The sequence below is a fragment of the Petaurus breviceps genome, unplaced genomic scaffold (assembly GCF_028583685.1).
Source record: "Petaurus breviceps papuanus isolate PSGF00001 unplaced genomic scaffold, PetGlider_PUasm1.0 90407, whole genome shotgun sequence".
NCBI lineage: Eukaryota > Metazoa > Chordata > Mammalia > Diprotodontia > Petauridae > Petaurus > Petaurus breviceps.
In genome coordinates, this window is record NW_027187241.1 from 440261 (window position 1) to 512349 (window position 72089).

The 72089-nt window shown below is 39.9% G+C and overlaps 1 protein-coding gene across 3 annotated transcripts; it reads right to left on the reverse strand.

Annotated features, from left to right (window-relative positions):
* Window positions 1–15444: 15444 nt before the first annotated feature.
* On the reverse strand, window positions 15445–55032 carry CDC42EP3 (CDC42 effector protein 3). 3 transcript variants are annotated; one of them, XM_069108585.1, is made up of 2 exons: window positions 54817–55032; window positions 15445–17532 (listed from the first exon to the last, which is right to left on the reverse strand). In XM_069108585.1, exon 2 carries the CDS (start codon window positions 17270–17272, stop codon window positions 16502–16504), a length of 771 nt encoding a protein of 256 aa, XP_068964686.1. In that variant the 5' UTR covers window positions 17273–17532; window positions 54817–55032; the 3' UTR covers window positions 15445–16501. The 3 variants fall into 3 exon arrangements, with proteins under 3 accessions (XP_068964686.1, XP_068964685.1, XP_068964684.1); XM_069108584.1 differs by having other exon boundaries at window positions 54698–54834; XM_069108583.1 differs by lacking the exon at window positions 54817–55032 and adding an exon at window positions 53357–53788.
* Between the last annotated feature and the right edge of the window lie 17057 nt (window positions 55033–72089).

Here is a 72089-nt window from a genome sequence, read left to right on the forward strand (position 1 = left end):
ATCCATACCTAGTTAGTCACCAGAGAGAGAAGCACCAACATCTGGGTTTTCAAAACCTGGGGGCTCAGTGGCTGCCCAGAGTCTCATCTGGCCAAATCACACAACTCTTCCCAAAGTGAGCCCTAAAGTAAAACCTCACCTCAGAGTATACATAGCCTTCTCTAGAGTCAGAGAACTTCACAACCCTCATGATCCACTACATAGTTACAAAGTAACAAGGTGTGGGCCTTCCTGAAAAACAAGCCTCCCCTAAGCAAGCTTCTCCTGTGGGCTCTGCTCCACCCTTCAGCAAACCCCTCCCACCACAGGCTCCATGTGACCACATTCAGCCTATTAATGGGCTGAGTTTATTGTCAGATCAGGGAAGGTGCTCAAATTTATTTGGGCTTATAAGAGGCAGGGAAGATCTTCAAATTCCCAGTACCATTATACTTGTCCAGCTGATACTGTATATTTAAGAAATATTTTTGGAGAAATGACTATGTGCCCAGCCCTATACTAAGGACTATGGTGGATATAAAAGAAATAAAACACAATCATTGTTCATAGGATGCTCACCATATAAATGAAAGTGCCAGACACACAAAAGCCAGTTCCTAGAGTCATAGATCATTTATCTGGGAATCATTTACCTGACAACCTCAATTTTCCATATAACTACAAACAAAAAGGAAATTAGGTTTCAAAAAGTCGGTATATTAATGTTTTATCTGTAGAGTCTTAATTCCTGCTGCAGAACCTATTTATTCTTATTTTAAATACAATGCTAACAAGCTTTATGGGCAACTAGGTGATGCAGGGGATAAAGCATTCAACCTAAAGTCAGGCAGACCTGAATTTAAATTCAGCATCAGACACTTACTAGTTGTGTGACCCTGGGCAAGTCATTTAACCCTGTTTGCCTCAGCTTCCTCATCTTTAAAATGAGCTGGAGGAGGAAATGGCAAACCACTCCAGTATCTTTGCCAAGAAAACTCCAAAGGGGGTCATGAGGAGTCAGACATGACTGAAATGACTGAAAAACAAAAACAAGCTTTATGATCCAATTTCCTAGCCTGTATCCAATCTTTTTTTTTCAAGTGTAGAAAAGAAAAAAGGGTCTGGACCAGAGGAAACATTGATTTAGGGAACTCCCGGTGAGGAAAGACCTTCTGTCATGTTAGATCAGCAACAGTGCTGCCACTTACATTTTTTAGACAGTTGTGAAAAGTCCTGAGAGTTAAAATGTCTTTCTCAGAGTCTCCTAGACAGTATGTCAGAGGTCTGCCTTGGACCTAGATGGTCCTGACTCCAGGGCCAGCTTTGAATCAACTACTTCTCAGTGCTCTATCAGATTAGATAGCCCCATTTAGAAGTCCATGTTTGGGATAGGGAGGCAGGCAGACAGACAGAAGCAACAACAGAGAGCTGATCTGAGAGCATGAGTGGAGATGAGAAAACTATAAAATGCAAATAGAGGAACTCAAGAAAATTTAGGAAGGTGGAGAGTCATAGATTATTGCATTCAAAGGGACCCAGAGGCCATCTATCCTAGCTCCCTACCTGATCCATGAAGCCTCTTGTCAGGGGGGCCTGATGCTCAGATTAAACTGGGTTTTGAGGAAGAATTTGACAAGCCAGTCAATACCTAAAGCAATAGATCCTTTCATTTGGTCTGTTTATGGGAAGGTCTTAAGGGAAGACAATGAGGCTTAACTGGAGACATCTATGGGAGTCTCTATTGAATTTAAGGGCTCAGGGCCTTTACTGTGCTTTTGAAGTCTAAAAAAGTCTGAGCTACGTACATTGTGATCTTGAGTGAGCACCCAGCTTTGTTTGTGGTTATTAATTTTAAAAGGGTATTGCATTGTTCTTCCTCCAATATCCTGCTTTATTTGGTCACTGTAGTCATCATGTCCCTTGTACCAGGAGGGGAGAATCTTTACCTTTTTCATCTATTATCTAAGATTAAGTTCATCTACCCTCATTTCTTGTCATTTACGATGAAACAGTTATGAAAGCACCGTAAATGCTATTTCTGGGTTATCGCTAGCATTATTATCCCATTATTTTTCATGTACTGGGAATAATGACTAGAAAACAGTCATTCCCTACTCCCTAAACACACTTTCAACCCTACTCATGTTTAGTTTCTAATATTACTTGAACATTCTTGCTTATGATGAAAAAGTCAATATATAATTTTTAATGTTAGTGTTTCTCTCTTTCCAGAGCCTTCATGAGTTTCTGGGGAATTGTTAATGGTTTGCCTTAGAATACAGAAAATTCAACTGAAAAGGAGGTGGTAGGATTATATATACATATACATACCCACCCAATGTGTATTTTATATATATACATACATGTGGATGTGGATGTATATGTATTTTATGTACATATATTTTTATATAGTGTATACATATATCTTATATACAAGTATACAAGTCACTGAAATTCTGGTGGGAGAGAGAGAGAACAGAGAGGAAAAATAGAGAAAAAGAAAGATGCAGAAAATGACAAAGAGAGAAAGAGAAACAGAGACACATACACATAGAATGTTAGCTCATGTTTAGAAATGCTAATATTTGGTGTAAAGGTTAATGTTACTATTCATAGAACCAGGTCAACAAAAATTTAGAGTAGGAATTCTTATTTGTACAACACTCAATGACTTAGAAAATGCTTTTGCCCTAACTGCCCTATGAAATAGAGGCTACAAATAACTCCTTTCTACAGCTGAGAAACGTTATTTACCCACACAACTGCTAGTAAGTGTTGAAGCTGGGTCTCCAGCCTAAGTTTACTAAATTCCCTATCTCTGTCCAATCAAGTTTTCATCTATTCAAAATAACATTTTGTTGGATTCTCCTTCTAGGTGGTAAGTTCTCTCAGGGCAGAGTCTAACTAATCTTTGTATTCTTCCCTGTGTCTAGAACATTAGTAATGAATAAATAAATTACTCTTGAGTTAAAAATTAAAAGAAGAATTAATAATAATAATCAAGCTTGATCCCAAAGAAGAGAGATGAGAATGTTTATTCTTTGTAAGAGTGGACAATTATGGTTGTGGTAACATATAATGTCAGTCTCGACTGGTATTTTTGGTGGAGTTTTGCAGAGCTAAATTTTGTTTCTCACTTTTTTATTTTTTGCTTTAAGGAATGGCTTTCTGAGGGAGAAGAGAGAGATGAAAAAAATATATATGCATGTGTTTATATTTATAATACACAGATATATATACATGTGTGTATATGTGTGTATATTCTATATGCATGTGTAGAATATACACACATACAGAGACATATTTTACATGTGTATATTTAGTTTGTGTATATTATATATGCATGTGTAGAATATACACACATACAAAGACATTTTACATGTGAGTATTCAATATGTGTACATTATACATGTGTGCATGTTATACACATAGTATATATACACACATTATATAAGCATATATGTACACATGTATAATATACACAGAGACATATTTTACGTGTGTGTTTGGTATGTGTATATGTGAGATAAAAACCAAGGACATCAATTTTATACATACACATGCATGTATTAAAGAAAGTCAGAGGGCACTGGCTAAGCTGTAGCAAGCTTTATCACCATGCCACTGTAGAAGACGCAATGAATGAGTTTGAAGCATTCTGCACCTTTGTTTTCTGGGCCCAGGTAGAACCATGAGGTGGACAGAGCAGATTGATGTGGCCCTTACCCTCATGCCCCTGGGGGAGCTCCTTTTCCATTTCAGCTTGTTTCCCCTCCACAATGTTCCACATTCTCAGCACTCTCATTCTGCCAGAAGTTTCTTCAGTCATTAAAGAAAAGGATTTGATAAAACAATTCCCAGACAGTGCCCCCCAGTATGCTCACCCCTAACACCCCTCCCACTTTAAGAGGACAATAGGGTTGGAGCTATAATTAAGGATTGTTTTACCTGGGGTGGGGTGCAGCCTGGATGGTGGCATCAACACAGAAACAATAATGTGAGAGGAAGTCATCAACAACTAGAGAGTATTTCTATTTGTGGGTGCCCTAGAAAATGAAATAACCTGTAACCCAAAAAGCATGTCCTAACTCCCCACAGGAATTTGGGGAAGAAGGGAGGCCCCAGGACAAGAGCACCACAATGATAGAACCCTGAACCCTGAGTGAGGTGACCTAGTGGTGGTAGAGGGAGGGAGGTATATCCATGTGAAGGCAGGCCATAAGGCACGAGAAACAAGGGAAGAAGCAAATCTCCTAAGGAGGAAGGGTGCTCCCTGAATGTTTGTGTTTTGGAGCAAAGTCCCAGTTATTTCACCTTAGTTATTGACTCTGTATGTGACCTTGAGGTGAAAGATTCCTTAGAAATCATTGAGTTTGACTCTACCATTTTACAGCTGAGTAAAACCAGGTGATGTGACCTTCCCAAAGTTACACACAGGTAGTAATTAGCAGAACTGACATCTGAACTCATGGAAATGAGGAAAGTGATGGTAGGTGAGGACCCAAATCTGGTGTTCTTTCTACTTTGCCCCACCAGCATGTGGAGAAAGGAATGCATTTCTGAGGATGTAATTTCACCCACTGAGGCAGCTGCACAAGAGAGATATTTTGATCGGTGAACACTGCCTGCCAACTCCTCTGTCATATGGGTGAACCACTCAAGGGGGCCAGTCCTTTGAGCACATGAGGCTGATCCCTGTCTGCCCCCAAACCACCTCCTGGAAGCTCATGGGGTACAGTAGGTGGGAGGAGGATCTGCTTCCAGCTAGGACTTGCCCTCTGATGATGGCATTCCCTCATTGTCTGCTCAGTCAGAAGAATGGATGACCCAAGGTTATATAAAATCAAATGGCCCCTCTAGGCCACTTCACCCACATTATACTTCAAATCCTTTTGCATAGGCTGCTGTCTATTCTGCCCATATCTAAAGTCAGTTCTGCCTCTGAAGACACCATCATTAAGCACTTTTGCTGTCTAATGCTTGGTGGTTCCTGAGTCACTGGAGGAATTCCACAGGGAGACAGCCGACTTCAAGGAAAGCTCTGGAGGGGTTTCAAAGGGATCGGCAGAAGTGAATACTAGAAACTTACAGTTATGCTACAGGATAAAAGAAAAACATCATAACAAATAACAGAAGCTGGGGAAGGGTGGTGGCCCCAACAGTTTGGCTGTGAATCCTGTGGTGCTCTGGTTATTTCAAAGAGCCTAAGAATCTAAATTATTGGATGAATTTAAATTCAAGCATCACCATTTGGGTCTTATTTAGTGGTTGTAACACAAGAGTTTCTGCTTTGACATTATTTGGCTTCAGTAACATAAATTTCCAGTTATATGTAGTTACTGTTATGGTGAATAAAATACAAATTCATTTTAAAAGTGTTACTGAATTCATACTATCTTTTTTGCATCGTATATTTATTTAAATCAATGATTATAAACAGTATATGGGCAGCAAGGTGGTTCAGTGAATAGAGTACTGGGCTTGGAATCAGGAAGACTCATCTTCATGAGTTCAAATCCAGCATCCAGACACTTACTAGCTGTGTGACCCTGGATAAGTCACTTCATCCTGTTTGCCTCAGTTTTCTCATCTGTAAAATGAGCTGGAGAAGGATATGACAACTCACTCCAGTATCTTTGCCAAGAAAACCCCTAAAGGGGTCAAAAAAGTCTGAAACAACAGAAAAAGGACTCAACAACAAAACAATATGGCAACTATTGTGAGAGGTCTCTGAAATGTTTTAAGATTAAAAAGTGGTGATGGAAGGGATAGGGTACTTGTGCTTTGAAAAAGTAGGGAACCATTGTGGGGGAAGGGGAGCACTAGATGTGGAGTCTAAGGTCTTAGGTTCTGTCATCAGTATGACCTTGGGCCACTAAACCTTCCTGCTATTGTCCTACATCTTTCCTCCTCTCTACAGCTGGTGCCTCCATGTCCTTTCTTCTCCCCCTCTTCTTCACTAGTCTAGCTTCTGACCTCACCATTCAACTGAAACTGTTCTCTTTAAAGTTACCAAGAATCTCCTAATTAGCAAATAGCCTTTTTTTAGTCCTCTCTTTGCTGGCTTTTCAGTCCAGGTAACAGCAGATAACTTGGGGTGTCCTCCAAGGTTCAGTCCTGGGCCCTCTTCTTTTCTCCCTATATACTATTTTGCCTGGTAATTTCATCATCTCCCTTGGATTCAATTATTATCTCTATGGAAATGGTTCTAAGAGCTATTTATCCAGCCGTACTCTCTCTCCTGACCTCTGATCTCAGATCTCCAACTGCCTATGGACCCCTGCTTAGAATGATATTTTCATGTTTTTAAAGGCCATAATTGAAGGAAATGCTGAATTACAATTAGAGATTGCAATAAAGATGTGATTTTTTTTCTCATACAAGTTCACAAGTCCCCTGAAGTCTATCCATGAACATCTTACGGATGGGCATGGAGAGGTACATGGGTCCTAAGTTAAAAGCTCCTAATTTAGTTTAACACTTTGACTTTAAAGATGGAAAAAGTAAAGACCTATCTTTTGGCTGTTGAAAGATCCAAGTGAGCTGTAGTTTTGGAAAACAGATCTAATAACTGTATTGGTCATTCTGATCTGTGAGCAATCAACAGGATTCGATAGATCTTGAATAATCATCCTTAGCCATCTCTTGCTTTTCTAATGAGACTCCTTCTCCATTGCTTACTTGGGACCCTCCCCTGGGGCATCTGGCCCCTCATTCATCACCTAGAAGAGAATTCTCAGCTGAAACTCCTCTAGAATCAATTCCACACTATGCACCACCTGGATCTTAAGAAAATCTGCATTGCAACCCTGAGAGGGAGGAAATTTTTATTCTTGGTAGCTTTAAGATGCATGACATAGCACCTCAGCTCCTTCCCATCTCTGACTCAGTGGACTTCTCATGCTGGAGACATTGGCGTTCTTGTGGCTTCTTTTTCCTATTGGGGAGTCCCCTCTCAGAACCTCTCTATGAAGAAGTACTCACACCAGCCAAGCTCACCTCTGATTGACTCTCTCCTTTAAGTTTTGTAGCCCCCTTTTATAAATCGATTGTTTGATTAGATTGTAAGCTTCTTGAGGACAGGACCTATTTTGGGGGGCTTGTGTTTATATTCTCCACATTTTACACAACAACTGGTACATACCGTGTTTCCCCGATAATAAGACCTATCCCAAAAATAAGCCCTCCCCTTACTGTGTAAGATTCCTCTAAAATAAGCCCTCCCCCGAAAATAAGCCCTATTGAGATTGCTACTGTAGTGAAGGTGATCCCCTGCGCTACATGCTACATTACGGTACCCTCTGTATGCACCGTCGCCCCCCACCAAGAAACGCACGCCGCGCTCCGAGCTGCATCCAATCAGAGCTGCAGCAGTGAGCGCTGTCATCCTGTTCTTCCCCAGTGATTTGCTTATTGAATAAAGGTACATTTTTTTGTTCACATTTACCTGTTTATTAAAATTGCTGTCAATGTTCATTAAAATAAGCCCTCCCCTGAAAATAAGCCCTCTGGTGTTTTTCTGTCCAAAAAAAATAATAAGACAGTGTCTTATTATCAGGGAAACACGGTATTTCACACTTCATGCATTCTCTCTCTCTCTGTCTCTGTCTCTCTCTCTGTCTCTGTCTCTCTGTCTCTCTCCTTCCCTCCCTCTCTCTCTCCCCTTCTCTCTCTGAAATGAAAGGACACAGAAGATGATGAGAGCGAGCAAAGATGTTCCCCTGAGAGTGAACACTAAAAGCATCTCAAAATCACAAAATATCAGAGTATGAAGCTACTGCAGTGATCATTTAGTCCAATCTATACCTGGACAAGAATCCTCCCACAATGAATCTTGAAAGTGGTCACGTAGCTTTGGCTTGCAATCCTTGAAAGGGAACCTCTTACTTCTCAAAGCCACACATTTCTGTCTCTTAATTGATCACCCAAGAATCCCTGCTGGAATAGATTTGTACCTTCCCTCTACTTCTTTCCTCCTCTCTTTGGGTGGGGAACACTGCTCTACTTCCCCTCAACTTGGGCCAAACCAGCCCATTATTTAAAACCTAGATCACATGTCTCTTTCATGAAACTGCCTCAGCTCACCCCAAACCATGGTGGTCTCTCCTCCCCCTGAGCTGATACTATTCATTTTCTATATGACTTATTTGTAAATTAACCACATGCATGTCTTATGATATAGCCCCAAAGCTATTTCATGGTGAGCTTAACATTTGTTTCTCTTACTTGGCCTGGTCTAACTTTGACTTACTGCTGACTTCTCCATTTGCATGTCATGGCACTGGGGTATCAAATACCCACTCTATTCAGCGACCTGAGCTCATGCATATGTTTTTAGTCATCATCGGTGACAGTCCATTTTCCAAGAACAAAATCTGGCTGACGTTCAAAGGATGACGGTTATTGATCCCGGTTGGAAGCAAACAGATGTGACAGTAGGGTCTGTCTTTCAAGTTCAAATGGGAGATAATTGAATGCAGCACAGTAGTTGTAAAACCTCTGCTGTCTTGTTACATGGCCCCTCATCAAGAAAACCTTGTTCTCATCCTTCCACATGCCAATCTCTATCCAATCTTGATTGCAAAAGGATGACACTGTGACAAGTCAATGAAGGAATGTTTCATGTCTATTTTCCAATGAGTACTTCTTTTGTGAATAAGGTGAAAATTAAATAGTTACAGATGGTGAATATGCTACACAAGAGAATATCCTCCAGTCATCAACAGCCTGTGCTTCAGACAAAGGGGAGGTAAACAGTTGCTAGATTATGCACCTGAGTCTTTCCTTCCTCGATCTGGCATCCTCTTTCTTAAGAAATTAAAGGTTACATCCCCCCTGAAAATTTGCAAAAGATAATAAAATATGGAAAGAGTCAATGTTGGAAGGGTTATGGGACGATAGGCACTCTGGTGCATAATTGGTGGAACTGTAGTACATTTTGGAAAGCAGTTTGGAATCATGCAAATAAAGCAACTACAATATCCATAAATTTTGACCCAGAGATTCTACTACCAGGCTTATACTCCAAAAAGGCCATTGATAAGAAAAAATTCCCCATTAACACTAAAATATTTACAGCAGCACTTTTTGTAATGGTAAAGAATTGGAAATGTTGCCCATCAATTGGGCAATGGCAAAAGAAATCATGGCATATGAATGTAATGAGATATTACTGTAAGAAATGCCAAATATGAATACAGAGAAATGTGGAAATTGATTTGACTTGAATTGAGAGTGAAGTAAGTAGAGTCAAGAAAAAAACATATATGCTGATTACAACAATGGAAAGAAAAAGTAACATACACACACACACACATACAAACACACACACACACGCAAAAACCAAAGTGAATGCTACAAGATTATAAAGAAAAGCATGGCTTCGAAGAAGAGGTATGAGAAGACATTCTCATCCCATGCCTTTGCAGAGATGGAAAGTCCACAAGTAACATAGCAATGTTATGTTGATTTTTAATTTTTTATTCTTTTTTTGTTTTTAAAAACACAACTTAGTATATGAGATAGCTCTCTCAGGACGGATAGCAGTGGTGTAAAAAAATGAAACAAACAAGAAATCAACAGAAATTTATTTTTTAAAAAGAGAATAATGGTATTGCCACACCATACAGCAGAAGTGATATTGCTGTGAATAAATGTGACTTAAGTTAGATTTGCATAGCCAAACTCTAATTTGATAATGGCAAACTCTTTGATTCAATCCCCTGATGTCCTCAATGAGGCAGATGCCAAACTAGATGCCAAACTTGTGCCCAGAATTCCATTTTGATCAATGGAGGACTGGAAATTGAATGGATACATAAGACCTGGTCCTAGCTTGGCCACTAACTGATGACTTTAGGCAACTATTTTAATGCTTCAAATCTTTTTTTTTTCACCTATAAATGTAGGGTGGAGGATATCTAGAGTTGCTTTCAGGTTTTATGACTATTTTTAAAAATCTAATCTCTGTTTGCAAAGGGAAAAAAACCTGAATAAAGTAAAATTTTATCATGTAAAACTATTGACTAGTTTAATAGATTGTATTATATAAATAATATATATTATGCTATGTATATTACATATGCATAAGTAATTATATATTATATATGCATTATATATAATACATACAGCATATATGACATATATGCCACTGATATATACCATATATACTATATGATATGTAATATATATTGTGTATATACATATATAATGACTGTACCTGTGCATCTGTCAACTCCAGCTACAGTTGGATTTGGGGCTCCAATCCTGAAGCCAGTTCTTACTTCATATTATATTGCACCATGCTACCGTGTTTCCCTGATAATAAGACACTGTCTTATTAATTTTTTTGGAAAGAAAAACACCAGAGGGCTTATTTTCAGGGGAGGGCTTATGTTGTCCTGCCTCAGCTCTCCTCCGCGGCACTGCTCTCAATGGCTCCAGCAAGCAAATCACTGGGGAAGAACAGGATGACGGGCTCACTGCTGCAGCTCTGATTGGATGCAGCTCGGAGCGCGGCGTGCGTTTCACCAAGGGGGGGGGGACAGTGCATACGTAATGTAGCGTATAGCGCAGGGGATCAGTACAATAGCAATCTCAATAGGGCTTATTTTCGGGGGAGGGCTTATTTTAGAGGAATCTTACAAAGTAAGGGGAGGGCTTATTTTTGGGATAGGTCTTATTATCGGGGAAACACGGTAGGTAGAACAATTGACAGTTAGACTGATACTATATCCATGAATCTGTTTCTTTATCTGTGAAATGGTGATTTTTATCATTTTTCCACTGACTTCATTGAGATATGGTGATAATTAATATATTAGTTCATGTGATTCTTAACCCTGTCAGATAGATAAACTATTATTAACATATTTTTAAAGATGATGAAATCGAGTCTGAAAGATGTTTGGTGACCTCCATTACAATGCTATTATCAGCTCTGGCAAGACTTGACCCTGGTTCTGATTTCAAGTCCAATGCACTTGCTGCTACAACAAGCTCCCTCCCTAATCAATGTTGCTTAAAAAAAACAAAAAAAACTGTAGCCCAAGATTCAAAAATATAAAAATCATTTAATATTGTATACTATTATCATTTAAGAGTCAACAACAAACCCCCTCTCATATCTTATCAGTTGCCAAGTCTAACCTAATCTACCTCAACATTTCTCAAAAGTAACTATGCCCTTCCTTTCCATTCACATGATCACCATCAAAGTTCAAGTCCTCGTGACACTTCACCTGTATTATTGGAATGGCCTTCTAATTGGTCCCCTGTTAAGTGGTCTCTGCCCTTTGCAACCAACAACATGTGACTGATAATCTTTCTCAGAAACATCTGATCACGTCAAGCCTCAAAAATCACTGGCTCCCTATTATATCCAGGATAAAATACCAACTATTTAGCTTGGTGTTGCAGGCCCTCCACAATCTGGCTCCAACAAATTCATTTCCCTTGTCATCTTCATTACTCCCCTTCACAAACTCTCTATTCTGACTAAATTGCACTACTAGCTGTTCCCTGAGTTTGACATTTCTTTTCTGGCCTCTGGGAGTTTGCCCAAGCATACACTGCATTCCTTCCTCACCCCTGACTCAAAATCCTTATTTTCCTTCGAGATTCAGCTTCAGGTGCCATGTCCTCTAGGAAGCCTTCCCTGATCACCTCTCCCCCACCTCACTTACCCCTCCAGTTGCTATTTCTCTCTTCCTCTCCAATTTAACTTGTGTTCATTTATTGTTGTCTCTATCATAGCTCTTCAGTAAAAGGTAAGTTGCTTGAAGACAGAAATTTTTCTTTTTGTCTTTGTATGCACAGAATCTAACGGAATAACCTGCATAGTAGGAACTTAATAGATGTTTGTCAAACTTAACACAAGCCAAGAATCTGACAGCCAACTCTTTCATCTCTCCTTAAAAGGAACAGTGAATGCATGCACAAATTAAAATATATTGTAGAACAAAAAACCTCATTCATCCATTATTCAGTATCTTCCTAAAATTTCCTAATCCGTAAAAAAAAAAAAATCCCACTAAACCTCGACCAAGAAGCTCAAAATGGTCCTGCCTGTGCTCATCTCATATCTCTGCTACATTATTATAATCTAATTTGTATTAATATCTGGATTGATGTATTACCATGCCCAGTAGGGATCTTATCTTATCTTTGCATCTTCCCTAATGCTCTTAATGCAAATTCCCTAATGCACACACTAGGTGCTTAATAATTGCGTTGACCAAAAAAAAAAGACTGAAAATGTTCTGAGTTTAGCCCTATTTTAATTTCTGCAACAATGAAGTGGACAAAAAGTAGTGCGAAAGTAACCAAGGAGAAGGAAAAGCTCAGTGCCTGGATGATATATAAATTGGACAATTATCACTTAAGTGACTGAGAATTTCTTGCACTCAAGGACAGCAGAGCTCTGTAGAGAGAACTGCTAAGTGGATGGCCCTTACAAAGCAGGACACAGGGTTGTCCAGCATTTTCACATTGGGAAATTCTGAAAATACTGGAGAATTCTGTTGGAAGGTTAATTCTTCTGTTTCATTTAGTTGAAAGGGCTAGAGTGTGACTGCACAGAGACTCAAAAGAAGGTAAAAATGAGATCTTAGGTGTCAGAGAGAGAACTCTGAATTTAGAACAAGAGGACCTGGACTGGAAGGCTGAGCCTGGCTGTTTGTTTGCTGTTTGATTTTAGACTAATCACTTTGCCCCTAAACTTTAGCTTGCTCATTGGTAAAATATTTATATTATTTGCCACATAGAGTTGCTGTATATCATGATTAAGCACAACATAACTGGGAGTAGTTGTTAAATTATTTCTGTGGGGATCCCAGAGGGGAACAGGGAGAAGGAAGCAATTTAAGTGTAATGGCAAGGTTGGCCGATGAGCACCCCCAATACAGACTGGGAGGCCTGGTGATCCTGCTTCCAAAAATTCATCCATCACTAAGGAGTCCTTTCTTTCCCTGCTTTGGAGCAGATGGAGATAACCATGTTTTTGTTGGCTTACTGAGTAGTGGAGAAAAGCTTTTTAATTGGCTAAACTGGAATTGAGTGTACATATAAAAGACATAGAAATTCAAACTCCCTTCCTTGACTGAAAATAAAGTTTAAAAAGACGCTATCTTTTAGGTGTGAGTGGATAGGTCAAAGCATTTATTAAGTCATTACTATGGGAAGCACTGGGGTTGCCAAAACAAGAAGACAGGGCAGTCCCTGCTCTCAAGAAGATTACATTCAAGGTAGCAGATGTGCAGGTGGAACATACTGGAGAGTGAATTAGAAGGGAAATGATCAGCAAGGAGGCTGGGAGTTCTCCAAATAGGGCGGTTTTGTTTAGGCATTGATCCAGTAGGCCCCAAGGCAGAGTCATCCACAAGGGTTCAAGGCAGCTGGGGTGGAGATGGAGTAGACTGGGATGGGAGAACATTTCATGGATCACAGTGGCAGAAGTATCTGCCTTAGCTCCCCACCCTGCTGCTGTATGCCCATGAACCCATGACCTCCCCCGTTTCTTCTCTTTTGTTTCTTTCCTAATCTTCTAGGAATGAGTTTCAGAGACATAGACTAAGGCCTAAAGTGGTTGTTTGGAAATATCCAGCCCTGTGCTGCCCAAACTGACTAGAGGGATGTGGGTAGGGTGTACTTCCTGGCCCTGACAGTTCTTTTCTCCCTCCACTGAATCCTCACCAAGTTCACTTCTGGATATGGAGGCACAGCCAATGGACTATTTGCTCCCTTGTTTACAAGACACTGTGTCTCAGCTGCCAGCTCAACTCATGGCTGGGCTGGGTCAAGTAAACCGCTCCTCACCAGACTCAAAACTCAGCTCCTGCTGTGTCCAGCTCTGGTTGGTGAAGGGACTTTTGATGGCTTTTCTGACCTCCTGAAGCTCAGAAATTCACAAGCTATTCTATTCTGTTTCTAATACTCATCCACCTAAGATTAGGCAAGAATAAATGCAATATATAAGAACCAGAAGCCAGGTGGGGCAGTAAGAGCTCCAGCTCTGGCCTCGGCGTCAGATACTTGGCACCCACACAAAGTAACTGTCTGTGTAACCTTGAGCAAGTTACTTAACCCCAATTGCTTAAAAAAAAAAAAAAAGAACCAGAGGCTGCCATGCATTCAGCCACGTACACATGGATGCCAGGTGAGACAAAGTGGTGACAATAACACTCATAATTAGCATTTACATAGCACCATGGGGTTTGCTAAGCTGATAGCTGGCTGCCTGATGCTGCCAAAATGCCACCTTCCCCCCCCCACCTGGAGGCTCACAGCTTTTTTTGCCCACTCACCACCAGGAACTACTGTTCATCTGTGTCTGCTTTTTTGGAATCATATTCAATTACAGATGAGTAGTCATTTAAAAGACTTTTCTTCACCAAGTAATTGGCCAACAGATATGCTTGAAAGGAGGAGGGAATGGGCCTCTCCACCAAGATTTTCTAGAAAGTCGTCTCATGAAGCCTCTAGATGGATATTGTGTGTATTTGATAGACTGTGGTCTCATTGGCCAGTCTCTCCATTAGGCCAAAGGCTAGTTAAAATGAATGGGTGTTAGGGTAGGTGGCAGGGACAGGGAGTATTAAGCTATCAGCTTTCATATGACAAATATTTCCCTCTTGGTGGGAATAGTGTAGCTCCAAATTTAGCAAGAATGAGTTCATACCTTCCTAGTTCCCTCAAATCAATATCTGGGGATCCTAGCAAAAATTTGGATTGTACTCTTTGCTATCTTCTTAACCTCTTAGTCTGTTCATGAAATCAAGGTCTTTCTTCTGCATGAAGCCTTTCCTGGACTCCTCGCCCCCACCTCCAAGCTGTTCATGCCTTCCTAATCCCACCAAAGTCCTATCCCCACCAAAGTTGCCTTGTGTTTACTTTATCTATGTTTCACCTTAATAGAATGTAATACCCTTGAGGGTAGGAAGATTCACTTTTATCTCTGTATCCTCAGAACCTAACACACTGCCCAGCAAAGAAAGCTACTTATTAAATGCTTGCTTGTGAAAGACACTTTGGCTCTTAGTCCATTCAGCTTGGGAAAGCATTTCTCGCACAGGGAAAGGGAAACCATGACAGCTCATGATGAGGCCATATTTACATGCCTGGGAAAGAAGGAAGCAATGATAGAGAGAAAAGAATCTAGATTCTGGCAATGGCAATGAAATTTTATTAGCCCATGTTGGCCATAAATGGGATTTCTGTTTGGCTGGTACATTCTCCTGAGGTTAATAAGACTAATTTCTGGAGCCTCAGGAATCCAAGTAATAATAAAACTTATGTATCTTTTAACACAAACAAATGAAAATTATTTATTGTTGACCTGCTTCAAGAGCTTTTATAAAATTCTTCTACCCTGGGTTTAAAGCAACCATTTTATCATCTGCCTCCCCCACTACCCTCCTCTCTCCCAATGCCCTGGCCCCACCTCTACAGGACAGTCAAAAGGCAGGCTTATTTGAACATTTACTTTTTATTGTGTTGCATGAAATACCTATGTAATTAATGCAAGTATTCATCGAGAGCCACATTTCCCCAAACATTCGGTGGGGCAGCTCAGTCTCCGCGGAAGCATCAGTGAATATAACCAGTGCCTTTTTTTAAACTTTACAATCCTGTCGCTTGTAGTGCTATGCGCTTATGTGATAATAGATGAAGAAACAAAAATAATGCTAAGTATTAATATATCTTCTCAAAACACACACACGCACACACATACACAGTTTACAATGGACCCCCTCCCCCCCAACAGAAACAAGGCAAGCGATGACTTTTGGATGCAATTCCTATAAAATGTAGACTCTGCAATAAAAAGCCAAAGGCACATAAAAATATATTTTAACTTTAAAAATAATTTAGTTACATTAATACTTTGCTTGAGTCATCTTCCCAACATGTATTTGACGGTCCAAAAATCTGAGATATAGAATATATAGGGATATATGAACTGCAAAGAAAAAAAATCCCAACCCCCAAAAAGTTGTTCAAATATGAAACCATACAAATAGTTTAACACTGAAGACCTAGCTACAGTGTTGTGCAGCCCAAACAGATATAATTCTTAGAAAACCGTCTATATGAAAAAAAAGGTTTAGATGTTAAATAAGAGGGAGAATGAATGCTTCCTTCTCCCCCCCCCCCCATGCCACTTCTCTGATAACACTTGGAGAACATCAGAGTACTTCAAAGTTCTTTATGATGACAGAGGCAGGAAGTCTTACCAAGTGCCATCCCCAACCAGATGCCCTACATATTGATTAGAAAACTCTTGAACTGCTCATCAAGGATGCCTGCAGAAAACTGTTCTGACTCATTTCCTCTGTTTTGCAAGGAGAGCTCTGAGCATATCAAAGAGTAAACAACATAACAGGTAAAAAAATATTTTTAGGAACACTTATTTTTAGAAAACTTGTTGCATAACTCCAAATACAACTAGTGAAGCTCTTTGTACATTTCCTTCAACTGGGGTTGGTTTTGGCTTGTCAGTACCATTGACAATGTGCCTGTGGTCCTATAACTTATTTTTATCCATGACGTTAAGAACCTCATCTAAAAGTGAGGGTCCAAGGTCCAGCTGCAAGGAGAGCAGGGAGCCTGTGAGCTCAGAGAGGGACTCTTCTGAGTTTGTCTTCTCCTTGATGAGTTCACATGGAACAGAACTATCAAACATATCCTCTGTTTGCCAGTCACTGTATGGTTCAGAGAGACTGGATGAGTGGCTGTCTCTTCCATTACTGTAGTGGGATGCTGTACCATTATTGCCTTTCCATGGGGCATCCTCAGGGTGCACAGTCCCATTCTCCAAGTGGTTGGTTTTCTCCTGAGTTTTTTCTTCTATGACTGGCTCACAACTGAGCCTTGGGAGCTTTGAGGGCCCAAAGGAATCCTGTTTGGTATTAAATGTGACAGGGGACAATAAGGGCAACATAAGAGCTTGGGAACCACCAATGGCAGGAAGTGAGATGGCATTTTTGAGCACTGGAGAAGGTGTATCTGAAAACATGGAGTCAGAGGTGCTGTTTGCCCTTAGGAACTCACTATGACCAGGGAGCTGGCCAACCCTCATTTTCTCCTGGTTCCCAGGTAACAGCTCATAATTCCCTTGAAGAAATGAAATATCCCCAAACACATCATGCTGTCCCTCTTTGCCAATGTGAATCGTATGTCGAAAATCCCCTAGTGGAGGACTGATCATATCTGGAGACAAAATGTCCCTCAGTTTAAATTTCTTTCCCTTCTTGTTATTGGCAGCTTTCAGGTAAATTGGTGTCTTGGCCGGCATCTTTGAATTGGAAACTGTCTGTTCTGCAAGACAAGGAAAAAAGCCACTTTCTTTGCAGGATGAGTGGGTACTTTTCCAAAAAGAGTTTCAATATGGACTCTTATCACATCATTTTCTCCAATGGTTTAGACAATAAATAAGGCTGTGACGTGAGAGCAGTCCACAATGGAGACTTTCCTGAGGTTCTAGATGGGCGGGCCCAGCTGCCAGGTCAATCAGCCACAGCCTGTGGTCAAAGTGATTCTGGGAGATGAGGAAATCTGTGTAGAAAACAAAGACAGGTATCATTAACTGACTCATGATGGTTCAGCCTTGTGCTGTGTCCTTTTCTTAAATCTCCAGTAATCAGAACATGGGCCACCATAGGCCCACCCTTAAAATCTCTGGACTTTTCCATTTTAACCTCAGCTGACTCCTCCCCTTGCTGTTGTCTCCCCCAAATAGAGGAACTGTTCTCTTTTCTATTTGTAACCCAAGGAAGAGTAGGTAACTTTCCAGTTCCCTTAAGTCAATATACTCAAAAACACTCAGGATCTCAGCAAAAAGTTCATTGTACTCTCTGCTACCCTCTTAACCTAAGTAAGCAAAGCATTTCAGAAATGCTTTTTCATTCATTCAGTAAACACAATTTCCTGGGCAAAACCCAAGATTCTGGTCCTTTTCATTGGCTAGTCAATAACTTTCTCCAGAAATCTCAGCTTCTGGTTTTAAAACTTTTTTTCATGTCTGGAGCAGCTATGTCACAAAGTAGATAGAGCACAAGCCCTGGAGTCAGGAGGACCTGAGTTCAAATTTGGTCTCAGACACTTATTAGCTGTGTGATCCTGGGCAAGTCAATAAACCCCCATTGCCTCCAAAAAAAAAAAAAAAAATATATATATATATATATATATATAACTTCTAAATGTAAAAATTAATGAATTTTTCCTTGGGAGGTAGGGAGGGGGAATGAGTAACCAGGTCTTCAAAAATACTATGCTGTGTTGTAGGCATACTGTGTCTTTGCTGTCTGTGCTATGTGGGAAATGAATGTGTAAGAACTCCTAAAGACATTTAGTGAGTAGCAACAAAAAAGGGTTTTTCAGGACTTGGAGTCTGAATGAAATGCAAGGAGTCAGAAAGAATCAGTTTTTGATGAAATAAAGAAGATTTCCTCCTTCTCCAAGGAAAACAGGAGATAGGGACTATACCTGTGAATTCAACTGGTATAAGAGCTCCCAGATGAGGAAGCTTCCTCTCACGATGCTTAGAGTCTTTCTAAAAAGTGATTAGTTCATTTATTTTTGGCATTCATTTTTAAAAATTTGCATTCTAAAATTTTTCCCTCCCTCTCCTCTTCCCTATTGAGAAGATAAGCAACAGAAAAATTATACGTGTGAAGTCATGCTAAACATATTTCCCTATTAGCCATGTTCTGTTTATAGTCTTAAAGAGTTATACTAGAACACTGAGAGGTTAGTGGTCTGCCTGAGGTCTAGCCTTATTTTATACATTTTACACTTTAACCAAATGGACTACAATTTTTTCCCCAATCTTGTCTCATCTTGTATATATTTACACATAGCCCAGACACTCTTTCTACCTCTCTGCCTATTAAAATAGGAGAGACACCTTGCAAATCTTAAAGCAACATGTAGATCTTAGCTATCTTCCTCATCATCACTACTGAAATCCTTCTCAAGTCCCAGCTTAGATCTTTCCTCATAAGATCTTCCCAGTCTCTCCCCTCTATACCTCAAAAAACTGGTTAATTTCTTAAGAAATTCTCTACCCCTACCCCAATATCCCATTACTTGTAAAGTCTTTTTCCATAAGGTCTTCCCCTTTATACAATAAAAATTAGATCAAAGAAATGCACTCCTTGAGAAATTTCTCCACCCCCAATTTCCCATCACTTGCAAAGTCTTATCAACTTTACACTGATCTACTTCACAACTGGTCCCTTCTCTGCTCCCACAGTCTCTACCTAAAGTTCAGTCCCTCATAATTTCTCACCTAGACCATGGCACTAGCCTATTTGGGGTGCCTGTCTACAATCTTTTCCCTTACCAAACCATCTTCCACATGGCCGCAGACACTTCTCACCCACACAAAAAAACTAGTCATGTAACTTTGCACAAGTTACTTAACCCTAATTGCCCTCCAAAAGGCAAAAATAAAATAAAATAAAAGTTGCTTCTTATAAAAAAAAAAAAAACTATGCTGTGCCTTCTTCTCAAAAAAAAAACAAAACTAACAACAAACCTTCAAATAGCTCCCTAATATCTAGGATAAAAGACAGGATCCTTGACCTACCAAGAGGGTATTATAATTGTTTCTAAAATCTCATGCTGCACATATACTTCACCATTCTTGTTTCACAGTAATTTGAATGGAAAACATGCTGTATTTGGAATCAGCAGATCCTGGGTTCAAATTCCAGTTCTTCCATTTCTTATCTGAGTGTCTTTGGGCAAGTTGTAGGATTTTTTCAGGGCATCAGTTTCTTTATAAGTAAATGAATAACCTCTAAGTTCCCTTCCTAGATCAAAACCTAAGATCCTTCTTTTCCAGGCAAATTATCTTGCTAGCTAGTCCCTGTATATGACATTCTACTTTCCTGACTTTGCATGAGTGGTACCCAATCCCCGGAATGTATTCCACCAGAAGCCCTAGCTTCCTTCCAGGCAGCTCAGATGCCACATCCTAATAGAAGACGTTTTTTCATCTCCATCTCTAACCTGTCCACCCAGTTATTAGTATTCTCTCTCTCTAGAAATTACTTTGCATTCATTTGCTTATGTACATTTTGTATCTTTTTGGGAAAACATAAGCTCATTGAGGTAATGTTTCCAGTTTGATTTTGCATGCTCTGTGCACACAATAGGTACTTAATGAATGTGTGTTTTATGAAGGTGATACTTTAATGCTTCTCAGGGTTATTTTGCCAGACTGAAGTCAGTAGAAAGCCTAAAGTTCCTATACTGCTCTTGGGAGTACCATAAAGGGCTTGAAGGACCATTATCAAGTTTTAACAATATTCTTTTAAGAGGCAGGATGAAGACCTGAATTCAAGTCTTACCTCTGATACATACTAGTTATGTGACTCAGGGCAAGTTTCTTAATCCCTCAGGGTCCAAGGCAACTCTCTAAGACTTTACATTACAGAGGAGAGGGGGGGCCATCTACATTGGTTGAGTTTCTTCCTTGGGATTACTCTATACCAATGAATTCACAAGTCTAGTTAAAAAAGAAAAATACTTGCAATCAAACATAATGAAGCATATGAAGTCATGCTTCTGGTTATATTAATCATGAAGTTCTTTACTGTTTTTCTTTGGACCCGTGGAGCAGAAACATATTTAAATCCCACCTCCAGCCCTGGTAACACTGTCATAAAAAACTCCCTGGTCTTTACTAACTACCACATCAGTAAATCTTTGGAAGAAACCCTCTCTGTACTCTTCCCTCCATAAGGCAGACTTCCATGGGTGGTATTTCTGTTTCTGCCATCAAACATAAAGCCGTTAAGATGATTAGTGGCTGAAGCTCAGACAACAGCAATTCTGAGCCAATCTCTATAAAATGTTGTGGGAGATCCCTGATTACCATCCCCCCCCAGAGAGGTGAAGTCCCTTGTATGGCAGCTGTAGAAAAAAGACCATGCAGAGTGTTCTCCCCATCTCAGAAGCTTTACAAGACCCATCTGTGGTTGACTTGTGGAGTGTGGGTTACATGGGGACAGAGAGTGGTGCCAAACCAAGTTTACAAGCAAATCCAAAAGTAGAGGAAGATGCAGCAGCACCAATGTTGTGGTAGAGCATTGTTTAATAATTCTATGAACAGAATCATTTACAGAAGGATTCTCAAGGGAGCCACAATGAGAAGGCCTGCTCTTTGGCAGTGCATTGGTGGATGATGGATGGGGAGAAAGCGAAGAGGCCCAGAAGAAAAGGAAAAGGCCAAAGAAAGGACAGAAACCCTTAGAGCACAGTGCCTTACACGCAGTAGGGCCTTACATTAGGTTGAACTGTCTTTTTATATGTATCATGACCAAGCTAACTTGGCCCTGAAACCTGAGAAGGAAAGATAATTGGGGAGAAGTCAGTTAGCATTATTAAATCCTTACTATGTGCCAGGCACCGAGCTAAATCATTTACAAATGATTTCACCTGATTCTAACAATGTTGCAAGGCAGGTGCTATTATTATCCCAATGGATAGATGACTGGAATCAGTGGGCTGAAGAGAGAATACACATTCATACAGCATCTACTTTGTTCCCGACACTGTGCTGAGTGCTTTACTATTATTATCTCATTTGATCCTTACAACAACCCTGAGAGGTAAGTGCTATTATCATTCCCATTTAATAATTAAGGAAACTGAGGCAAACAGGTTAAGTGATTTGTGATCCTATCCACTGAGCCACCTATCTGCATCTTAGGCAAACAGAAATTAAGTGACTTGCCCAGGGTTACACCACTAGTAAGTGTCTGAGGCTGAATCTGAACTCGGGTCTTTCTGATTCCAAGCCCAGCCCTATTCACTACCTAGCTGCCCATACTGAGGAGGCAGTGTGGCAGAGCAGAAAGAGCACGGATTCTGGAGTCACTGGACCTGGGTTCAAATCCCACTTCTAGTGCTTAACCTCTCCCTAGGACCCAGTTGTTTCATCTGTAATTGAAGGGGGTTGGAGAAGATCTGAGGCTCTTAACCTGGGATCTATGGTCCCCATAATGTCCATCAATAGCTTTCAGGAGGTCTATGAACTTCGATGGGGAAAAAAATGACATTGTTATTTTCACTAACTTCCCAACAGAAATGTATCATTTCCTTTAATTATGAATATAAGCAACTAATCGCCTTTGTCACCAACAGGAGTCAGACATTTTCATATCAAATTACAGTTATTGCCACTTTCTTGAAGTATTATCTACACTCATCACTCTTTCAAAATGACTATAGTTATTACATCCACTGCTAGCTCACGTGGGATTGCATTCTTTCTGTTTACAGATGATATTTCAGTATACTTGGTTTTCTTTGTAATGCTGTGTATTTTATTTTGTGCATTTAAAAAGATTATTCTGAGAAGGGGTCCACAGTCTTCACCAGACTATGGTGAAGAATCTATGATACATAAAATAATGATGATAATAATCATTTATATATAATATATGTATATACATGCATAACATATATGTATGCACACACACATGAAAAGCATTTAACATAGAAAAGAGGATGAGGATAAGATGCATAATGGATGAGTCTGAGAAGAGAGCATTTGAAAGTTTGAAAAAGAACAGGAAAAAAAATTGCTTCTGTTTTTATGCTGTCTAGGGCTTGATTCTTTGGGAACGTGTTCTCTTGAGCACCAGAAAGTCAAAATACAAAAGTATCTGGGGCAGCTAGGTGGCGCAGTGAATAGAGCACTCGTCCTGGAGTCAAGAAGCCCGAGTTCAAATGTGGCTTCAGCCACTTAACAGTTACTAGCTATGTGACCTTGGGCAAGTCACTTAACCCCAATTGCCATGCCTTCCCCCCTCCAAAAAGACAAAAACAAATACAAAAGTATCCCGCACAGAAGCACATTTTTTTATAGTCTCAGCCTTTCTCCCATTTATGGATAGGGATAGGTCCTGTGATTTCATTCAAAAACTCCCTGTACCTATGCAGGTTAACACTTTCTCTGCAATTAGAGTTTCCAAGGTCTCTGAGAGGTTGAGACTTACTTACCCATGGTGTTGCAGGATGAGGCACAAATCTAGGTGTCTCTCCCCCTCTATGCCAGATGGCTGGTTTCATTTGTGATATAGGATAAATAGTAGTTGGTTACTTTGGGGAGCCCTATAGTCTTATCTATTTTGCTATTTCTCACAACCACTGATGTTCAGCTCACCAAGTAAAACCAAAAAAAAAAAAAAAAAAAGAAAATTTCCCTTTGGATAGCTGACCCGTATAGAACATTCATTTAGTAAATGTTATGAGCACCTACTATGACCCATTCACAGATCTTAGCTCTACAGTTTGGAAGGCACCTGAGAAATCTTTTGTTACAATGCTGACATTTTACAGATGAGGAAACTGAAGCCCAGAAAGGTACTTGGTTGAGGTCACATAGGTACCGGTAGTAAATAGACTGAATGAGCTCTGTTGGAAATACAAAGATGCAAGAAGAACCTCTCTTTGTCCTCAAGGTGATTTTATTTTAAACAGAGGAGACAAGATAGGCATGCAAATATCTCTATATAGCCATATATATATATATATATATATATATATATATATATATATATACACACACACACACACACACACACACACACACATTTTTTTTTTGGCTTTTTGGAGGGCAATTGGGGTTAAGTGACTTGCCCAAGGTCACCCAGCTAGTTTTTGTGTTAAGTGGAGGCCGCATCCGAACCCAGGTCCTCCTGACTCCAGGGCTGATGCTTTATTCACTGTGCCATCTAGCCACCCCTGTCATATATATTTTGTGACCATATTTTATGAATTGCAAATCAGAGCATAAGTCTTATCACTGCTGTACAAATCATGCCCATTGTACCCAGCACAAACATAAACATGGTGAACAGACTCCAGATGAACAGGATAAGAGCAAGAACGAGATTCTTCATCTGTTGGGGCACCCAAACTTTTGTGACATTTTTGTTATAATGCCCACTGATTTGATTCATTCAAACGAGATGTTTGCAAAATGCTTTGCCAATTTGAAAGCACTATGCAAATGTCAATTATTTGTTCAGTTGCTATTTGGCAAAATATTGGTATTTGAGACATTTCAGTGGTTTCCAAAGAAAACAGGATAGTCCATATGCATGAACTTTAGATGGTAAGTAACAGATTTTTGCTTAGTCTAAGTATGAAAACTGGATTAGAGTGGGAAGAAGTCAAGGGCAGGAAGGCCTATTACTAGGTTACTACAGCAGTCTAAGAAATGAAGGTCTGGTATTGGGGTGGTGGCAACAGAAATATCAAGGAAAGTCATATGCAAGTGGTATTGCAAAGGGAGAATCGACCAAATACTGTTGTCCAGTGGGATATTAGAGGTGAGGTCCAAATAAAGATTAAGGTTTTGTAAACAGAGGACTAGGTGAATGGTAGTACCATTCATGGAAATAGTCAAGTTGGGATAGGGATAGAACCAGACTGCAGAATAGCATCATTGCAAGGGACCTCAGAGGTCAACCTGCTCCAAAGCAGGAATGCCTCCTATAACAGCCCTGACAAGTGATCACTAAACCCCCACTTTAGAAACTCCAGCCACAGGGATTCTTCTTCACCCTGCAGATGCACCCTATTCTGCTTCTGGATAGCCCTACCTGGTGGTAAACTCCTTATGAGGATTCCAAATTCTAATCTATGGATTCCTTCTCAAAATAATTGAAGGAAATTCTAAATTTTAATTAGAGGCTAATGAAAATAAAAATGTTTTCTCCCTGCCCCTCCATCTGAGTTCAAAGATTCCCAGAATTCTGGCCCCCAGATTAGGAACAGGATGAGTAGGAGGAAAAGAAGAAAAAGGAGAAGGAGAAGAAGAATGACAAATGCTAAACGGGGTTTGGGAAAACTAATACACTGTTGTTGAATCTGTGAATGATTCATCCATTCTGGAGGACAATTTGGAACTACCTACACTCAAAGCGTTATTAAACTATACATACACTTTGGTCCAGTGATACCACTACTAGGTCAAAAAAAGGAAAAGCATCCATATGCACACACATCTATCACAGCTCTTTTTTGTGGTGACCAGGAATTAGAAAATGAAGGGATGTGCATCATTTGGGGAATAACCAAACAAGTTATGGCAGATGAAGGTGATGAAATACCGTTGGCTATGAGAAATTATGAAGGATACGTTTCAAAGAAACCTGAGAAGACTTGTATGAACTGATGCACAGTAAAATGAGCAGAACTAGAAGCACAATTTATGCCATAGTAGAGTATAGCATAGCCTAGCATAGCATTGTATTGTATATATACAATAATACCATAAAGACAAACAACTTTGAAAGAAAGACTTAAGCAAATCTGATCAACGTGATGACAAATCCCATTTCCAGGGGAGTAATAATGACATAAACTATTCACCTCTAGACAGAGAAGTGATGGACTCAAGAGTGCATGAAGACCAAGACATCTGCTTTTTGGACATGGCCCATACGATTATTTTTTTTTATTTGACTATAAGTGTTTGCAATAGTTTTGTGTTTCTTGCTTTCTCAAAGTTGGGGAAAAGAGGTAGGAGGGAAAGAAGACAGAATTTCTTTGATTTTAAAAAATATTATAACGAATTTTTTAAAAACCCTTTGGGCCAAAAAAACAACATGTCTAATCACTTTCCCACATGTTGTTGTTGTTCAGTCATTTCAGTTATGTCTGACTCTCCATGACCCAATTTGGGGTTTTCTTGGCAAAGATAGTGGAGTGTTTTGCCATGTCCTTTTCCAGCTTACTTTACAGATGAGGAAACTGAAGCAAACAAGGTTAAGTGACTTGCCCAAGTGTCAAAGTTTGGATTTGAACTCAGATCTTCCTGATTCCAGGCCATGGCACTCTATCCCCTGGCAGCACCTAGCTGTCTACATGACAAACCTTCAAACACTTGAGCTGATTCTCAAATGGCATATTCTCCAATTTTTTCACCATTCTGGTTACCTTTCTTTGGGTCTGATCCATTCTGTCAGCATTTTTCCTAAAATGTGGCCCCCCAGAACTGTTGGCATTACTGCAGACATAACTGGGGGCCTAATTAGGGAAGAATGCACAGGGTCTACTATCTCCTCATTCTTGAACATCATCCCTCTGCTAATAGAAGATTATATTAGGTGATTTTTTCTTTTTGACACAAAAACAACAACAAAATACCCAGTAGCACAAGGTGAAGGACAGAGCCTTTGGACATTCCACTAGAGACCTCCTATCACATTGCCATTGATATACTAAGGATTGTTCTTTGGATACAGTCATTCTACCAACTGCTTCTCTCTATTGCATCCATATAGACAATATGAATGGCTGTCAAATGCTTTGCTAAAATAAAAGTCTATCACATTTCCCTGATTGAACAGTTTAGAAGCAATTATCACAAAAAGAATTTTAGTATAGCATGACCTGTTCCTGATAAAGCTATGCTGCCTCTTGGTAAATGCTGACCCTCTTTCTAAATGCTCACAAACTATCTTTTAAATGGAGTCAACTATGTTGTACAAGGAATAGGGAGCTGGGCTGGGAATCAGGAAGTCATTACTGCTGTTCAGTTGTTTCCAGTTGTATCCAACTTTTCATAACCCCATTTAGGGTTTTCTTGGCAAAGATACAGGAGTGATTTGCCATTTCCTTCTCCAGCTCATTTTGCAGATGACGAAACTGAGGCAAACAGGGTTAAGTGACTTGCCCAGGATCAAACAGTAAGTGTCTGAGACTGGAGTTGAATTCATTAAGATGAGTCTTCCTAGACTAGTTGCCCTAGAGTCATAATCTGAGTTCAAATCTGGCCGTAGACACTGGCCAGCTGAGTGACCCTGGACAAGCTACTTAATTTCTTTGCCTCAATTTCCTCAGTTGTAAAATGGGGATAATAATAGCACCTACCTTTCGGAACTCCTATGAGGATCAAATGAGATAATATTTTTAAAGTGTCTAGTATGTCCTAAGTGATATAGAAATGCTTAATTCCTTTCCCCTTTTAAACAAGACATTTTAAAATTATTTCAGGAACTCAAGTCAATTTTACTGTCCTATGAAGACCCCATTCTGATTTTCTTTTGAAAATAGGGACCTTTGTCTATCTTACATTCTCTATGATTTTTCTGAATTTGCTTATAACTGCAGTAATCATATCTGCCAATTCTTTCAGGACTTGGGCGATGCAGAGTTTGATCCCAGTGACTTGAACTTAGCTGTTCAGAAAGAGAAGCCTGATGCTTTCCCTATCATGTCCTTCCTTATCATCAGTTTTTGTTGTCAGGACTTGGAGCTGGATGAGAGTTCATAGATCAAGCCCAACCTTGTCATTTTACAGATGAAGAGACAAAGACCCTGGGGAAGTCAGATGCCTGGGCCAAGTTTGTTCAGCTAACAAATATGAGAGCTGTGACTCTAGCACAGTCCTTCTGATTCCAAGCACATTTCTTTTCCTGCTACATAATACTGCCTTGGTTAACCATTTCCCCCTCCTCTTTCCTAATCCAAAGGTTATTTCCCTTGGACTTCTATCCTGTCACCAACAGAGAAAAAAAGAAACAAAATAGGAGTAGAGTAGTTTTGCCTTCAGTCTTCAGTTATCATTAAAATCATCTACTCTGAACAGAAGCTCTACTCCCATTGCTGGTCTTCCCCTTACCACTCATCTCTATCTATCCACACACATAGACATGTGTATATGTATATATGTGTATAGCCATGTATGTATATGTGTCATTTTTATCATACTTAACATGGAGAGATCATCCAAGATGGTGGTTGGCAGGAATGCTAAACAGAGAACAATTCTGTCTCTGGGTGATAGGTATAAGGGCAGGAATTTTTCTTTAAAAGCTCTAAAGTCAAGGTCAACAGCACATATAATTTCACCTAGAAAAATACCTGCTGTTGTTCCTGGCCTCAGATTCATTTGTATGGTAAGAAGGAGCATTAAGGGGGCAGGAGGGATACCTCACTGGTCCCAAATAGTCTTTGTGGTTTTGTTGCATGCTATCCCTTAAAAGAAAACTGACAATCAGATTGGATATGAATGAAGGAGTTTTCTAACTCCAACTCACGTGGTGGGCTGGGCCCAGAAATTCTGCACGAATGCGCCAGAAGAACAGATAAAAGAAAAGAAAACCTTAACCAGACCCTATCTGCTATCTCATGCTGGCCCTCTGGGGCTGTGTAGCCATATTGACCTTATGTTGTGTAGAGCAAAAGAATTTTAGCCCTCCCTTGAAAGGGTGAGGTTTACTAACCACTGGATCCCTTCAAATGATAGAAGCAGCTAATGGCCCACAGAGGCCCTTTATGCTAAAGATCAGTAGCTGATGGAGAACAGCTCATGGAAACTGGCAGAGATATAACAGGACATGTAGAAGAGAAAAGAGAGGCAATAAATACCCAGCAGAAGAAATTGAAGCATAAAAAACACCAGAGGACGGTGTCAGAGTTGTGAATTGTCCCAGCCCCATCCTAACTATGCCCTAACCAAATACATGTATTCCCTACACATATGCCTCTGCATACCTGGTCACTCAGACTGAGTGTGTGTGTGTATGACTAACAAATCTTTGACTTAGTAAAGTATAAACATAGATGGGGACTCATGAGCAATGGTTCTGAATGGATTTTGAACCACAAAGTGCCTCTAATCTGGGGCAATGTTTGAGAGGTCTATGGACTGGGTGGAAGGACGAATAGGGTAATAAATTAATTAGTTCTTATGATTAGAATGTGTTCTTTTTTAAAATTTTTATTTTCAGTCCAAATTCTCTCTCTCCTTCTACCTCCTCCTCTATCCATTATAATAAAATACTTATTATACCTGCAAAACATATTATCATTAAAATGTTTAGAGGAAAAGATACTAAACTTGGATTTGGATGTTTTATGCTTGAAATGTAGGTGTTGTATGAAGGAAATGGAGATCTAAAGTTTGGGAGAGAGAAAACGTTTAGAGACACAGACTTCGGAGGTATACATAGAAATGGGAATTGTAGCCATGATAAGATTGTGGCGGGATGTGTAGAAGAGGAGTAAGGACAGAAGTTCAGAGGACACTTCCCTGGAACTGTTGGTGAAAGATCAATTATTAAGATAGAAATGCCAGGTAAAGGCTGTTAATATCGTTAGGATAATTCCTAAAATAGGAATTATCATTAATAATTCCATAAATTAATAAGTAGGATTAAAATCAGCAAAAATGGGACAGATGGAATCCCAGAATGAGGGCAGGGGAACAGTACTGAATTAGCTCTTCTGTTCTAGTTTGTCAAACGACTCTGACTAGAACCTTCTGAATAGCACAGTGGGAACTGTAGGTTGTAGAGAACCTGGAATGACAAACTAAGGAAGCCAGATTTAATCCAATGAACAATGGGGAGCCAGGAAGGTTTTTGACTCCCTAGGGATGCAATTCGGTATCACAGAATTTACAGCACTGGAAGGGTGTTTAGGAGATTGGAAGTGATACCTAAGAAAAAATCCTCCCTCTAGTCAGAGATAAGTTGTTATTCCCAAGGCACAAAAAGAATCAGAGGAAAAAAATTTTGTGGGCACTCTATGGAAGATTACAGGTAGTTATGTACAGTGGATAGAGTGCCAGGCTTGGAATCAGGAAGACTCCCTAAATTCAAATCTGATCTCAGACACTGTGTGACCCTGGGCAAGTCACTTAACCTTATTTGTCTCAGTTTCCTCATCTATAAAATAAGCTGGAGAAGGAAATGGTGAACTCTTCTAGTATCATTGCTAAGAAAACCCCAAATGGGGGCAGCTAAGTGGCGTAGTGAGTAGCACCGGCCCTGGAGTCAGGAGAACCTGCGATCGGTTCGGCCTCAGACACCTAACACCCACACACAAAAAAACTGGCCTTGTAACCTCGGGCAAGTTACTTAACCCCAATTGCTGAAAAGAGAAGAGAAGAGAAGAGAAGAGAAGAGAAGAGAAGAGAAGAGAAGAGAAGAGAGAAGAGAAGACCCCAAATGGGGTCACAAAGAGTCAGAATTGGAATTTCTTCATTCCTTTGATATTCTTGACTTTTTGTTCTTCCAAATGAATGTTATTTTTTCTAATTTGATATAACAATTTTAGAGCATATACAATCATTTTTTATTATACTGTGTTATGTAAATGCTTGTTTTATTCCATAAATTAAATATAAAATAAAATTTTAAAAAAATAAATGTATTCATTCTCAACAACAATAATAGTATTTATTATAGTATTATAGTATTTATGCTTTACTTGTTATCTCATGATAATCTGGTGAGATGGGGGATAGAAAAAGGGGATAAGCCCCTATTATGTGCCAGGAACTGTGCTAAATGTTTCAGAAATATCTCATTTGATAGGTGCCATTTACTATCCCCATTTTACAGATGAGAAAACTGAGGCTGAGTTAGATTAAGCCACTTGCCCAGGGTCACAGAGCTAGTGTCCGAGGTAGGATTCAAACTCAGGTTTTCCACACTCCAAGTCTAATGCTATATCCACTCAACCATGGGCTGCCTAGGCCAACCACCCCTCCCCTTTTTAGTCCCACTACTCCTACCCTAATTTACATTCTTTCTTTCTTGCTCCCTCTTGTAATATTCCAAAGATAGCATTTGTTGTGCTGTCATATTATAAAAATAGATTATTCAACAGCATTAGCATGATACAATGTAAAGACCACTGGCTCTGAAGGCAGTGGACCTGGGCTCATTACCTGTGCTACCTTGGGTGAGTCAAATTTTCTTGGGCTTCAGTAAAATAAGAAACTTAGAACAGATGGCCTGAGAATTCTTCTAGCTCTCAAGCTATGGTTCTAGGATCAGTTTCCATTTATTGAACTATGAAAATGTATTAGACCCTGCCTGCAGAGTACATATATTTGGGTTTGGGATAGTTTTTTTTTTCCCTATTGTTGGCATCACTTGAGGCACTAAGAACTCTCTTCCTTTGTTCCTTTCTGTTCTTATCCTTCCCCTCAGCTCCTTCACATTACTATCATTCCTTTGCCTCAGCTATCTTCCCCCAATCTTTAAAATCTTCTTATGTCTCCTCTGCTCTCTCAAACCCTCCTCTTGACCCTGAAATCTGAACTCACAATCTCTAATGCCTCTCTCGAGTGCTTGGGAACATGTTTGCTCTTTTCTTTCTTCCCTCCTCTAGATGACACCCTAGATAATATTCATCCTGGAAATTGGATTCCTTTGAAAACAGATGCCTACCAAAGGTCCTGGACGCTAGGTGGAAAGACCTTGTCAACAAAGAGATTCAAGTCAGAGCTAAGTCTTTTTTTCTACTTGGGTCAAGGTCAAAACGAAGTGGCTGGCTTTGCTCTAGGGCAAGTCCCCCAGCTAAAATGCAAAGGCTCCACAGCAAAGCTCTATGGTGGAAAGCAAAGGCACTGAGGGCATGATGGCACACCAAGAGAAACACTGAGCCAACTTCTGAATGGGGAGGGGAAAGAATCAGCACATGATCATAACCAAAGGGTGATGAGACATAGCACAGTGAACTGGACCAAGCTCCTTCCAATCTGTGCCTGAACAGAGCCTATAATCATGAACAACAGTAGGGATTTCAACAGCAACACAGCAGGTAGCAAATGGTCCAAATGTTGGTCCATTCTCTTTCCTCTTCTCTGTCTTCCCTCTGGTAAAAGGGGAGAAGGAGCATTGAAAGGGCCAACAGAAGGAAGGAGGAGAAGCAAAGAATATGGATTACTGCCAGGTTGGATAAATCAGTCACTGAGTAATTGAAAGTTGACTATATTGGCAACTTACGAAGGTTGGGGGGGGAGGCTGGGGGAAAGATGCTGGTATTCAAAGATTCCACTTATTTTAAGAAAGGCATGTTTGTTCTTTCAAGTTAAAAACATTATTCTCTGTGGAGAGAGAAGAAAAAGTATTTCTTCCATCTTACAAAATAGGTTGAAATGTTAATTTAAAACACACATGAGGAGGAGGGGGCAGGTGGGAGGAATGCTTGTTGTAGAGAGTAAGTACAGTTTTTGTACTTGCATCACAATCAGCACTTACCTTCCTGCGGCTCTTAAAACTCTCCAGATCCATGCTGACCTCCCCTTATGGACATTGCTTTATGTCCATATAGACAGTGTCCCAAAAGTCTCGGTGCTTTAATCACTTTCTTATTCTGCCTTCACTGTGAATCTAAGGTCCTTCCTTTGGACCTCATCCTCACAGACCTTTATCTGACCCAGTTCGTAAAACATGGATATCTTTTGTTTCAACATCACCTACATTTCCCATAGCATTCCATCCCTCTCCTCTTCTCAGAGAGCCACCACTTTTAACAAAGAATAAAGGGGAAGGGGGAAGGGTCAAGAAACTAACCAACACACCAAAAAGCTTGATTATGATATGCAGTGTTTCACAGTGCTTACTATGTGCCAGGCACTGTGGGGACAGAATGAAAGGCTAAAGATAGTCTCTGCCCTCAAGGAGTTCCAAATTTAATGGGGGAGACAACAGGCAAACAAATATTTGTATGGACAAAATAAGTTCAGGATAAATTGGAAATAATTAACGGAAGGAAGGCACTAGAATTAAGGGGGATTAGAAAAGGCTTCCTGTTGAAGGTTGGATTTTAGTTGGAACTTGAAAGAAACCAGTGAAAACAGGATACAGAGATGAGGAGGGAGAATATCCCAGGCATGGTAGACAGTCAAATATAATGCCAAGAATGGAAAAATGGAGTGTCATGTTCATGGAACAGCTAGGAGGTCAGTGGCAGGCAGGTGGCAGGGAGTAAGGTGTAAGAAGACTTAAGGTGTAAGAAGAAAGGAGAGGAAAGGAGGGTAGGGATGCCAAACAGGATTTTCTATTTGGTTCTGGAGGTGATGAGGAGCCACCTGGAGTTTATTGGGGTGCAGATGTGGGGGTGTTGTGTGTATGTGTTAAGGGGATCAACAAGATGTCTCCTTAAATTTTAAAAATATTAAGACTAAAAGAAAAATCCAACATGGGAATTCAAGGACAAGTCAAGATGAATAAATAAATGTAGCTATTGCCAAATATCCAATAAACAGCATTCTGGTGAAATGCCTTTCATACTTTTGGTTATTCTACTCTCTAGCCTGGGGGGGAGGATAGGATAGAATAGAAAAATGCCATTAAAAGAAAGTTATCCTTTCTCTGTGTATACTGATGCCCTATCTGTATGATACAGGTCACCTGTCTAAAGGGAATCATCAGCATGATGCCCAATGCAAGGATGCTTGATTTGCAGTTGGAGTTAGATTCAGACAGTAAGTTTCCTAGGTTATCAAAAACAATAACTATAACAACAATTTGTGTGACCTTGGGAAAAGCCATTTAACCTCTCAACCAGTTTTTTCATCTATTAAATAAAGTGATCTAGGACAGAGGTGTCAAAGTAAGGATAAACTGGAACCAGATTAAAAACGTAATTGGGAAATGTTTAATAAAATAAATTAAAATACAATAAAACATGTTAATTTGTGGTTTTCTAAGTCAGTATTCAGCTGTTTCTATTTTAGTCTGATGCCACTGACCTAGATGATTTTCATAATCAATGGCTTTGGTCTGGATTATCAAACAGTAGATTACAGGTTTAAACTATGTATATGTGTGTGTGTGTGTGTGTGTGTGTGTGTGTGTGTGTGTGTGTGTGTGAGAGAGAGAGAGAGAGAGAGAGAGAGAGAGTGAGAGAGAGAGAGAGAGAGAGACACCCCTTTGACAGTCTGGGGAAGTTCATGGAGCCCTTCTTAGAATTTTTAAAATACATACAATAAAAGACATGGGATTATATAGAAAACCAATTCTACCGAAATATGGTTAACAAAATGTTTTTTAAAAATATGTTCAGGGCCCCCAGGTTAAAGACCTCTGCTGTAATAGAAACTGTGAATATCTCCAAACAATGGCAATGTAACAACGACAGGTCATTTATTCTGCCCATTCCTCTTTGGGAATTTCTCATCGTTGCTGTTGTTCAGTTGTGTTTGACTCTCAGTGATCCCATCTGTGGTTTTCTTGGCAAAGATACTGAAGTGGTTTGCCATTTCCTTGTCAGCTCACTTTACACATGAGGAAACTAAGGCAAACAGGGTTAAGTGACTTCCCCAGGGTCACACAGTTAGTAAGTGTATGAGGCCACATATTTCAACCTGGAAAGATGAATCTTCCTGACTCCAGGCCCTGTGCTCTATCCACTGGGCCACCTAGCTACCCAATTATAATTTCTCATTAGACTAGACCATAAGACCTTCTGGGAAACTGATTTTGAGTAAGGATTAATAGTATTTCAAACCACAAATATTCTGTACTCCTCTCCTCCCCCATCTCAAGCAACTCAATTAAATGAACCTATAATATTAAAAAGCACTAAAGATAGTCTCTGCCCTCAAGGAGTTCCAAATATAACGGGGAAGACGACAGATAAACAAGTATTTGTATGACAAAATAAGTTCAGGATAAACTGGAAATAATTAACAGAAGGAAGACACTGGAATTAAGGGGGATTATGTGATTTTTCTACTACTCATGCTTGCTTGAGGAAAGATACAAAGTCTAAGAAACAGCTTCTGCCTTCATAATGCTTTTAGTCAAGACTAGTCAACAAACATTTGTTGATCATTAGCAATGTGTCAGCTACAGTGTTAAGTTCAGCATACAAAGAAAGGCAAAAAAAAACAAAACCCTAATCCCTGCCCTTAGAACACTTCATATTTAATGGAGGAGACAACATGCAAACTGTAAATATTTCTACAAATAAGATAAATTAGAGATAATCTCAGAGGGAAGGGATAGGGTTAAGGAGGATGGGGAATAGTTTCATTTAAAAGTGGGATTTTAGCTGAGACCTGAAGGAAGCCAGGAAGTGAAGACAATGAGGGAGAGAATTCCAGGCACTGGAGACATCCAGTGAAAAGGCCTAGAGTTGGGAAATGGAGTGTCTTGTTTGAGGAGCAGCAAAGCCAGAGTCACTGGATTGTTGAGTGCTTGAAGAGGAGTCTAGTAATAGGATATGCACATGTAGAAAAGACATTATAAGTACAAAGTGCTACATGAAGTTAGAACAGATGAAGTCCTTTGCTGACCAGGGCTATCAGGACTGGCTTCATGGAAGAAGTATGGAGTTGAATTTTAAAGGATGGGTAATACTGGAGGAGGTAGTGCTTATAGGCATGGGAGAAAAGATGCAAGAAAAGTGTCCAAAACAGAGTTTTAGGGTCTGCATATGGATTATGATGCAGGCAAAAAAAAAGACTAAAGAGTAATGCTGGGAAGGAGGAGAACCAAAACAGGGGTGTTATTGAAACCAAAGAAGGACAGAGTAGTCAGTAGCGTCAAAATCTTCAGAAATACATTGGAAATATTCTTACTGTCATAACTCAAGTCCCAAAATGGAACCTTATGCCAGGGCCCCCTACAGCATCACGGGTTATCTTAAGTAGAGGAGTGTCTGCTTTTGGCTCTACCCAGAATTCAAAGGAAATTTGGCCTCTCTGTGTATGTGCTTGAGGTAAGAAAGGAAGTACTCCTTCCTTTTCCTCCTGTGGCTCCCACCCTTTGGAACATGGAAAGGCTAGTCAGGTTCAGTCATACTTTTTTTTCTCCTACCAAATAGTTTCTAATACCTAGTCACCAATGACTCTACCTATGCTTGAGGGAAGAGAGAAGATGACTGGGGCCCCATGACCTGATACTCAGCCCTATTCCAGATATCGAAATAATACTGTGACTCAATTTAGCCTGAGAGCAGAGAGGAAAATCCTACATTCAGCTTAGTTATGCCTTTGGGGAGGTATATCCCAAATAAATGAATAAAAGCTGTGAGAGTCTTTCTCAATTTGTTTAGATTTTAAATAAGGAGAAAGCCTAGAACTTTTGGAGATTGGGGCTCAAATCATGGTCCTTTGTGGTATCTCTATACACCAATATCTACACAGTGTTCCTCCAAACTGCATCCTCCTGATTAAAAATAAGGCAACACACAGATCAACCAATGAGATCAATTGGGTTTACCTAGCTGGAAAAATTATATTCCAACTACTTAAATAGAAATTATAAAAGTAAGGCTAAGCTTCTGCTACCAATGGTACCATAACCAGTTTCCCCTGTCACTGTTTCAACTATTAATCCCCATACTCCTGGCATGGCAGAACATCATTCCACTAATCACACTCTTGCAACTGTACCTGACTGGAGCCTCTCCATAGTCTCAGTCCCTCCCAAGGTAGGAAGAAAATAGTTATTTTCTAGGAGCAGCCAGGTGGTATAGTGGATAGAGTGCTGGGTCTGGAGTCAGGAAGACTCATCTTTCCAAGCTGAAATATGGCCTCATAAACTTGCTAACTATGTGACCCTGGACAAGTCACTTAGCTCTGTTTGCCTCAGTTTCCTCATCTGTAAAATAAGCTAGATAGGAAAATGGCAAACCATTCCAGTATCTTTGCCAAGAAAACCCCCAATGGAGTCACAAAGAATCAGAAAGGACTGAAAACAACTCAAGAAAAAAAAAACTCCTAAAATTTCTACATTTCCTAGAAACCCCCATAGTAAGGCTCTGAAGACTTCCTCTACCTCTAGAAATCCATCTGCCCCTTAGAGTCCCAGTTTTTATACAAACACAAAAAAGAGAACACCCACACACTGGCTGTTCCAGGCAGTGCTGGGTCTTCAGTTGTTATTCTCTGGGCCCACTTTCTGCTCCAGGAAAAGCTTAGCTGATTATTGCTTTTTTCCCAGTCTTTGGTTGTGCCTTTTTCTCAGTCCTCTGGGACCTCTGACTCTTTCTGTCATTTTGTCACTGTCCTCCTGGACAAGCCCCAAACCTTTGGGACTATCCAGTAGTACTCGTTGCCAGTTCTCTTTGTGGCCCCTGGACAACACCTGATAAATACTTCACAGCTTCATACAGTCCCTATCGATCAAAGGCCTAGTTTGGATACAGGCATTTCTGGGTCATTTTATAAATCTGAGAACACAGGAGAAACTAAGCCCTCCACATAGCTACATACACACACACATACACATCCCCTAAAATAAACATGCATTCATAAAAGATGAGAAACATGGGTGTCTTTGTCAATATCAAATAATGCATAGGACATATACACATTTATATGCACACACAGATGAAGCAAAGGGAGGAGAGGGGGAGGTTACATTGAATTAGAGTCAGAAGACCAATATTCAGATTTACCTCTGTGCTCTCAAGCTCATTGGTTCTTTCCTTTTTGGTTTCGTATCATAGACCCCTTGAGTAGTCTGGTAAAGCTTATAGACCCCTTTGCAGAAGAATCATTTGTTTAAAATTCATAATTAAAGGAAATCCTAAAATTTCAGTTAGAGCAGGGGTACTTGAGGTCCATTTTTTAAAAAAATATTTTGATGAACATTTTTCAGTATAATTGGCTTCCTTTGCAATCCTAAATATTTTATTTTCTGTATCTAAAAATGTTATTCTAAGAAGAGGTCCAGAGTCTTCATTGGGTTGTTCAAGGAGTCTACAAGGTTAGTGAAAATCTTCCCCCACCCCCACTCCATCTCTGTTCACAGACCCCAGATAAAGAAGTCTTATTCTAGCCATAAGACCAAGGGCAAATTCAGAACCTAGTTTCTTCATCTACAAAACAGGTATCGATACACACACACACACACACACACACACACACACACACACACACATATATATATATGTATGCTACATATATATATATATGCACATAAAATGCACACATATATACACATAGGAAAGTGTTTTGCAATTTTTCAAGCACTATATATGTTAAATTATTATAACTCACACGATACTCAAAAGCATAATCCTAGACTATAAAGTGGACAGTCAGGAAGAATGTCTTTTTATTATCTGGGTGATCAGAAAGAATGAAGTGCTCTTTGAAAGAAAGACTTCAAGGAAACTAAAGAGAATTAAAAGGATATGAAAAAGGGAATCCTAACCTATATAAGGAGTTTAGAGTATAGAGGAGTGTGATACAGAAAATGATGATGATAATGATGATGATGATGATGATAGCTAGCATTTATAATCTCTGACTTTGTAAAGAGCTTTATGTATTTTCTCCTATGATCCTCACAACAACCCTGTGAAGTAGTCTACTATTATCCTCAATTTACAAATGAAGAAACTAAGGCTGGGGAGGTCACGTGATTTGCCAGGGTCAGTTAGTAAATGCCTAAGGCAGTATTTAAACTTGGATTTTCCAAGTTTCAAGTCCAACAATGCTCCAAGAAGCCTAATGAGGAGGAGGAAGGGCCACCGGGGGAGGCATCATAGGCTTCATTTGGAGCTAAACAATAGAGATGAGGCTCCTGTAGCAGGAGAAGCTGGAACACCTGAACAGGAAACAGCTTCCAGGGCTCTGATAAATGATGATGGGAATGCACAGGTGTCATCAGTAGGGAGATCAGCAAGGAATCATCAGAAGAAGGGTGAATAATGGTGATGGGGAACTTCCTAAGGCCACTGAGGCAGCTATTTGTCAACCGGAACTAAACAACGGAAGTCTGTCTTCCTGTAATACTTACCCTAGCCAGGACAACATTTCCTCTAAACTTATTAAACCTGATGATTATTCACTTCTGGAAATTTTGAGGGATGGGGGTGGGGGTGGGGGGGAATGCCAGTGTAAGAATCCTAGAAAACATTGCTAAGTATTATGAAAATCCTACCTAGACAAAAAACCTCAAGACCTTATGGGCTTAAGTGTTTTTAAACACATTGCAATTTGAATGTGGGGGATTCAAAGGAGAAAAGGATTTGGAAAGTGAACAGATGACCAAGAAGGTGTCTGAGAGCGGGGTTTGTGTTTCAGGACCCAGACTTAAAAATATTGTAACCCAAGATTCCTAGCCAGGGATGGATTGCACACAAAAAGGTTAGGGAGAAAAAAAACTGACCAGACTCTTACAAGAGGAGAGCTTTAAAGCAAACAATGGAAGGATAGAGAGAAAACTGTTCCTCTGGATGGGAGTCTAAAGAGAGTTGCCTGGAGCCCTGAGAGGGTCAGTGACTTGCCCAGGCTCACACAGTCACAATGTCTCAGTGTAGAGATTAAACAGGCGCAATTTGGTCATGGGGACATACTACAGATGACCAAGACAGAAGGAGGAATTGGAATCAGAGTTCTAGAAACAGATCACAAACCTGGCATGGAAGTATGAGACTATGGTGATAGGGGCATCTGCTGCAGCTTCCTCTGCCAAAATCAGAGTCACTAAACAATGTGGCTGGTCTTTACAATCATTTCATCCTTAGAAAGGTGAAACAAACAACGTTTGTCTGCTATTGTATGCTGTTTGGAACTGCTATTCTGGACCTGATTGGAATTCACAAGGAGGAATGAGATGTGGGGGAAGAAATGACAAGAACCTTGGGGGTAAATGACTACTCCATTATAGAGCTGGGATAGAGAAGGGAGGGAAAGCCAAATAAGTATTTTCTTTCACATGTACTAGATTTGTGATGAAATCTAGCTGAAGAAAGAAAAAAGGCAGCACAGCATAATTTGTTATTATTAAATCTGAGATGGTCAGCATGGGGAAAAGTCTACTGGGGGTCAGATAGGAAAACCATCTTTAAGGCTGTTAGGTGGAAGAAGAATTCCACTCCTTTTTCCAGGGGACAAAACTAGGAGAAATGAGTATGAATTGTTGAGAGATCAATTAAGTTTAATGAAAAGAAAAACTTCCTAACAATTAGAGTTACCTGAAAGAATGTGCTGCTTTGGATTAGAATGAGTTTTTTTTTTTTCTCCACTTCATTTCAGGTCTTTGAGCAAAGACTGGGTGACCAGATGCTATAGAAATGATTCTTATTCTGACAGTCAATGAGTATTCATTAAATACTTCCCATGTACCACACAGTGGGCTAAGAGTTAGAGAAAGAAAGGCAAAAATAGTCTCTGTTCTCAAGTATTATTGAAGTACAAATTAGACTAGATGCCTCAGAAGTCCCTTCAGACTTTCTGATTCCATGATTCAAATATACAAAGGGATTTCATGTCCAAGGAGGATCCAGTTCCTCTAGGGTTTCTGGACAGGGCAGATTTAGTATTACCATGGGAAGTTTGAACAGAGGCAGCTAGGTAGTACAGTAGAAGGAGCACTTGACTTGAAATCTGGAAGATCTGAGCTCAAATTGACCTTGGATACTCACTAGCTAGGTGACCCTGGGCAAGTCACAACCTCCTGTCTTTCTGTTTCTGCAACTCTAAAATGGGGATAATGATAGGGTTTATTTCACAGGGTGGTTGTGAATCTCAAATGAGTGATCTGTAAAGCCCTTAGCACAGTGTGTGGCACAAAATAGGCACTTCATTCATAAATGTTATTCCCTTCCTTCTTTCCACGGAATAACTTCCTTACAACCAACCCCATACAAGGTGGAATCATCTTCCAAGGTACTTGCCAATGGAGAAAGTTTTCAAGAGTCAGAAACGTTGCTAATGGAATTTCTGCAGAGGAGAATGTTGGATTGGGTGACTGATAAGGTTCCTTCCAACTTCAAGATTCTAGAGTCTTAGATCAAAGTTGATTGATTATTCCCCAAGATTATTTATACTTAGAGTTAAGTAAGCTCCCTGAGGGTAAAGTCTGTTTCTATTTGTCTTTCAGAAATATTAATGCTTGGAACTAAGTGGGAAATTAACAAGTATTAGTTCAAATGACATGAATAGATTAATGCTTTTTAAGGTGGTAGGGGAAGACCTGGAGACTAGACTCAAGTCCAGGACAGTTTTTGCCAGTTAACTAGCCAGTCAAGTGATTTCCCTTTTCCTCCTCCATAAAAATGAAGTTACAATACAAAGTAAAGGCAAATAAGACCACAAAGCAGTATCTTAAACCCCAGTCCTATTTCTTCCCACCTACTTTGGGATGCACTTAACCTTGGAGTCCTTTCTAAAATAGTTACAGAGATGATGTCACCTACTTCCCTCATCACAATTTCATAAGATCATTTATTTCATTTAGATCTGGAGGAAACCTTATAAGGCCATCTATTCCTGCCCCCTTATTTTATAGTTGAGGAAACTGAGGCTCAAAGTCACAGAAGTAGTGTTTTCAGTAACTAGGTGATTCTCCATTATTTCCATTTTCCAATTTTCTCCATTGGCAAGTATCTTACTTTGGATAGAGCTCTGGACCTGGAGTTAGGAAGAATTGATTTCAAATCCAGTCTCATTTGAGATTCACAACAACCCTGTGAAATAAACGCTATCATTATCCCCATTTTAGAGTTGCAGAAACAGAAAGACAGGAGGTTGTGACTTGCCCAGGGTCATCTAGCTAGTGAGTATCTAAGGTCAATTTGAGCTCAGATCTTCCAGTAGCTTTGTGACCTTGATCACAGACTTATTTGCAGTGTTCCACATCCATGGCCACTCTTACCTCTGGGCAGGACGAGGGAAGGAAAACAGAGGGATGTCTTCTCAAAGTTTTTCAGGTACCAAGCTTGGGTCTTTATAGTTTTGTGACATTCAGTTTGCACTGTTTTACGATGGTTGTTATTTCCATTTATGCTGTCGTTGTCCTGGTTCTGCCTCACTTTGCATCAGTTCATATAAATCTTTCCATGCTTTTCTATTCATTTCTCACAGAACAGTTAACATTCCATTACTCTCATCTACCACACTCTGTTTAGTCCTTCCTTAGTTGATAAGCATCTACTTTGTGTCCATGTCTTTGCTACCACAGAAAATACTGCTATAAAGATTTTTGTTTCTAAGACACCTTTTCTAACACTTTTTTTTTTGGTTACTAACCTTAGGCTATGAGTCTTATTATCATTGAAATTCAGGGTTGTTGTGAGGGATTAAATGAGATAATATTCCTAACAAGGGCTTAGTGCCATGCTCTGCACACAGTAAGTGCTGTATAAATAAAAAATTCCTTCTCTTCATGTGGATAAAGAACACTAACATGTTCTTATGATATAACATGACCATAAGTCACTTAAACCTGTTTGCCTCAGTTTCCTCATCTGAAAAATGAGGATGATAATAGCATCTACACAGGGTTGTTGTGAGGATCAAATAAGGTGCTTGGCACAGAGCCTGGGACCTCATAAGTGCTATGTAAATGTTAGCTGTTATTATTTATTCTATGCTGCCACTCACTTTGAGGTGGTGTTTTTTTTTTTTTCCAATAAGGGGTGGGGAGAGGAAAGTTAGGGTTAGGTTTGTACAGATCCTCAGACAAATGAGAATCCAGCCAACCTTGTGACCAAAATGCCACACATATCTGAAATAGATGAGTCAGGTATGGAGTACCATCTGTAACCAAGAAACCCAGCAAGGCTAATTCTCCTCAGCACAGTACTCCAGCCAGTCCAAATCCTGTTCACCAGGATTTGGGTTCTGATGGCTGGCTGGAAGGAGTATCCCCTCCTTGAGACATTATCATGCGGGAAAGCAACCTCTTGGTGGTCTCAGTGGAACTGAGTGGCCCATAGCCTCGCCAGGGCAGCAAAGGTTTTTGCTTTCTCTGCATTTAAGATGAATGATGAACGATACTTACATGAAACCAGATAAATGACAGGGACAAGTCTCACCAGATAACAACTTCACAGAAGACTATTTTCAAGGGAAAGAACAGATAACAATGTGTCTGGTCTGGTTGGTTTGTGGCCCTTGACATAAAATAATCAAATATTAGAATATTACTTCTGCCAATGGCCTTAGAAAGCATATAGTCCAAACTCATCATTTTATAGACTAAGAAACTGAGGCCAAGAGAGGTCAATGTGACCTGTCCACATTTACAGAGTGGGAGAAATGAGACAAGGGCTAGCATCTGTTGACTCTCCAATTTGTGGTTCTATTATATACTCCCTTGATTCTACACGGAAACTTACCTCCTATGAATTTTACTTTGAAATTTAGATTGGCCTTTGGCAAAACCAAAAATGGAAAAAAAAAGATTTTAAAATAATAGTTCTATTTGGTGGAAAAATTTCATAAATGTTATTAGCTATTACATTTCTCCACAAAGTCCTGCTCTACTTTCTTACTGCAACGTAGGAGTGAATATGGTTCCTTGAAGGCAGTGCCAGTGGACTTGACAGGGGAGCTCTGTCTCTATCAAGTTCCATCATGCTCCAGGTATTTCAAGACAGATTCTAGTGTACTAGGATTATATACCAGCTAAGTATGAGGACCATCACCACTAAAACCAATGGTATTATTTAGAGATGGCAACCTCCCATGAAACAAAGAAATATGACAAGTTGTTTCCAGGCCTTTGCCAACCCCCTTTCATAATGAATAGTAGAGTGAGGAAAAGGGGAGAAAGGGTAAAAATAATCACATTTATAGGATCATCTATAAATATTAACTGTTGTTCAGTTGTGTCCAATTCTTCATGACCCTGTTTAGGGTTTTCTTGGTAAAAATACTGGAGTGGTTTGTCATTTCTTTCTCAAGTTCATTTTACAGATGAGAAAACTGAGGCAAATAGGGTAAAGTGACTTGATAATGGGTCACACAGCCATTAAGTGTCTGGGACTGGATTTGAACTCAGGTCCTCCTGACTCCAGGTGGGAGGTCTATCAACTGTAGCACCTAGCTACCCTAACTTAACTGTGGATAATCTAAATGTGAGATGTCCAGTGTTGGCATATTGGTTGGCACATTATATGGTAAGTGAGACCTGTCAATATTGATATTCTCATAATAAAAATCCAAAGATAGAAGGCAGTTGAAGTTAAATGGGAGGATAGAACACCAGTTCTCTTACCGAGACAGGAATTGATTTCATTCTGTTCCCGAAGTCAATAAGAAACATTTTTATGAAGGTTCTTAATTACCTTGTCTTGCTCTGCCCCCAATAAGTAGGAGCAAAAAGACAACCATAAACATAATTGTAGCTTATCTGAAGAGACAGAAATTCTACAACTAACCTGCCAACATCCTTCAAAGCAGGTCAATATATCTGTTAATGACAGTGACTTTAACATGAAGGTGAGAGCAGGGGAGGATGGTGGAAAGCATACTGGAAAATGATGACTCAGGCATGAGACATCAGAGGTCAAAGAGTGGTGAACTATGCAGAACCTTCACCTGTCATCAGGGCTTTTGGAAAAGACTCAGAAGGCCCAGTGTTCACTGAGCAATGACTGACTGCTGAAGTGAGTCCTAGCAAAATCTATGGGGTAAGATGGGGGAAGGGAGTCAGACTATCAACTAGTTGGAATAAAGGTCAAAATTATCATCAAATTATAAGGGATAAATATGTGAACCAAATATGCAAACAGACCTGTTCAAGTGAGCTGTTGATGTTAAAAAGTATATATTAACTTTATCATCATTTCCTGGAAGCCTGACTGATGAAATGTAATCATAGCAAGGATACCAAAAGACAAAAGAAACTGGGGCAGCTAGGTGGTGCAGTGAATAGAGGACTGGCCCTGAAATCAGGAGGACCTGAGTTCAAATCTGGCCTCAGACACTTAACGCTTACTAGCTGTGTGACATTGGGCAGACAAGTCACTTAACCCCAATTGCCCTGCATTCCCCCCTCAAAAAAAAAAAGAGAAAACAAACCAGTATAGTCTACAAATGTTAATCTTGCCAAGTGGAAATAGATGTATAATATTATGCATCTATTAGAATATACATTGTACTTCATGTTAATATACTATATATTATACATATATGATATATCACACATATTATGATGCTATGCATACTATTATTACATGAATATTATATATGTATCCTATGTATAAATGTATACTATATTACCATATCAATAATGTATAATAGCAGATGGTAGTTATGAGAAGTACCATAGAAGCAGCTAGGTGGTGCAGTGCGTAGAGTGCCAGGGTCTGGAGTCAGGAAGACCCGTCTTTCTGAGTTCAAATCTGGCCTCAGACACTTACTAGCTGTGTGATCACTTTGGGAAAGTCACTTAATGCCATTTGCCTTAGTTTCCTCATCTGTAAAATGAGCTGGAGAAGGAAATGGTAAACCACCCCACTGGACATAACTAAAATGACTCAATAACAGTATCATCAAAAACACTGTGGAGCAAAATGGGGGGAGCTTATGAGCAACACTGCCTTAAAAGACAATGAAAGTCCTGGAATTAACAAGTCTGCATAAAGCTTGATGGGGGCTCCATAAGCCACATCATCCCAAGAGCATTCAAAAATGAAACAAACTGTCAGGAAAATTGCAAAGTGAAAAGAAAATCCATCCATCAACATTTTTATATTATGTTTTTATCAGAGACAATGGATCTACCCACAGTTAGACCCTAACACCTTAGTTCTGGATGTGTAGGAGAAGAAATTCAGAAGAACAGCTGATATATTCCAGACCCAGAGAATATCCAGCTTGGAGGCAGCAAAATTTTGGTAGTTCTGGGGAGATGTTTTGCAAGATTTATCAGAAAAGGGAAGACAGAAAAAGAACAGGAAAAAAAGATATTACAGCACAAAAATTTTGATTCAGAGGACATCAATAACTCTTCATCCATAACCCTACTTTCTCACAAAGATTTTCATAGGATTATAGATTAGAGCTGTAAGGGACCTCGGAGACCATTGAGTCCAACCCACCCTCATTTTATATATGAGGTTAAGTGATTTGCCCAGAGTCACACAGCTAGTAAATGTCTGAGTCAGTATTTGATCTCAGGTCTTCCTGATTCCAACATCCAATCTATCCACTATGCCACCTAGCTTTCCCTTCCTTTTAGAGTAATAAGAATGTTCTACACACATACTGTAAGTATCTTTGAGGAAAAGATTAGAAGAGTTACAAATGTTTTTGGGCAGCAGACCATATCTTTTTTGCTCACACAACCACTGAATAGTATAGAGAATACAGATGTTCCTTGTTTTTATTAATTACATTTTTTTTCAAAAAAAATTTGACTTAGAAGTCAATATAAAGGCAAATAAAAGAATCAAAGTCTTAAAGGCTTCCCCTCCAACAAAGAATCTCTCAGATACATGGTGAATTCTTAAAATATTCATTGTTAAATGTAACCACAGGAAAAACTCTGTTCAGTGTTAATCTGATTAATGCCAAGGGAGAAATGAAAGAAGATTCAAGCCTGCCTGCCCAAGGTGTCGCCACTGTCATGACGAACAGTCCAGGTGATAGAAGGATTCCCTGTGAATGGTGCAGCCCACCCTGCAGATGCTATTTATAAATGATATTGCAGAGGTGCATCAAGGCTCCTGACTATTAGGTGTTCTCAAGGAGAGCCATGATTACTCAAGAGAGTGACTGTACCATCATTATGGGAAAAAATTAATGAACTAATAAAAATTCCTCTTTTCCAGGTTCACTACCATAGCATGGCCGTTAATATAGTTTATCTATAAATATCTGGGACAGGTACTGTACACGGAAAATGAGTTGGGATGAGAATTCAGGAGGTTAAGAGTAGGCTAAGAGTGTGTGTGTGTGTTGGGGGTGGGGGGTGTTGGCTAAGTGGTGTAGTGAATAGAGCTCCAGTCCTAGAGTCAGGAGAGCTGAGTTCAAATCCAGCCTCAGACACTTAACACTTACTAGCCATGTGACCTTGGGCAAGTCATTTAACCCCAACTGCCCTGCCTTCTCTCCTCCAAAAAAAAAAAAGAGTAGGCTAAGTTTTACATGGGAAAACTCTGCAGCATTTTTAAAGATGCTAAACTGTTTAGGGGAGCAGCTGGATGCTGAAATGGATACAGTACCTGCCCTGAAGTCAGGAAGACCCATTCTCCTAAGTTCAAAACTGGCCTCATACACTTACTGTGTAAACACCCTGGACAAGTCACTTAGCCCTGTATGCCTCAGTTCCTCATCTATAAAAATGAGTTGAAGGAAATGGCCACTTGAGTATCTTTGCCAAGAAAACCCCAAATGGGCTCATGGAGAATCAGACTCAGCTGAACCACAACCACCACCACCACCACCACCACAACAAAACTGTTTTCCAGTACAAAAGCACATCCTTTAAAAAAAATGCAAATGATGTTAGATGATTGCAAAACCTGGAATTATCTGAATAATCAGAATTGTGGATGACTCAAGGAGTAATGGAGAGACGCACAATGTGCACATATAAATGACACATGTTTCTAAAAATGCACAATAATTGACATAAAAATATGAGGAAATGGATGATTAGAAAAGGAGCTGGGCATGTAGCAAAAGGGAGAATTAACAGACTGACATACCAAGGGTTACCCTCATACCTAAGGAATGTAATAAAGGCCTCAAGAAAGCCCACAGCACATCAGCCAGACCCCCTAAGGAGCATTTCCAAAAGACAATGAATAAGAATTGCACAAGATGAAAAAGAAAGGCATAAATGAGTTCTGATAACACACCCATGGAGGGAACATCCACATTGCTAAGTAATAGATCAGTTAAAGCATTCAAGTATTTATTATATTTTTTATGATTCAAATAAGCTGTAAAGTTCATTTTAATAGTACTATAAGCTGTCCAGATAGCCACTTTACACTGTTCTTGTCTGTATTTGCTTTATTTAGCTTTTACAAAAGCTACACACGTGTTTATTTGTCCACACAGGTGTCTACATACTACTCTGACTTTATTTAACCTTACTATATGAAATGTCTCAATGGGCCTGTTTCCCTGAGATTGGGAATCAGAGGACTTTAGAGTTATATGGATCTTAGAAATCTAAAGCAACTGCTTATTTTCCAGGTGAGGAAACTGAGCTTCCAGGAAATTAAGTACCTTGGCCCAAGACTAGACCCCAGGTCCCAGGATTCGGGGGGGGGAGCCGGAGCAATCATCTTTGAGCCACTTTCCAGCTTTGTCAAATAGGAAGATTTCTGGGGGTGGTTAGGTGGCACAGTGAATAGAGCACTGGCCCTGGAGTCAGGAGGACCTGAGTTCAAATCTGATCTCAGACATTTAACACTTACCAGCCATGTGACCTTGGGCAAGTCACTTAACCCCAATTGCCCTACCTTCTCCCTGCCAAAAAAAAAAAATTTCTGACTGTTGACCAGAATCCATCTTGTGGCTTCCTATTGTACATCTTGTAGTAATTAGTTGGTAAAATATTTGTAGATTCCCATTAATGTACCACATCATTGCTCCCAGGTACTTTTTTTGGTACAATTTGATGAAGATTCCAAAACCAGATGACAACTAATCCCAAGGAAAATTTAAACATATACATAAAAGGACAAAAAATGCCTTTCTTCTTCACCTAAACCTGATATCTGTGGCTTCCTTTAGAACTTCTACACCCAACAAGAGCAAATACTAAGTATTAGTGGACACCATTTATTCTCTCTAAAGAAAACCATTTGCTTTGTCAGTTTCCATCTCTTGCTAGTTATTCTGAGAGTCAACTTTTCCATTTAATCTCTGTAATCTATGTTTCTAAAATGGAATAGGGAAAACACTCATAAGCCTTACCCAAATTCACCCAGAAGTACCAAATATATGGTACTTGGTATATAATGAAATCTTTGTTGTTGTTGGAGTTCATTGAAGGCAGACAGCAAAGCATTGTTAAAAGGAAAGAAGATGTCTTAGGATACTATTGGACTAGTTAGACTCTCTGTCTCTATCTCTCTCTCATTAGAATAGAAAGAACTAAAGGATCCAAATAGGGCTGGACAGCTCCATTGACTTTTCCATTCCTTTCCAAAGGCAGTGTGGCTGCTTTTATATTGTTCCTCTATATAACCATGGCCTGCCTTCATAAGAGTCCCATTGCTATTCACAAACCCAAGGCATCCAAGATAACAGTGGCCAGAACAGGCCACTAGGGTTATCTAGTCTAGTTGGCAGAGTTTCAAAGGACTTCTTTCTCTATCTTTCACACCAGCCTCTTATCTAGCCAGTTTTGTGGCATTTATCTATTGTAATATCTAAAGGATGGTAGGTCATCGAGTTGCTCTCCATACTTCCTTATATTGCATCTTATCTTGGGAGTCAAACATCTGACAGAAACATCTGCAGAAAAGCTATTTCTAGCTCTTTTTACAGACTTGTTTGTTTTATTCCAAGAAAACTACTTCCCCATGCTTTCTTGGTCTTGAAAAGGAGTCAGCCCTGTCCCTGTGAAGATTTAAGATGCTATTTCCAATAGAATTCCCCTAAATGTCCTTGTTCTTAGTCACAGCATGGTACCCTTTCCAAATCCATCATTTTTACTGTTCTTCATTTTCTCTACAATCTTGATCCGTTTCATCATACTGTAAGCTTCCCACATCCACAAAAAAAAAAGACACATAGTATTTTATAGTTACTAACTAACCAATCCATTCCACCCTGCCAAAGGCTGGTAACTATTACTGTCATTTAGCACGAGGTAATGGAGGAGAGCAATAACTTCATAGCCAGAAGCATTAATAATGTGAATGGAGGGCATAACTAGAGCTTTTGTGCAGTGGTCCATAACTCCAGTCCCTTTCTTCACCACAGATTATTGTGTGGGCATGAAGGGAGTCTACCTCAGCATTAACAGGTCTCCCTTACTTCCCTCTAGTTTGACTGCATATACCATAAGGGTACTATTGTAGGTGGTACAATCAAATAGAACACAAGGTTTGGAATCAGGAAGACTTATATTCCTAAGTTCAAATCTGGTCTCAGACATTTATTAGCTGTGTGACCCTGGACAAGTCACTTAACACTGTTTGCCTCAGTTTCCTCATCTGTAAAATGAGCTGGAGAAGGAAATGGTAAACCACTCCAGTCTCTTTGTCAAGAAAGCCCCAAATGGGGTCACTAAGGTCAGATAACACAAAAAGGACTGAACAGTAGTTTTGCTCTAAGTAAGCTCCTTGAGGGCAGAAACCAGTTTCTGCCTTTCTAACCCCAGAGCTTAGGTGAGAGTTTGGCTTATTGTTATTGTTCAGTCATGACCAACTCTTCATGACCTCGTAGAATAGCACACCAATGCTGTCCATGGGGTTTTCTAGGCAAAGATAACCAAGTGGTTTGTCATTTCCTTCTCCAGTGGATTAAGTCAAACAAAGGTTAAGTGACTTGCTCAGGGCCACACAGTAAACATCAGAGCCTGGATCTGAACTCAGATCTTCCAGACTCTAGGTCCAGAACTCTATCCACTTACTAAGCACTTAATAAACACTTGTTAATTATTCTTAGAAGCTATCTCTGAAAACCAAAAGAGAATAAAGTTAGAGATAGAGATAGAAGGAATTGCAAGATATTCAACTTCCTTTGTTCTATAGATTAAGAAACTAAGGCCAAGAAAAGCTGGGATTTGAACCCAGACCTCTGACCTTTTCTACTGTTTCACTTTGCTCCCTATAAAAACTGGTGCACTTACAATACTTCTGTCAGAACAATGTTGTAATTCCATTTAAACTACCTCTCAAAATATCCCCCCACTATTAATACTAGACTAGATTCTTATGCTAGGATATTTTTGGAGAATTCCAAGAATTCAATACTTGGCAAGAAGATTTAGTGGCTGATTCTAACAGAGGTTGTATTTTTTTTTAAAGTAATATGGTTAAATATAGTTTTAAGTTCTTGTTCCTTCCTTGAAAAAACAGGAACAGGCCCACTGAGTGATGGCCAGAAAGAAATTGGGCTAGGCCTAAATGAAACCAGACTCAAGCAATAATTTAAGTTACAATGGAAGATACAATCCAGAACAGTGGTCCTGGACTTCTCATGCTCCTGCTTCACATTGCCATCTGCTGCGTCACTGCTATGGCTGACAAGCGTCAGATGAGCTCGTGAAAGTTCTGTGGTCTGGTAAAAAAACTTCTGGAGGAAAAGTTAAAAAAACTCTATCGGCAAGACTGGCTAACACCATGGGCTTGTCAGCAAGAAGAGTTGCTTTTAGGAATATGCTGGATGTAAAACCAAATACCACATTAAAGAAAAGACTGCATTGCAAATAAGGCGATTCAACTTATGTGAGGCCCTTCTTCGGGATTTGAAAAGACAATGTTTATTCATCCTGTATCACATGTAAATTTATTATAAAAAGACCTTGAAAAATCCCTAAACAGCATTCTAGCTGACTATCTGAATTTAACTAGAATATAAAATACTATTTCAATAATCAGGGATTTGGGAGGGAGGGGGTAACAGAATTAATCTTATCTCCTGACTGTTGTGTGTAGAATATATGTGCCTAGACCAACATCTTACTGCTTAAATTAATAAATTGATTATACCCCAAGGATAATAGAAACACATCCATTCTGACATTTTTCTTGTGAAAGCTCTAATCTCTGCACCTAGGATAAATGTTAACCTGGAATTTCGTGGTAGACTGAGCAGGTGTTGGGACCTGTTGGGAAACCTACACTTGGCAAGATACATAATGAAGAAATTACTATGAGTATATGAATACAAAGTTCTCTATCATTTTTGAAATGTGCTAGCTCCAAAAATCACATAGCCTCTCTATCTTAGCTTTAGGTTTTTAATGTGTTCAGAAAGTTTATTACCTACAATTTGAATTAAAGCCTGAACAGCCTTTTTTTTTTTAAACCAGGAATGATAATCTATCACAATTACCAGTGGAATCAGAATTCAGTAGAGCCCTCCTCAATTCTGCTGCTTGAAATCCCTAGCTCTCTTCAAAGATCACCTTAAGTGCCACCTCCCATGAAAGACCTGCCCAATGCCTAGCATTGTACCTGAAATACAGGAATTGAATAAATTATTTTTGCTTAAGTTTCTCAAGTATATAGTCTCTGCCAGCATCACCCCCACCACCACCCCAGCTAGTAGGTGCTATGACTATATTATACACACTCTTGCATTTACTAACAAGTGTATGTGTTTTTCAACATAGAACATAAACTCCCTGAGGGGAGGTACTAAGTTGGGTTGCTTTTGTTGTTTTTTGTTGTTGTTGTTGTTGTTTTGGAATCCCGGAACACCTGAAAGCAATTGACTAATCGATCAGCCACTCCAAAACTGAAGGAGGAAGAGGAGTACCTTTTGTTTGGCTGCTAAAAGAAAGCACTTTCACACACACACACACACACACACACACACACACACACACACACAATCACTTTCAAATCATAGTCTGGACCTTTGAAACACCAAGAAATCTGTCATCGATTCTTTACCACAGGACCTTCAGTCTTTGTCTTCTTCCTGTGGTGTTAGGACTTCCTCTTATTAAAAGGGAGGAGATCTGTCACTGATTGCTTCATAGATAGCACCCAAAAGAAAATTCTTCACTGACTTTCGAGACCTCAGATCTTTGAGTGCTAGCTTAGCTAATATTCGCCTAGTTCCTTCCTCCTAGTATCCTCCTCCCTTGGGTGCACACAAAGCATCCTGTTCACCTCAACATATCAGGACTTAGTGGTTTCATGATCCTATTGCTGCTAGAGCAGCATTTTAATCCATTCGCTTACTTGTTTCTTGTTTTGCTTTGTCTTAAAGTCAAATGGAACGGCTTGGCTGTCAGCAGAGCCCTGGAGTATGGGGGTTTTGCGCTTTTCAACACAGCTGTATTCTTGGCTTTGATCTTCCTTTACTCTGTAGCCTAAAGTCACAGTCTCAGTCTGGTTAGGTAATGTAACATTCAAGTATGTATTTATTTTTAAACTGACCCCTTCCGTACGGAGCAGTAAGAAGGACGTCCTGCCAAAAAAATATGCTCCTTTCTATTTTTATGATGAAACACATGCCTCTGAAAGCAGGAAGGGGGAGTGGATGGAGGAGAAGAGAGCCGGTATAATAATCCCTCCTCAATAAATGGCTCTAATTAGATCAACTCGCCTCTCCGAGTGATGGTCCTTTAAGACAAGCCACTTACAAGTTTTTGGGGGGAGGGGGAGTCTTTCAAATTGCTTGCTGTTCAGAAACCAATTTTAAAAAGCACAATTCAGCCCTCTGGCCAGCAGGTTAGAGTACCAGGCTGAATTCCTTCTTTCTCAGGGAGGATACAATAGGGGGCAATGCCAACCTTAGATCACAGGGCACAGTGGGAGTCTGCAGTTTTCTACGCAGTGCTCTTGGACCAGAGAGATCCCCACAGCCATGTGTGGTGCTGTTACCAAACCTGAAAACACAATGGGCATCCAAGAATGGTTCTGTCCCCAGCCCAGCGAGAGTGCATTGTACCCAGCCAGCCGCACCCTGAAAACTGGTGGGCACAAATCATATAGCTCTCTGGCTTAAAGCCTTCAAACCTTCTACCCCGCCAAGCTGCTTTATGCCCCCTTGTGTCCTTCTAGGATCACTGGAGACTCTGCTCCCTTTGGTAACGTTATTTTTTCAGCTCTCCTCCTTAGATCTGAGCTTTACAACCCTCTCTGGCAAAGAGAATCCCACTCCCACCCACCCCCACCCCCCAGGCAAGCCAAGCGGCAGCCGGAACCTGACACCGCAGCTTCTGATCCCTGTGGACATTAAGGAAAAGGGGTGGTGAGCTTGGAAGCAACTTACGAGCTGTCTGTCCCTGGTGATCCACAGCCACCGGCTGAGCTCCCGGTCTCGGCTTCTGAATCTGGCTGCCCCGCCCAGCTGCCGCGGCCCCTTGGGACTGGCTGCCTGCAGCCCCCAGCCCCCAGGCTCGCTCCCCGGCTTGGCGGCGGAGCTCACTGCCTCGCCTGCAGCCGCAGTTGCTATAGAGAACCGGTGCCGCAGTCTCGCTTCCTTTCACCCTCGCGGGGCCAGGCACCGAGCGGAAGGTGAAGGCACAGGATGGTGGCAGTTGGCACCGAGTTTATCGCGTGGTCCTCCAAAACTGGCTGGGCTCGCCCACTCCCAGAAGCCGCGCAGACAAGAGACTGCACAACCCTCTCTAGTCGTTTTTGCCGAGGCCAAGAGGGAAAAGGTGGGAGGGAGACTGAGGGAGGTTCGCCTCCAGCACAGGGGACAGAACCTGAAATGGGTGGAGGCAGCGAGGAGAAGGGGAGGGACCAAGAAGAAGATGGGAGGAGCGCTAGGGAAAGCAGCCTCAGAGCCAAACCCACTTCACCTGGGCTGCGTCCGGCTGCTGTCAGGGTCAAGTGGTCGCCCCCACCCTGAACCCTAGGTGAGGAGAAGGGTGGAAAGCAAAAGGGTTTTGTCCCCGAGCTGGAGGGGCTTCATTTATACTGTAAAGGGAGCATTCCGGGAGAACAATAGGGTTCCATTGTTAGTCCCTAGCGGTGCAGTTGTATTCCCTAGCCGGAGAATCCCTTTAGAACGTATGCACCTAGCAGAGAGGGAAAGCTACAATTCTCCCTTCCCAGCTACCAACCCCCACGAGTTTCCTCTCTAATCACAAAGACCGGTCTTAGAGATACCTTTGTTTGAAAAGGGATCCCCAGGGAGTTGATCTGATTATCCCCAAAGATAATGCATGCATTTCTGACTACCCTCAAATATAGTGCCCTGTTGGCATGTGTGTGTGTTTGTTTGTATGGCTTTGCATACATTACATCTCTAAAGAAATACTAGATTATCATTAGTATACAAAAGCCTTCTCTTAGAGGGTCCCGGGTTGCTTGTCTTGCAACAAGCCAAATATGCCGGTTAGTTTCATGTGGGTTCTCAGCGAGGTGGGTGAATCTAGCAAGGAAAACTGCGCGCTGGACAGCAAAGACACGGCGTAAGCAATGCCAGCGAGACCCAAACCATCGCCCCACCTTGGCTTCGCGCCTACCGGTCTTCCCTTCCTCCCTTCTGTACACTCCCCCATCCCTTTCCCGGTTTAGTTCCCGCGTAGAAGCCCAGTTCTGTCAGTTTCTGGAGCCTTCTGCTCCGAGAGGCCACGAAAACCTGGAGAGGTGGATTCCTCACCGTTAGGGCTGGTGGAGTCCAGGCAGTAGCAAAAGTATGTTCTGTCCTGCTTGGTTTGTGGGTTTCAAGAGGGAAGCGTTTGCTTTCCTGGGATCGATGCCTTCGCTCCCAGTACGTACCTTCTGGCGTGAAGAATCTCCCTCCAGCCTGCACCCCAGGCTGGGGAGGTGGGGGAGAGGGCTTGCTGGTGAAGAATGATTACTCCGGAAGGAGAAGCTTTGCAGCTGGTCTGAAGTGGGTGTTTTTATGGGTGTGAGGAGCGATTGCGGCAGGAGCACCTGTGCCCTCCTATCACTTGGGAACGGCTGCTTGTTCTCCCCATTCCCATCCCCGCCTCTAGAGGAAACAACCCATGTCGGTGCATGAACAGCAATCCCCTTAGCTGATTCTCTCCTTTTCTTATCTGACAAGGAATAGAGAAGAAAGGGAAAGGTTTTCAGTCATTATCTGTGCCTGCCAAATTCGACCGTGATGAGTAGTGATTCCAGCTCAGCAGGCCAAGGCTTTCTGGGGGCTGCACTGGGGGCCTCTTTTTGTAACCCTGTTGCTCAGGATGCACAAATGCACTACGCGTTGTGTCAGACACTGTGCTGAGCAACAGGGTTACAAAAAGAGGCAAAAGATAGATAGTCCCTGCCCTCAACATTCAGATTGGATCTGTCGCACAAGATTGTATGGGAAGACATCCACAGGGGAATCTGGACAGCAGCAGCGTGGTTAGTTTCCTATCATTAAAAATGTCTTACTTTCTAGGTACTTCTGAAGCCTATTGACCAGGGCCCTTTAAACAAAAGTATGAGAGTTGCAAACTAAAGGGACAAGAAGAAGCATGAGACAACTGTTCTGAAAAACAAAATTTGTGGGTGGAGTGTGAAAGGCCTCAAAGAAAATAATAGTTGGCAAGGCAAAGGGCCATGAGGTTGAAAGTCAAGTGAGAAACTATGCTGAGTTCATGCTAGAAATTTTTCAAGGAAAACAGTAATGAAGATAAGACTCCCCTCAGTAAATGACAACTGCTTCAAAGTTTCCTTTGGCAGACACCTGAATTTAACACCAGACTCCTGATAGTTTTACTCCGGGTTCATTTTTCTTTTCTTGGAAATAGTATTTTATTTTTTTCCAATTACATGTAAAGATAGTTTTCAACATTCATTTTTTATAAAATTTGGATTTTCAAATTTTTTATCCCTCTAATCCTCCCTCCCCAAGACAGCAAGCAATCATATGGGTTATTCATGTGCAGTCACATAAATATTTTGCCACCTTAGTCATGTTGTGAAAGAAGAAAAGGAAAAGGAAAGCCATGAAAAACAAACAAAAAAAATAGCATTCTTTGATCTGTATTCAGACTCCATAGTTCTTTCTCTGGATGTGGATAGCATTTTCCATTACAAGTCTTTTGGAATTGTCTTGGATCATTGTATTGCTGAGAAGAACTGTTACTGTGTACAATGTTCTCTTGGTTTTGCTCATTTCATTCAGCATCAGTTCATGTAAGTCTTTCTAGGTTTTTCTGAAATCTGCCTGGTCATCATTTCTTATACCACAATAATATTCCATTATAGTCATAATCCTACAACTTGTTCTTTTCTCCCCCAATTGATGGGCATCCCCTCAATTTCCAATTCTTGGCCACCACACAAAGAGCTGCTATAAATAGTTTTGTACATGTAGGTCCTTTACTCTTTTTTATGATTTTTTTTGGGGGGGATACATACCTAGTAATGGTATTGCTGGATCAAAGAGTATGCACAGTTTGATTGCCTTTTGGGCATAGTTCCAAATTGCTCTCCAGAATGGTTGGATCAGTTCACAGCTCTCCAACAATACATTCACATTCCGATTTTCCCACATCTTCTCCAACATTTATAATTTTCCTTTTCTATCATATTAGTCAATCTGATGGGTGTGGAGTGGTACCTCAGAATCGTTTTAATTTGCATTTCTCTAATCAATAGTGATTTAGAGAATTTTTTCACATTACTATATCTAGCTTTAATTTCTTCATCTAAAAACTCCCTGCTCACATCTGTTGACCATTTATTTATTGGGGAATGACTTATATTCTTATAAATTTGAATCAGTTTTCTATATATTTGAGAAATGAGGCCTTTAGCAAAATACTTGCTGTAAAAATTGTTTCCCATCTTTCTGCTTTACTTCTAACTTTGGTTGTATTAGCTTTGTTTGTGCAAAACTTTTAAAATTTAATATAATCAAAACTATCCATTTTGCATTTCATAATGTTCTCCATCTCTTGTTTGGTCATAAATTCTTCCCTTCTCCATAGATCTGACAGGTAAACTATTTCTTCCTCTCCTAATTTGCTTATGGTATCACCCTTTATATCTAAATCATATACTCATTTTGACCTTATCTTGGTATATGGTATGAGATGTTGGTCTCTGCCAAGTTTCTGTCATACTATTTTCCAGTTTTCCAAGCAGCTTTTGTCAAATAGTGAGTTCTTAAACCAGAAGCTGGAGTCTTTGGGTTTATCAAACTGGAGATTACTGTAGTCATTGACTACTGAGTCTTATGCATATAATTCATCCTATGGATCTACCATTCTATTTCTTAGCCAGTACAATAGTTTTGATGATTGTTGCTTTATAATATAGCTTTAGATCTGATATGGCCAGGACACCTTCCTCTGCATTTTTAAAAATTAATTATCTTGATATTCTTGACCTTTGTTTTTCCAGATGAATTTTCTTATTATTTTTTCTAGCTCTATAAAATAATTTTTGGTAGTTTGATTGGATGGCACTGATGAAGTAAATTAATTTAGGTGAAATCATCTTTTTCATTATATTAGCTCAATCTACCCATGAGCAATTGATATTTTTCCAATTGTTTAGATCTAACTTTATGTGAAAAGTGTTTTGTAATTGTGTTCATGTGGTTCCTGAGTTTGTCTTGGCAAGAAGACTCCCAAATATTTTATATTGTCCACAGTTATTTTAAATGGAATATCTCTATCTCTTGTTGCTGGGCTTTGTTGGTAATATATAGAAATGCTGATGATTTATGTGAGTTTATTTTATTTGCTGTGACTTTGCTAAAGTTGTTAATTACTTCAAGTAGTTTTTTAGTTGATTCTTTAGGATTTTCTAAGAATACCATCATATCATCTGCAAAGAGTGACAGTTTTGCTTCCTCACTGCTTATTTTAATTCCTTCAATTTCTTTTTCTTCTCTTATTGCTAAAGCTAATATTTCTAGTACAATATTGAATTATAGTGATGATAATGGGCATCCTTGTTTCACTCCGGATCATGTTGGGAAGGTTTCTAGCTTATCCCCATTACATGTAATGCTTGCTGATGGTTTTTAGATAGATACTATGTACAAATGTAAGGAAAACTCCATTTATGCCTTTGCTTTCTAGTGTTTTTAATAGGAATGGATGCTGCAGTTTGTCAAAAACTTTTTCTGCATCTATTGAGATAAAAATGTGATTTCTGTTGGTTTTATTATGACATGGTCACTTATGCTAATAGTTTTCCTAATACTAAATCAGCCCTGTATTCCTAGTATAAATCCCACCTGGTCATAGCATAGCATCCTCATGACAAATTACTCTAATCTCTTTGCTAATATTTTATTTAAAATTTTTGCATCAATATTCATGAGGGTAATTGGCCTATGATTTTCTTTCTCTTTTGGCTTTCCCTGATATAAGTGTCAGCACCATATTTGTGTCATAAAAGGAATTTGGTAAGACTTCCTTCTTTTTAAAAATAGTTCATATAGTATTAGAATTAATTGTTCTTTAAATGTTTGATAGAATTCACTTGCAAATCCATTTGGCCAAGAGATATTTTCTTAGGTTTTTCATTGATGGCTTGTTCAATTTCTTTTTCTGAAATGGGATTATTTAAGTAGTTTATTTCCTCTTCTGTTAAGCTGGGCAATTTATATTTTTGTAAATATCAACCATTTTAATTAGATTGTCAGATTTATTGGCAGGCAAAATAGCTCCTAATGATTTCTTTAATTTCTTCTTCATTGGTGGTAAATTTACTCTTTTCATTTTTGATACTGGTAATTTGGTTTTCTTCTTTCTTTTTTTAAATCAAATTAATAAAAGGTTTATCTAATTTTTTATAAAAACCAGCTCTTAGTTTTATTTATGAGTTCAATAATTTTCTTACTTTCAATTTTATTAATCTCTCCTTTGATTTTCAGAATTTCTAATTTGACATTTAAATGAGGATTTTTAATTTTTTTTCTGGCTCTTTAAATTTCATACCCACTTCATTGATCAGCTCTTTCTCTCTTTTATTCATGTAAGTAGAGAGATATGAAATTTCCCTTAAGTACTGCTTTGACTGAATTCCATAAAATTTTGGTATGTTTTCTTATTGTTGTCATTCTCTTTGATGAAATTATTCATTGCTTCTGTGATTTGTTGTTTGACCCACTTATACTTATTCTCTAGGATTAGATTATTTAGTTTCCAATTAATTTTTAATCTATCTTTCCATGGCCCTTTATTACATGTAATTTTTATTGCATCATGGTCTGAAAAGGATACATTTAATATTTCTGTTGTTCTAAATTTGATTGTGAGGTTTTTATGCCCTACTCCATGGTCAATTTTTGTGAAGATGGCATGTGGTGCTGAGAAAAATGTACATTCCTTTTTATCCTCATTCATTTTTCTCCAGAAGTCTATCATATCTATGTCTAAAACTCTATTCACCTCTTAAATTCTTTCTTGTTTATTTTATGATTAGATTTATCTAGTTCTGAGAGTGGGAGGTCGAGGCCCCCCACTAGTATAGCAATATAGCAAAACTGTATTGCTGTTTATTTCTTCCTGTAACTCACTTAAATTCTCCTCTAAGAATCTGTATGCTATTTTACTTGGTGCATATACATTTAACATTGATATTACTTCACTGTCTATGGTACCTTTTAGCAAGATATAGTTTTCCTTCTTGTTTCTTTTAATTAGAACAATTTTTGCTTTTGCTGATTGCCACCACTGCTTTATTTTTTTTTACTTCAAATGAAACATAATATATTCTGTTCAAGCCTTTCACCTTTAGTCTATGTGTGTCTCTCTGTTTCAAATGCATTTTTTGTAAACAACGTATTGTAGGCTTCTAGTTTTTAATCCACTCTGCCAACTGCTTCTGTTTTATGGGAGAGTTCATCCCATTCACATTCACAGTTATGATTACCAACTGTGTATTTCCCTCCATTCTATTTCCCCCTGTTTATACTTTTCTCTCTCTCTCTCCCTCCTTTCACCCTGCTCCTCCTTACTAGTATTTTGCTTCTGACCACCACCTCATTCAATCTGCCTTCCCTTCTATCACCTCCCTCCCCCCCCACACACACACTTTTCTTTTCCCCTTCCCCTCCTACTTGCCTATAGGGTAAGATAGATTTCTTTACCCAACTGAGCATGCGTGTTTTCCCCTCTTTGGATCAAATCCAATGAGAGTAAGCTTCAAACAATGCTCACCCCCTCCCTTCTTTCCTTCTATTGTAATAGATATTTTGCTCCTCTTCATATGATATAATTTACCCTATTCTGCTTCCCACTTTCCTCTTCTCCCAATATAATCCTTTTTTTACTCCTTAATTTTTTTTTTTTATCATCACATCAAAGTCAGTTGTTGAGGGCCATCTCTAAGTTAGGCAGGTAGAATTTGTCAGTTTCTTACAGCTGCTCCCAGGCCAACAGGATGCTGGTTCACCACTCTCAGTGACGTGCAAAGAATAGAGTGCCCTGAATTCTTGCTCACCCTGAAAGTAGTGATGCAAAGGAAACTAAGTACAAGGGAGTGTACAGCCCATCCAATGTAATAAAGGAATGAGCTTACTCTGTAAAATGTATGTAAATCCTGATCCTCAGATGAATAAATGAACTTCACTGCTATGAGACTCCCACCTGTCCCGTGTCTTCTTTCCCTGTTCTCTACTTTGTCATGGCTACTCCTGAGCTGGCCTCAGTCAATATATGCCTATGCCCTCTGTCTATGTATACTCCTTCTAACTGCCCTAGTAAAGATACAGTTCTTAAGAGTTACAGGTATCATCTTCCCATGCAGGGATTTAAACAGTTTAACCTTATTGCCTACCATGTTGTTGTTTTTTCTTTCCTGTTTGCCTTTTTATCCTTCTCTTGCATCTTGTATTTAAAGATCAAATTTTCTGTTCAGCTCTGCTCTTTTCATCAGGAAAGTTTGAAAGTCCCATATTTCATTGAATGTCCATCTTTTACCCTGGAAGATTATGTTCAGTTTTGCTGGGAAGTTGATTTTTGGTTGTAATCCAAGCTCCTTTGCCTTCCAGAATATCACAGTCCAAGTCCTTCAATCTTTTATGGCAGAAGATGCTAAGTCCTGCAGAATCATGACTGTGGCTCCTTGATATATGAATTGTTTCTTTTTGGCTACTTGCAGTATTTTCTCCTTGACCTGATAGTTCTGGAATTTGGCTCAATATCCCTTAGAGTTTTCATTTTGGGATCTCTTCCAAGAGGTGATCAGTGGATTCTTTTAGCGGCTATTTTACTTTCTGTTTCTAGGATATCAGGGCAGTTTTCCTTAATAATTTCTTGAAAGATGCTGTCCAGCTTCTTTTTTTTTTTTTCTTGGTCATGGCTTTCAGTTTCTCCAATAATTCTTAAATTATCTCTCCTGGATCTAATTTCCAGGTTGGTTGTTTTGTCAGTGAGGTATTTTACATTTTGTTCTATTTATTCATTATGTTTATTTTGTTTGATTCTTGATGTCTTATAGAGTCACTAACTTCTACTTACCCAATTTTAATTTTTGAGGAATTATTTTCTTCAATTAGCTTTTGTGCCTCCTCTTCCATTTGGTCAATTCTTTTAAAGGAGAAAAATCAGTGGATTTCCCCCCCCCCCCCCCCCACCCCATTTGGCCAATTCTATTTTTTAAAGAATTTCTATTTTTTATTTATTTTTTTATTTTATTAAAGAATTTCTATTTTTTAAGAAATCGTTTTCTTCAGTTAATTTTTGTGCTTTCTTTTCCAAGCTGTTGACTCTTTTTCATGATTTTTTTACATAACTCTCATTTCTTTTCCCAGTTTTTTCTTCTACCTCTCTTATTTGATTTTTAAAATCCTTTTGAAGCTCTTCCAAGAGGACTTTTTGTGTTTAAGACCAATTCATCTTCCCCTTTGAGGCTTCACATGGAGACATTTTGACATTGTTGCCCTCTTCTGCGTTTGTGTTTGGATCTTCCATGTTACCATAGCAGCTTTCTGTGATGAGAGCTCTTTTGTGTTTTTTACTCATTTAAAAAAAAAATTAAACTCTGCTTCTAGGGTACAGGCAACACTGTCTCGAGCTTCTTGCACTGGGGACCAGGGGTTTGGTAACTGACTTTCTATGCCAGGGCCTTTGGGGCTGCAGCTTGCCCACTACACTAGGGTGGGCCTGGCCTAGTCTTGCCTATTGTGCCCTGGGTTCTGGGGCTGGCAGTTTGACTGCTAGGCTGGGACCAGAGCCCTCACAGCTGGCTTGCTGCACCACTGGCCTGCTGAGCCAGGATCATGGCACCTCAGGTGCTGTAACTAAGAGCCTATATTGGGCTGTGCTCCCTTTTTACCCAAGTGAGACAGATCTTTCCTGAAGTTCTTTTAATATCTTGGGCTATAAAATTGTTTCACTCAGTCTTTTTGTGGATTCTGTCACTTCAGAATTCTTTTCTAGGCTTGATGTAACATTGTTTCTGAGGCAAACTGGGGAGAGTTCAAGAAAATTCCTGGCTTCTCTCTGCCATCTTGCCCTCTCCTCCCTGCCCTGGGTTCATTTTTCAAACTTTGGCACTAACATACAAGTTTTATACTTGAATTTATTGAAAATATTAAATGTTACAGGCCTACTTAGATGAAGGTATTTTTTATAAATATTTACACATAGTTTTCATTACATATGGTATTTTTATAAGTACAAATGTTATGTATATATATACTTATAAAATGCCATATGAAAAAAATTCCTTATACTGACACAGAGACATTCTTTATACATATGTCTGCGTGCAAAGTTTTAATACATACATACATACATACATACACACATATATGTTATAGATTTGTTATATATTTATATATATACATATTTATGTTCTCTATTGTTAGCTGCTATTAGAGCACTTTATTTTCACATGACTGGGTGAGTAGCTCCTTTTATAGTATCACAAATAGATCACATGGCAGGCAGGTTAAAGTAGAAGTTTTATTCTGTCTCTATTTCATTTACCTATAGCATCCTTGTAAGACATCATGGGATATTGGACTTGGAGTCAGGGAGACCTAGGTTCAAATTCTCTTTTAATCACTTACTGGTTTCGTGAAGATGATCAGGTTACTTAACTCTCTGAGCATCAGGCAACTCTAAAATTATGAGTTTGGAATGGGTTGTCCACTGTGTAAGAGGAGGGAGTTCTCACATCAATGAAATTACAGGTCCTTGATAGAATGGACAACATTTTTAACCTCTCTCTATTCTCTCCTCTCTCCCCTGAGGTTGTCCAAACTTGATAACTTTGATCCTGGAGACTATTTCTATGTCCATGATCTGCTTCTACAAAGATCTATTGGCTATGTCTCTTATGGCCTCTTGGATCCCTCTCCCTAATTGATATTGTGTGATATAGTGGAAAGATCAAGAGAATTGGAATAATTTCCTACATCTCATTTGATACTCACAACAATCCTGGGAGGTAGGTGCTTTTATTCCCATTTTACAGAAGAGGAAACTGAGGGAAACAGATGATAACCAGCTTGCTCAAGGTCACAGAACTAATAAGTAAGTGTCTAGGGCCAGATTTCAGCTCAGATCTTTCTGACTCCAGGCCCAGCCTTCTATCCACTCTGCCACAGAGTTGCTCTAAATGTGAGGTATTATTATTATTTTGACATTTAAGAACATTTTTGTGTGTATATTATTTGACATTCAAGACACTGTGGTAGTAAAAACCCAAAATGGCTTTTGTACTGCCTCCCTTAATCCTACAGAAAGGCAATGTGTCACTATATTAATTATCCAGCAGGGGATTATAATATCAGAATTGTCCATTAGACAGCACTCTATTCAAGTCACTAGCCCAGGGGTCTCATCCCAGTCTCTTTGGCCTATCCAGGAGGAAATCTTCTACATCATCCAGCCTTACAGCTCCAAATGCTGGGGCAGTTTAAACCTATGCTGACCAGGTTCTGAATATATGTGTGGCTTAATATGAGGTATAGCTCAAAAACAATTAAAATTAGGAAATCTCTAGAGTTGCCCCAACCTCACATCTAGAATTTTCTCTGTTTAAGAGTCCCAGTGACAGAATTGATATATTACTACAGGAATCAAACCACACCTTTATGGACATTTTTGCCATATATACTATCAGAAGACAAAGAAATTGCTGTCAAAGGTAAGGAAGGCTCATATATTTCTAATAGGGACAAATAAAGTAGTTGTAAAAGTTCCCTTCATCATACATTCACAATCACTTTGAAGATTATTACAGCTGATGCCTTGACATTTGAAGAGGATAAAGGAAAGGAATACAATGAGAAATATGGCAAGAACTTCCAAACTCGGCATATTCCTCAACCCTTGGTGACTTCATTACGAAAGTGGGTACAAAGAAGGATGGTGAAAACCACACTTTAAGAGAGGGCTCAAGGGGCACCTAGGTAACACAGTGAATAGAGCACTGGCCCTGGAGTCAGGAGGACCTGAGTTCAAATCTGGCCTCAGACACTTCATACTTACTAGCCGTGTGACCTTGTGAAGAGGTTAACCATAAAGAGGGTTAGGGTTGCTCTGGAGACCCCAAAATACCAACATGACAGGTCTTGCCGAATGAATTCAACTCAAGTCTTCTCAGCCAAAGAAAAGTAAAGTTTATTAAAAATTCACTTGTATTAGACACAGAGTAAGCCTGTGCTAGGTCATTCTATGGCACTCTCACATACATGGAGAGAAGGTTATGGGAGGAATCTAGGGGTGGTCTAGAGGAGGAGTTTGGGGAAGGTCTTCAGGAGAAGTCAGATGAGATCAATGAGTAATTAAGGGTGGGAAGTTGCTGGAGCTACCTGGAGATTACAGACAATGGAGGGCTAGGCCAGTTCAAGGGTGGATTGATATCTTGATAAGCTAAAGGGTGGGAAGTCTAGTAACAGAGGTTTAGGAAAGGCTTATGGCCTCATGCAAATGCCTCATCAAATGGGACAATTTAATTAGAGTTCAAGGGGTTCCCAAAGATTCAAGGAGAGCCCAAGGGGGATCCCAGAGCCCATACCTCATCACTTGGGCAAGTCACTTAACCCAATTGCCCTGCCTTCCCCCTCCAAAAAGCAAAAATTTAAGTTTTTATTAAAAAAAAATTCTTTAAAAAAAATTTAAAAAAGAGAGGGCTCAAGATCAAGAAATAAATAAGGTTAAACACTGCTCAAAAACCTCCCACATGTCCATCATGACTTTCTCCAAGAAGTGACTCGAAAGGTAGATGTGTGAAGTACTGAACAACATCACCAAAGGAAAAACAAAACTGGTTACATTTTAGTGTAAAGCATAAAGGAGTGAGACAGAAGATCCCCGAGAACAAATTTAGAAGTGGATTTTATTATCGAGGCACTGCTGGGATCACATACCCAGATCAGACAGTGAGTTGGCATGGACAATGTGACAGTTTTTAAAGAGATTACAATAGTCAGGTCACCTAAGCTGAAACTACAATCAGTGATTGGTCAGTGTATATTTGAATTTTCCCGAGGCCAAAGGTTTTCCCTAGGCTGAGGGACAGGAAACCCAGAATGGGTGGAGATGGGGTGAGGGAGGGCAGTGAGCAGACTGCCAGGTTTAGCTCTGCCCTTCCCCAGTCAGCTCTCCTTCATGGAGGTGGGAGGGCTGCTGGGTCAGGGAGACTTGGCGCTGGCAGGAATTTCAAGGTGTGTACTGACCAATCACTGATTGTGGCCTCTGCAAGTTTCTGCTTATGGTAATACCTAACCTTTGAATTCATTCATGGCATCCCTTTAAAAGCTGAGCTTTATCCGCTGTACGATTTGGGTTTTGGGTGGGATGGCTGTACGATCTGGGACGGTATCTTGTCAGCCTATGTAGCCTGATCAGCCAACATGGCGTAAAATAAAGGGTCCAATTCTAAATTGTTTCTTGGGTCTTACTCGTGTTTTCTGGGTACAACAGGAAGAGGCCAAAAAATTCAGAATTTTGCCTTTGCCTGAATATCCTTGATCTTCTTCCCTGATTTAGAGTGTAAGCTCATTTAGAAAACTTTATGTAGGAGGATGAGAGAATATTATGTATAATATGGCCTCCTCAAATGTAAAAAGCTGTTGAGAAAATCAGCCTGCAGAGGGTTTAAAACATGAACATATTTGAACATATGAACATATTTAAGCTCAATCATCCCAAGTGTATTTGTAAATGAAACTGGAAGGATAACAGTGGAAAGTGGAAACAGATCTGCCAGTATTTCAATATTTTCTGTTCTCATTAGCAATAATAAGATAACCAGCACATCTGAACTATTCTAACTCAGTCCCCAGTACACTTTGTGGGGAAGTAGCAATATCATTATGAAGATGAATTTCAGAAAAGCAATTAGATCTGACCAAATACATACAAGAAACCTGGTTTACGTGATGCAATCTTAAAGACTCAAGAGGTTTTCCATGATAATGTTTCACGATAATCTAAAAGAGGCCAAGATTCAAAAATAAGATAAAATAATAGTTGGTACTATTGCCAAAACAAAACTGTAATGAGGTAGAAAACAACACCTACTGACCCATATGCCTACTTTCTCATCTCCTCTTCTAAAGAACCATACCATCTAAACATTTTTAAAAGAAAAAATAGGCAAAACCAAAAAATCTGATAAAATACACAATGCTCCACACAGGTGGTTCCTCTTTCCAACCCCTCACCCCCATCTCTGCAAAGGAGTGGGGGGGCAGGAGGTGTCTTCTCCCTTCCCTCCTTTGGTGTCTAGCTTATTCTTTGTACTTTTGCAGCATTTATTTTCAATTGCTAAGCATTTTTTAAATGCCTGCTATGTTCCAGGTACCAGCTGATTCCTTGGAGTGAGAGTCACATTCCTACCTCTCTGGAATGTTGGGGAAATAAGTGAAATGTTATTTGAGCTTCCCAAAAGTCAGATGCTATCAGTTTGGTGATAAAGGAGCAAAGATAGAAAAAGAAGACATTGCCTGCCCTCAAGGATTTTGCATTCTCCTGGGGAGTGGGAACCAATAGCACATCTGTTTTTTGTCGTTATTTTGTTTTTATTTTTTATGTTTTTTTTTTTTCAATTGTGACCTTATTTGAGGTTTTCTTGGCAAAGAGACTGGAGTGGTTTGCCATTTCCTTCTCCAGTTCATTTTTCAGATGTAAAACCTGCAAACAGGGTTAAGAACTTGTCCAAGGCCTTGCATCTAGTAAAAGTGTTTGAAACCAGATTTGAACTCAGGAAGATGAATCTTCCTGTCACCAGGCGTGGGCACTCTCTGCACTGCACTCCACCTAGCTGCCCCTCTTTACATTTAAATATTTACAAATGATGAGGTACAGGCTCTGGGAACCCCCTTGAATTCTGATTGAATCTTCGCATTTGATGAGGCATTTGCCTAGGGCCATAGGCCTTTCATTGTGGCTGGGCCCAAACATTTGTCACTAGCTTGGCCCTCTATTATTGAGCTAGCCCCTACCTTAGATACCCAAATCAACTGTTACACCCTTGGACTGGCCTAACTCACCATTGTCTGTGGTCTCCAAGTGGCCTCCAGTAATTTCCCACCCTTAATCATTCATTACTGGAGTCTGACCTTGTTGATTCCTCCTGAAGACCCTCCCCAAACTCATTATTAGAATCTGACCTCATCTGACTCCTCCAGAAGACCCTCCCCAAACTCCTCCTCTAAGCCACCCCTAGATTCCTACCACAACCTTTCTGCTCCATGTGTTGTGAGAGTGCCATACAATTTCCTAGCACAGACTTGCTGTGTCAGATGATTCTGGCCCACTTGCCCAATGCAAGCCTTACAGATACCGAGGCTCCTTAAGAGTCTACTCAATATGGTAGACTTAATGAACTTTGCTTTTCTTTGGCTGAGAGAAGGCTTGAGTCAAATTCATTCGGCAGGACCCAGCGTGTTGGTATTTTGGGATCTCCAGAGCAACCATAACCCTCTTAGAGGATACCCTCTTCAACCTCTTCACAAATACATAGAAAGTAAATCCAAATGTGGAGGCCCTGAGGAAAGGAAGTAGCACTACTTCTCAAGTCAGAAAAATCAAATCCTTCCTCTGATTCTTACTACCTGTGTGACCTTGAGTAAATAACTTCCCTAGCCCTCAGTTTACTCATCCACAAAATGAGGCAGTTGAACCAAAGGACCTCAGAAATTTCTTCCAGCTCTCAGTGAATGATCTAAGGATCCTATAAGAAAGTAAAGAGAGGTTGGTGGGGAGAACCCAAACCATGGGAAATCAGGAAAAGTCTCATGTGGAAGGTAACTTTTGAACTAAGTCAGGAGGTGGGGAGGAGAAGAAAGGAAAAATCACAAGCATGGGCAATTGCCTAAAGCCATAGGCCTTTCATTGTGGGCAAAGCCTTGGAGGTAGGAAACAACATATGAAGTTAGTAGAGCAGTTTGGTTCAATAAATGTGAATGTGGGTAATGAAAGTTGTCTTGAAAAGTAGGTGGAAGCCACATTAAGGAAAGCATTAGAAGCTAGGGTCAGAAGTCTGTACTTTATCCTAGAGCCCCTAGGAGCTTTATGAGCAGGAGAGTGACATTGTCAAACCAATATTTTAGGAATATTAAGTTGGCAAGTGTATGGAAAATCAATTGGAGCAGAGACAGCCTGGAAGGAGAGTGACTCTTGTTAGTCTACGGAAAGGTGTTGAGGGTCTGAACTCCGTGGTGGGAGTAAAGAGAAGCAAAAGTGAGAGATTATGTAGAGACTCTCTTAGGAAGAGAGACAAAGGAAGGATGCTCCTGAGGATGCTCATTTAGGAGGCTTTGGAAGGATGGTGGGAGTCTCCACAGAAATGGGGTGATTTGAAAGAGAGGAAGAAAAAGAGTGAGTCCTTTGTTAGAGAAGGAAGTGTCAACAGGTGGGTGGTGGGGTGCCAAGGAGCTATGATGAACACATTCCTGTCTCACCTCCACCTCTCTAAATACCCTCACTTCCTTCAAGACTCAGTTCAAGAGATACTTCTTATAAGAGACCTTATTTGATCTCCCAATTGTTAGTGGCTTCTGCCAAAATAGGATCATAAGGTCCTAGAGCTGAAAGGAATTTTAGAGGACATAAAGTCCAAGATCCTCATTTTATAGATGAGAACAGTGAGGCATAGAAAACTTGGGTCAAACAACTAGACAGTGTCTAAGCCAGGATTTGAACCTAATGTCTTCCTGACTCCAGGTTCAGTGCCCTGTTCACTTCATTGTTCAATTGTGTCTGCCTCTTCATGATCCCATTTGGGGTTTTCTTAGCAAAGATACTGGAGGAGTTTGCAGTTTCCTCCTCCAGCTCATTTTACAGATGAAGAAACTGAGGCAAACAAGGCTAAGTGACTTGGCCAGAGTCACACAGCTAGTAAGTGTCTGAGGCCAGATTTGAAGGGGAGTCTTTCTGATTCCAAACCCAGTGCTATCTACCTGGCCATTTACTACATCAGGCTATAACTTTGTATACATTGTACTGCTAACTAAAGTTTTGATTGACTCTACCTCCCTTGGTCACCTCTCCCCTCTGTTTGGAGGGCTGAAGGGTGGGGTATCAAACTTCTCCTAATGCCTTCCTTTATAGAGGACAGAAACTGGACTCTCAGATCATTCCACTGTACATCTATTGCCCTCCCTCGTTTTAATTACAATGACTGACACCCTAGTCCTCTAGTGTTTTAGCTCTTCCCCTCCCCCCCATCAGATTATAAGTGCCTTGAGGGCATGGACTGTCTTTCTTTTTTATTCATTGTATTTCCAGCCTGGTGCCTGCCCCATAATAGGCACTGTGGTATTGAATGAACTGAATTATATTGCCTTATCTTTGAACACGTTGTTTTCAACCAGTTATAAGTAACTGCCTTGAGTCAGGAACTATTTCAGCTTTGTCTTTGTACAGCACAAGACTTTGCACATAGTTGGCACTTAATAAATGCATACCAATTGACTAATAGGCATAAGAGATCTCTGACTGTGACAAGCACATGTAATTCCTTAACTCGAAAACATCAGCAGTAAGTTTATAAAAACTCCATGGCTACAGAAATAATTATGATTACGCAAAGCATTCCTGAAATATCAAACTCTATGCATCCTCACGTAGATTTCTAATCACTTCTTTTTGGCTAAACTGAGCAGGAACTACTTTCTCAGGACTTGTAAAACACAACCTTTTTAAAGTAATGCTTCCAAAAGACATCCTCATTGTCTTCAGATAATGCATACAAGAACTTTTTCCCCCTTATATCTCCAAAACACATGTCCTTAACCAGAGTTTTCCTCAAAAGATTTATTTTCTCTGAAACTATGTGGGGACTAGGTTATCTTCCATGGTTACATTTTGGGGAAAGAGTGAGACTTGAAGATTAGAACATTGAAAATGATCGTCTTACATTATGCTAGCTCCCATCTAAGGGCATACTATACTGGTAAATGTTCCACAGTGAGATCTCTGGAAGAAAAAAATGTATGCAGCACATTCTTTTAAATTTAAATTAAATTTAGTTGCATTTTAATGTTTTTGCTATCACTTTCTTAAATCGAGTTAATAAAAAAGAATTCCAACAGCAACCCAGAACCAATAAGGTGAGCCCTGATTTTCCAAGGCGAAAATGGATTCCTAAGGTGTAAATATACACACTGAATATTTAGCAATCAGCTTTCCCAAGCTCTGCAAATCCCAATCTCATCCCTTGCCACCCTGTTCAATGCTCACCCACCACTTCCAAGGCATTCATTCATTCTGTAGTTTCCCAAAAGATTAAGGCATTGCTTTGTCCAGTTAAGCTCTTCTAGGCTCTCTGAGGCAAATCAGGTGAGTACTGGATTGAGGTTCTCCTGATTTAGTGCTGTAAAAATACTATAGGGGGATATTGTGGGTTCACCTCAGGACACCTCAGGTTCACTTCAGAAACACACTGTTACCCTGGGAATGCAATCCTGACCCTAAGGTCCTTTCTAAAAGAAGACGGGTAATCAGAAGTACTTTCCTTGGCCCTTAAGACCTAACCAGTGCCGATTTAAACGTTGGGCTCAGGCTTAAAATCCATTAACAGCAGTACTTAAGGACTGATTTTGATAGACTTAGCTCTTGTCAGCAATGCAAGGACCTAAAACAATTCCAAAGGACCCATGATGGAAAATGCCAGTTACATCCAGAGAAAGAACTATGGAGTCAGAATGCAGAACAAAGCAGACTATTTTCTTTTTTGTTTTGTTTTATTTGTTTTTTTTTTCTTTCTCATAGTTTTTTCCCATTCATTATAATTCTTCTATGCAACATGACTGATGTAAAAATGTGTTTAACAAGAATGTATAGATAGAATGTGTTTAACAAGAATGTATGGATATCAGACTGCAAGCCTTCGGGGAGGGAGGGGGGAGAAAATTTAAAACTTATGGAAGTGTTGAAAGCTAAAAATAAATAACTTAAGAAAAAATAAAATACATTTTAAGAGGGAAAAAAATCCATTTACCTGTTTGATGTTAACAGTTGGAATTCTGAAGTTGGTGAAAGATAATGACAATAACATGCCACCTTTTATTTATATACTTGTACTTTCACACACATTATCTCTTCCCCATGAGGGAGGCAGGCTACTTATTATCCCACCATGATGCATAAAAACATTGAATCACAGAGGTTAAGTCCCCACCTATAGTGAGAACACCTAGGCCTTGCACATACTTTCTCTGCAAGGGTCCCTCATCTCTCTCCCCAGCCTGTGGTCCTTATCAGGAGATGTATAAGGTGTTTAAGGGGGGTTAACAATGTGAGGGCTTGCCAAGCCCTTTTCAGGACTGCTCATCCACCTTGGGTGTCTGCCTTTCACCTAGCTCTCACCTGTGGCTCCAAGAAACTGTGGTATGCACAGCAGCTACACCCCAGTAAAACCATCTTGGCACACAGGCTAACCAAGGTTGAGGGTAACTGACAGGCCACAAACCCATCAATGAATGAAGGGGATGTCTACCCCAAGCATGTGAAGACTTTCCCCAGTGGAATGGGCAGATGAGAACAATTTGGTCCAATGGTCATGAAAACAGCTGATGCAGGCACTGAGGAGCCCTGAGAGCCAAGGTCATCTACTGCATCCTGGGCCATTGCCAATCATCCTGACTTTTGTCTCACCACTGGACGATG

Coding starts and splice junctions, on each gene's coding strand:
- CDC42EP3 (XM_069108585.1), bottom strand. CDS start 17,272: ATGCCGGCCAAGACACCAATTTACCTGAAAGCTGCCAATAACAAGAAG.